We start from the raw sequence: 62,079 nt of genomic DNA, 5'->3' as shown, positions 1-62,079 counted from the left end.
GAGCTCCTCATGGAACATCATTATCATGCCTTTGGAGTCATGTTTCTGTTCGCTGGAAAATGTTAAAGTACAATATTCATTCACCACTTCATTCTGGTTTGGTCTCCACAAATCCCTGAGAAAAAAAGCTGGGTGTTTTGGCTTGGAGCTGTTTGACACTCTTCACCAGCTAGCTCGCTGCTAATGTTCGGTATTGGGCAAGTAGCACAGTGGGTTTATCAGGGTTTTGATGCTGAAGATAGCACTAGTATGGTCAATGAAAATAGAAAAAAAGAGGTTAAAAGAGGCAATAAAGTTCTGCTGAACTGCAGAATTGGGTGATAATGATTATTATTACATTTTGATGTCTTAAAGCTATGTTGATATATTTTTGGCCACTAGGAGGCAGAAGACCTCTAAAATAAACTGACAGACAGGCCTGCCATATTATTAACGGCTATGTCTAGCAGCTAACTAAGCAGTTGCATTCCTACATTCAGCAGATACAGAGATGCATTATCTGGAGTCAAGTTTCTGGCCACCAGCAAAAGTAATTTGAATATTTAATTGTCTGTACACACTGGTTTGTTCTTCAGAAAGTCTCAGAAAGTTCCATTAAATGCCTCACTGAACCAGTCCAGTGAGACAGCATGCCCAATACAGGACCTTGGAAGCAGCTAACCTAAATGTAAGGTGCTGTGAAAAAAGGTCTATAGATTTGAGTTGTCAATACTCAGCCTATTTAGCACAGTAGGTCTGAAACAAACATACTGCTCTGTTTCCTTGATTGGAACTGGTTTAACGACATTATCCTCTCCACAGGTTGGTCCACAGGCAGCTATGCTTTCTCTTCAGTGTGTCCTTAACCTCTCTTACAGTGTCTTGTTGGCTGTCATATCAAATGGCTAAAATTAAACTGTAAACCATTTATTTTAGGCACGATAAACACTTTATTTAAAGAAAACCATGCGCATTATACCTAATGTCAATGCCTGTGACACACAACACTGTGGTTTCATATTGTTTTTAATATGTTACCATCCAGAAGATTAGTTATACTGTAGATTAACACATCACATGTAAGCCTATTTTATCCAATTTTCCTTACATTCCTAGAGTAATAGGTTTGAGGGTATAATCTACTTATTCCATAAATTACTTATGGCGGAATAATGTATGTGCTCAAATATACGGTATATGCAGTCCTGTACAAGTCAATTGTGTTTCTGATGTAACTGTTCTGGTTATTGTTTGCTCTCAGATTTCTTAATGTGTGGGGGGTAGCCATCTCATTATGTTTAATGGCCAGGTTTATGAGGTCATAGGGAATCAGAGCCTGTGTGTGCTTTCCCCTATCCAATAGGTCACAGTTTTTTATATATTTCCTCTTTGGAATAAAATGTGCTCAGCTAATTTCCAATTGAGGAAAGAGTTTGCTTCATTCTCTGAGGACCATGAATGTGGCGAGATATTTTTTTACCTAATTTTAGAGGATCTGGACAGAAGTTGTGAAGTGTTAAACGGTTGACTGAATCGTATCGCCACCCCTAGGCCCTGCTACTCGGCTGGAATAAAAAGGTTAATTTCCCTTGAAGAGACATAATGCGTTTTCACCATGAAACCATGTACACCATTATGCATACAGGAAGCATGTCCCATTCTTGCTCTCCTTCTCTAATGGGCTCAATCATGAGCCATTATCAGGCTGTACTGATTCTCCATTTTGTGTGACACCACTGTCCACATATTGATCCCCTGCACACACAAATTAATCTACAGCCATGTCATTCCTCCAGGCTGCAGCCATGCAGCATGTTCACTCGGATTACTATTTCTGTGATTGAAGCCTGATCAATAATGGAGAAGGCAAGCAAGGATTATGGTTTAGTGTGAGAAAGAGGCAGTTCTGAACAAGACAGACGAGGGTTTACATTGTGGCTCATGGAGACATTTTGTTCCGCCTTCAGCTTCGAAAGGGGAGTTAGACGTTATCTTTGGTTTGGATGAGGGCAGATATTTTGACAATTGATAAATCTCTTAAAACATATTTAAAGCAAAAAATGACAAACACATTGACTTGTTCCAGCCTCTTTATTGTGAGGATTTGCTGCCTTCCTTTGTCGTATGTGAGAGTAAACTAAACATTTTTTAGTTTTTGACCAATCTGTTTGACAAAAAAAGCAATGTGCAGACAGGAGCTTGGGCTTTGGGAACTGTTTTCAAAATGAGTCAATCATTCAAGTAATCTTTTAAGCAAACTTGCCAAAGGGTCTCTTGTTTCAGCTTCTCAAATGTCAATATTTGCTGGGTTTCATCGAACTCTTTGATATTGACCCTGACTGTGTTAAGACAATCTACAGCAGTGGTTCTCAAATGGGGGTACATGTACCCCTGGGGGTACGTGAAGGCAGTCCAGGGGGTACGTGAGATTTTTAAAAAATATATATTTAAAATTAGCATCCATTCAAAAATCCTTTAAAAAATGTTATTTAATAAATATTCAATAAAATATAAGTGTAAGTTCATAAACTGAATTTAATGCAACAATGCAATCGTCAGTGTTGACAGTTTAATAAATCAGACACTGATGGCAGAGCGCTTAGTATTACATCTTTCTTTCAACCAAAAATGCTTTGCCCTGGTTAGGGGGTACTTGGCTAAAAAAGTATTTCACAGGGGGTACATCACTGAAAAAAGGTTGAGAACCACTGATCTACAGGATCATGGACCTGCAATACTAGAGTCATACCTGCAGGGGGCAGCCGTTTTCCTATTATGCATGAGGCAGCAGGTTGTTGATGAATTTATGGTGAACGAAGCCAATCTGAAATGCGTTTCATTGTTAGGAATATATATTTCATATTTAACAACCTGTTAAGTTCATGTATATGTTGCACGTATTTGTATCTATAAATATATATATAGTATTTTTTGTATGGATGTTGCATGAATGTTAGTTAGAGTCTGATGGTGGCACCTTGCATGGTAGCCTGTCATCAGTGTGTGAATGGGTGAATGATATGTAATATACTACTGATTGTAAGTCGCTTTGGATAAAAGCGTCTGCTAAATGACTGTAATGTAATGTAATGTAATGTTTACCTCTACTTTGTTAGAACTTAGATTTTTGCATTTACCTAAAATTGCTTTAATAAATCCATTTATCAACTGACAGTGGACATGCACATCCTCGATATTTTCATAGCGATTTATTAATGCACGGTATTGCTACTATTCTCAGTAAGATGTATCATTTCCATGATTGAATTGAATTGTGACAGACTAAATCTTCGCCATAAAGGCTTCACTCGGGGGCGCCGCTAGGGATTTTGGGGCCCCATGAAAAGAATCTTTACAGGGCCCCCAACACAGCGGCAAAAATTTTTGATGCTATTTTACATACAATTATGCATTTTAATGGTATTTTTGACTATCATTACCATATTTGTGAAAGAAGAAACATGTGTGATTATATGTTAGTTAATAACTTAGTGTCATTATTTTTTCTGTATTATAATTTCATCATCATTAGGGGCCTCTCTGGGCCCCCCTCCATCATGGGCCCCTAGAATCCGTCTCCTTTACCCCCCCTTTTCGGCGCCCCTGGCTTCACTCCAGCATGATGCTTCCAAAACAATCTTTCTTTGCGTCATGCCGACGCTGGTAGTGACGACCTGCTCCACTACACTCCTCCTCTCTTACCTTTTCCTCCCCACTCTCCCATCAGGACCACAGGGATGCGATGCACTGACACTGGCTGGAAAACATTTGTATTTTGGGAGTGATTGTGGATTAGCTCAAGCGGCAGTAACTCCAAACTGCAGAGGGTGGGGTGGGTAAGTTTTTTTTGTGGGTGGGTAAGATTTTTTTTTTTGTGCAGCATCAAAAAAAAACACAAAAAAAAACTTAAGCAGCCCCCCCGTCCTGTGTTGTGTTTCCCATGTCGCGAAAGCAGGTCGACCATGACTACAATCTCCGTAGTATGAGCAACCTGATGGGCGAGAGGAGGAAGAAAGTGAGCGACGGAGGGGAGAGGAGTCTCATCAGCAGCCAGGGTCCCGTCGCACCGGCTTCCTCCACCGGTGCACAGCCAGCTGCCTCCACCGGGGACCTGGAGAGGGCTGCCCGCAAGCAGTTCCAGCAGGATGTCACTCCGGGCTTCGTCTACGTCCTGGCCGCGTTCTCCGCCCTGGGGGGGTTCTTGTTCGGCTACGACACCGGGGTGATCTCCGGGGCCATGCTGCTGCTGAAGAGGGAGCTGGACCTGAGCGCCCTGTGGCAGGAGCTGCTCGTCTCAAGTACTGTGGCCGCGGCCGCCCTGTCTGCTCTGCTGGGCGGCTTCCTCAACGGGCTCTTCGGGCGCAGGGTGTGCATACTTCTGGCCAGCTTCTTCTTCTCCGTCGGGGGGGTCGTGCTGAGCACCGCCCCTGGAAAGGAGGTGCTCCTGGCGGGGAGGCTCATCGTCGGCGTGGGGCTTGGTAAGACATGTGTTCACTCTCTGTCCTCTCAGTCCAGATGCTTGTCAAGTTTTTTCTGTCAGCATGAATTTCATTTAACCCAGCAGATTAGGACAAGACATACACATAACTTTGATGGAGACAAAGTTGCTCTTAAATTGGGAAGCAGGGACATTATTTCACCCCTCTGGCAGCATTAATGCTAATTGATTTCTGTGTCAGCATTCCCCCCCTGCACTTGCTCCCCATCAAGTTGTACCCCCTAAGGTCAGAGGTCTCAGCCTACCTTTCTCTCCCCCCCCACATGCAGGGGCGCCGAAAAGGGGGGTAAAGGAGACGGATTCTAGGGGCCCATGATGGAGGGGGGCCCAGAGAGGCCCCTAATGATGATGAAATTATAATACAGAAAAATAATGACACTAAGTTATTAACTAACATATAATCACACATGTTTTATTTTGCTCAGTTCTTCCCCTACTGTACATGTCAACTGTCATGCTGTTCTTCTTTCACAAATATGGTAATGATAGTCAAAAATACCATTAAAATGCATAATTGTATGTAAAATAGCATCAAAAAATTTTGCCGCTGTGTTGGGGGCCCTGTAAAGATTCTTTTCATGGGGCCCAAAATCCCTAGCGGCGCCCCTGCCCACATGTAATGGCTTTTGGTTTATCTGTCTTGTTTTTGCCTTCCCCTGCCGTAGGTCTGATATTTGCAATTACCCACAGCTTCTAATTACACAGCGTGGCCTTCTGCTTGCTCAGGCTGCATGCCACTGGCTGTTAGACAGACAACTCGCTGTCTTTATTATTATCATCATTACGATTATTATTAGATTTAGTCGGGTACCATTAAATGATTAGAGAAAGCTAACTCTGAAGGATAAATAAAAAGGGGATATTATCACAGCATGCCCAAAAGGAAGCCAGGATAAAACTCAAAGCACGGAGGAGATTTTTTTTCTGTCAATGAGGTCGTCTTCTTCACACACTGATGTCAGAGTTACATTTATCTTTTCGGCCCCATCCCTGCTTCCCCTCCTATGATAATACCTTTGCACATTCCCTTTCTACTTCTTCCTTCCCTGCATGAATATTTTTCACTCTCTGCTTTCTCCTCTCTTGAATCATCCCTCTCTCTGCCTTTTCCTCCCTCTGCTCTCTGCATGCTTTTACATGCAGCGCGCCTTTTGATCAGAATTCAATGTACCCCAAATTATTTATAGTGGTTGCTGTTACTCATGACTCACATCCTCTGTGGAAAGGACTTTTAAAACTATCTTTCCAGGCTGAGCGCCACATTGATGGCACTCGTCCGCCACCTCCTCTGAGAGTAGTAAGCTCTCTCCTCAGTGATACGTGGAGAAGTTGCAGACCATTTTCTCTCCTTAGTCAACCACTGGGAAAGGAGAGTAGGCTTAATTCTTTAATAAACATTGCTGCCCACAGAGAACAGCTCTGCGTGTCTTTCCACTACAAACTAATTATTGATGTTTAAATCAGACCCCTTTTATTACCATTTCTTATTCTTCTTGTGATAAATGGCTGTAATTTAGATGTGTTGTTGTGTGGTATATAAATCAACCAAACTATAAATAGCATTTCATTTTTTTATCTGGCATCAGAAATGTGCAGATGATGAATGCTTCTTGGTTTATTTTCCACCAGATGGGAAACACCGCTGGATAAATGGCAGGGAAAAACAGGAGATAATGATTTAAAGGGAAATACTGGGAATACTTCTCTCATTTGCATATCCCAGTAGTATTCGTCAATGCGTGTTGGATGCAGTGTGAGTTTTTATTTTGGCAAGAAAAGACAACCAACAAAAGAAAACCAGGATGTTACATTAAAGTTTGTTTTGATGTTTTAGAAACTTCAGGTGATTGACAGGAAGTGCTGGTATGAAAAACACCCAGCAATGAAACGACAACCAAGAACATTGACGTGACTAGATTAAAGCTTCATGTATCCTCTGATCGAAAAGGCTTGGGTAACTTACAAGTCTGTGGAAAACGCTTTTCTCATGGGAAAAGAGATGAACGAGGCTTGTGAAGTGTCCACAATGGGCTTCAATATCTTCAGAGACCCTGTGTGCAAACTCATAAAGCCTTTCATTTTACCTTTGAAATATTTGCATACCTGTTGCTATTGGAGATAGACAGTGATTATTTTCTGCCACTGACTGTTTGGAATCATACTTAAAGATACTCAATTACATATTCGGAGCATTAATGTTGCAGCAAACAAGTATTTGCGATGTAAAGATATAGTGGAGTGATATCTACCTGGGCAGAGAATGAAGTCGCCCTCCATCTGTATGTGATGTAATCCCAGCTTTGTTTGTAGCTGGGCTGGTGGCGGAGATGGATGCCCACTAGCCTTAGCATGTACTGCAATATGAACACAAACAATGATGGCAGTGATGCCAGTGTAGTGTTGCTTTTGTTTACAACCACCAATAATGAAATGTGATGGAGAGAAATAATTGTTTTCGGAGAATTGAACACAAAAAAAAACAAATTAAAGGGGAATAAATGATATTGCCTTTTCCCAAACATGTGAAATGGGGATTGAAAATGCAGCAGTTACACACTTCATTTACATACACAAGCCCTGACTGCTAATAAAGAGAAACTAATCACCCGGGTCATTTCAGCTGTTACATTATAAGTATCCCTTCCCCTTCTGCCATCACAATCTTTTCCCATGCGTTCATTATACCAGCGTGCACCTGCCAGCCCTGATAGATAATGAAACACATCCTGGCACCACAAACTAATTGCCGGAGGCGCTAATAAAGCGACATTTTCCATTGCATGCAATTATTTCGGCGGAGCCCGTCGCCTGCACACCTGCACTAACATGACAGGCGCTTCTCAGAAAAAGCCAATTACTTAACGCGGAGCTGTTCGTCAAACCAGGAAAGGCCATACACCGCCAAGCCCTGCCTCTCTGTATTTCTACGCATAAGCGTCTAGTTGATCTGCGCCCGGATGGTTGTTGTTGATCTGACCTTTGCCTGAGCACAGGGACTGTTGTGTGATACGAGCTGTTGCTAGTCTGAGCAAGCAGACGGTATTGAACCAGACAGCTTGACAATGCCAAGTTATGCTATTAATCCTTGTCAATCCTATCAAATTAAGAGGTATTCCTGCTGCACAGGATATTTGTAGAAAGATGTTTCAATCATGGAGGAGAAATCTACTCTTGTTAGCTATCTCGGGTGTGTTATTTGTGATGTGTAAGAAGAGGTTTTTTTAATCAAGCATAGCGTTTTAATCCAGTCAATCTTGAGCTAGACTATTGAGTGACCATCGGGAATAGCCGACATAGCACTAGCACCAGTGAGCCATCTGCTAGCATGTGCAAGCTATTATTGCACCTTTTTTTCCAAAGACCACACTGGCTGTTGGTTTAATGAAAAAAAAAAGAGGCAGGTTGTTTTTAAGTTTAACTGAATTCTTTGCTTTTCTGTCTGAATTTTTAAAAAAATTTCAAGGACAGTTGAGTTGACAGACTAGCGAAGCTGCCAACAATTAGCCCACTGATAACTTTGGCCATTTCCATCTGTCATGTGACCCTTGGCCTGCAGTTCCCAGCCGTACCTCGAGAGTCTCACTTGAAAATAATGATTATTCTCTTTGCTCTCTGTGTCGGATATAAAGGGTTGAAAAGAGCCATGAAATGTTTTTCTTAAAAGAAATCCGCTCTGAAGCCTTCAGCCCTTGTTAGCCATAATCCATTCCCTCACACATACACAAACGCACGCAATTTAAGCCCGCACCCTCACAGTGTGTGTATAATCATGTTTTCTGGTTAAATTATCAGTTGCAAATTTTGAATCCTTGGAGCAGATGAAGGGTCTGCATAGAAACAGCACAGTTAATTACATTGTGATAACATTTAATTGTTACCTGGAGGTTTGATAACTAATTGGTTGGCTTTTCATAATTAGGACACAATTCTCAGCCTAACCAGGTGGAAGCTAAGTGTATACTTATTGAGTTGTTTGTTTATGCACATATTACTGTTGTAATGTGGAAATCACATCACTAAAATGTCAAGTGTTCAAGAAATTAGTTGTTTTTAGCTTGACATTTGTGCATTTTTTTTTTGTTTTTTTTCTCCTTAAAATGGTTTTATAAGAACACAGTCATAGAACAACATGTGACTAATCTCGAAAGCGAAGTTTCATCACAAAATACTCCAGTCCAAGTTGAATGTGAAATTAGGCACACAGGTCCACTTGAATTTAATTAACAAAGGACACAACCTCTCCTGCTTTGACCACATAATGTATTCACCACTCACACCTCTTACCCATTTGAGAGTCAACAACAGCTTTAGCTGGGGGAGGTTTCACTTTATCTACGCATTTTCAAGGATGCTCCATTAGCCTCTAATTAGCTTCCTCCATCACAACCAGCTACTTAGCAGCAGAAAATGTCCTGCTTGTCTCTTTACCACAACGCAGTGACAGAAGGTCTAGTGTAGTATCTCCTCCTCTTACTCTGATCAAGTAAGTCAGGCCTGAGATTTGTACTACGTGCCCGGAGGCTGCCTTCACAAGACCAGACAGATTCTTTGTTTAACTGCGCTGTGCTGCTTTGGGGCTGAGCCTGGCCAGACGATGACTTTATGAGGGTGTGTGTGTGTGTGTGTGTGTGTGTGTGTGTGTGTGTGTTTGTGTGGAGAAGGGAGTGCTGGGAGCTGTCCGCTGGTGCTGAAAGAGAGCTCATTAACCAGAAAGGGAACACACTGCGAATGTGTTTGTAAGAGATTCACATTCAAGCAAGTGAAGAAAGCTGACCTTTGGTTGAAGTTGTTTTGCTTGTTTTCAGTGTTGCTTAAGCTCCAGTGGAGGACTTCAGAGGAATATCAATACTTGAGATGGCTTCACTTGCATCAAAATAATGTCACTTGACTCCAGATATGTCCTCTATGCAATGATACTGATATAGGACTAGAGTGAATTATATTGAAATAAGTTTGTATTTCTAAGCTCTCACTACTGTATGTTGTAGGTATTTTTATGAAAAATCAACTGTAAATTAAAAGTGATACATTTTACCTTTTAGTTTAGTCACAATCATCAGCATTAGACCTATGAAAAAAAAGGTTTTTAACATGTGTCTTTTGCTCGTTATTGCTGTCGCTCCGGCTATGGGCCATTCAAACATTGAACAAGCCACCGCCTGCAAAGATTCAAGAAATGTGACTGAAACAAAAAAAATTCTGTCTGAACAAGCATGGCCAGTATTTGTAGGCTTTCCAAATATACTTTATAATAATGTGTTTAATATAAATCCCTTCAAACACTTCCCTTTGAGTCTCACCAATAGTAAAGACAGTAAGTAGCCAGTAGCCACAGTAAGTAGCACTGTGCTCAGGCAAAGGTCTGATCAACTATGTATTTGCCATCTCTGCTGTAGAGATCTCGGTAACGTGACTCCAGCTAAACAGTGTATATTGGGGCAACCAGCAAGAGCTGTCTAAAGCGTAGTTTACATAAAATGACGTAATCGCTTGGTGCGCACGTGGTTGTAACTTTTGGTCTTGCACCTCGGAATTTTGTACACACAATCACGTGACTGTCAATAGTTCACCGATAAAAGCACTATTTACATTTCTGGTGATTATTCAAATAAGGCCATTTTGTTTTTATATGTTTTAGAAACAGGAGGTCGCAAAAATCTCCATTTGAGTATATATTTTGCCAGCCAAATGAAATTGGTTACAGGATATTCAACCTTTGTTTCTTTACAATGCATTTAATACTTTACTTTTTTCTTTACAGGGCTTGTACAAAGGCAATAAACTAGTCAATGTATATGAGATATGAGTTTATAGATCATTCCAATCCCTCCTTGGCATAGTAGAGATTGTTTTATGGCTTTTTGCGGGTTACACCCATGGTTACACTTACAGTCGTTGGTTACACTTGTTGTCTTTTTGATTCTTCACTGTTCATTTTGTTTGTACCTACCCTGGCATTTCGGATAATAATGCATAGAATATAAACGCCTCTGAGCATGCTCGTATAAACAAAGCTTAATTTAAATTTTGGTCTCTTAGCCCCCAGGATAAGCAATTTTTTCAGAAAACTATATACATTTATAAAAAAACATTTGTGACTTATGTTTCATATAAAGCAAAGAAATACTGGAATTATCCATGATGCAACAACAAACAAAAGACAGAAGACATAGCACAAGTAAAATGATAGTATTAGCAGCTTTAAATTGAAGACATTCTGCATTCTAAAAGCCAATGCAAGACAAAAACTAAGCCGAAAAAACAAACAAACTTAATTTAAGACGGTCAATAAACTGTCCAGTATTTTACCTTTATACTGGGCTGTAATGGTATTAACTTTAATGGGCTCTAACATATCTTCTTTGTGACCACCTGCAGCAGGATGTAAAATGGAAATGATCCATTCCTCAGTAAATACATCATTATCAGCTGTAGGATCTCACTCATAGGCATATGGGCTGTGTGTGGCAGCAGCCTCGGCTTGGGCTGACACAAGCTGTGTTACATATGGCGGTGATGTTTAACACGGGAACATGAAGGGAAACTAGCAAGAGGGAGGATGAGGGGTCCGGCTGTATGAGGTGAATACAGATTGAGGCATTACAGAGGATGAGGACTTTGGGACTTGTTTGTTATATATGTCCATCCATGTGCGTGCATCTGCATAATGTCATCTGAGTACACAAACCTACAGAGCAAACATAACAGAAGGTAGCTGTCAGACAGAAAGGAGCCAAAACAGATTTCAAGCTTTTTGGTGTTTTCCTGTCTCTCCTTTGTAGATTGGCATGAAATCTGTGTGCTGCACTGTATGACTCACACTTGATAGGTTTTCTAATATATTATATCTCATTTCGAGCAAAGTGGATCGAACTGCATTGAACATTGCAGTTTAGCATATTTTGTTTGATAAACAAGTTCTAGGTCCACTGACTGCAAAATGAACAGAGCCTTCAGCCGCCCCTTGTGGTCCTTTTCAGCAAAAGCCGATGCTTAGTCACCCAGGAGATGGTACAGTGTGGAATTCCAGTTATGTGTTAACAGGTGGTTGTATGGAGAAAGGGGAATTGTGACCCTTGTTGTCTTGAGGCCACTGGCTGTGTACATGAAAAAATACTTCAGCATTCACTACTGAAATTAGCCGTCTTAAAAGGCCTGGCTGTATTGTAACCTATAACATAGAGGTTAGGTTTTTCTCATGTCTGTCTTTCAGCAGCTTCTCTCAAAAGCGTATGAATGAATTTCCATCAAATTAGCCTGAGCAGACAGCCTTCATGCCAAAAAGCAGTTGATTAGATTTCAGTTGGTGATCTGGATCTCCGATTTCCACCCTCTAATGATAATTCTTCTTTTTCTAAGGCTCCTAATCCTTAGGGTGGGTTAGGGTTAGGGTTAGGGTGTTTGCACGGTGATGAAATCAATCGGTAGATGTAAGAGAGAACTAATATCTCTGGTTGTAACAGCAGGCCGGAGAGCTGTTCAGCCTTGGCAGATTCTACGAGCGTCTCTCGTTTGATTACCCAACACTGATCACTAGACCAGGCAGAGACTTCACCACATGGCTTTGAACCATTACTGTTAACTTTTTTAGTTGTGCACATCGAGAAAAAATGTGTCTTTTTTATGTTGTGAACTCCATCAAGAAATGTAACTGTGCTTTGAAATGTTGATGATGGTGATTTCCTTTCTCAAACTGCTCTCTTCAGTGGAGATCTTGTAAAGAAAAAAATAAATAAAATAAAAATCCTCCTCGCTCTCGATTATCGATTTCCCTTCCCAGAGCTGCCACAGTGTGGTGCCCGCTCGGAGACTTGTTTCCCAGCAAGTGGTTTCCATAGCAACAGGTAGCCACGTAGTCATGGTGGCCGTCGAGGGCAGGGTGGTGGCAGTAGAGAGGGGAGGGGAGGGGAGGGAGAGGTGAGGAGGGGCAGCAGACTATTAATAGAGCTTATCGGGAGCCAGCTGCAGAAAGCTGCGGTCTCATGGCACCTTGTCAAATACATCCGAGGAGAACACACTGTTTGTTCTGTGTTTATGTGAGTATAGGTGCATGCATGTGCATGTGTGTGTGTGTGTGTGTGTGTGTGTGTGTGTGTGTGTGTGTGTGTGTGTGTGTGTGTGTGTGGGTGCGTGTGTGTCTGTGTGTGTGTACGAATGGAGGTTTTCCAGATTAGAGTAGTGCAGAGCCCATTACTTAAATGGACTTGGCTTCACCTCATGTCAACATGACGCCATTGATGCTGTCGTTGATGTCAGGGTCAAAGGTCAAAGTAATTTTGTCAAAGTCATGAGTAATTCATTGCAGACAATTGAGATTATTGAAATAGTTTCAATTAGTAATAATGATGAAATGTAAAAACCTTGTAAACCACTTTGGTTTTGCGATTTTAAAGTGATAATAATAATAATTAAAAATTGAATTATTGTCAAATTTTCAATTTGAAATTATTGTCAATTTTGTACAGACATTATTGTTTACATCAACTTTGGTGATGGACTAACTTTTCTATCTAGCACCATCATCAGGTTTCCTCACTGTGGTTATAATTAAATTCCAGCAAAACTAATGACATTCCCCCCATCCTCTCCTGTGTTATGTGTTTAGTGCTAATTAGCAAATGTTATCATAATAGCACACTCAGACAAGATGATTGTTTACATAGTAAACATACTTGCTTAACATGCTAGCTTTGTCATTGAGAGCATGTTAGCGTGCTGATGTTAGCATCTAGGTAACGTATAACCCCACAGAGCCCATAGTGTGGCTGTATTAGTATGTGTGTGACGATTTTGAAAATAAAATGAGTTAATATTACTTTTTATCCTATATTTTATTTTAGACATCGTTAAGGTCAGTTGATTGGTTGATGTTAGTGTATCTTATTTGTCATGGTTCAGCTTATCACCTGCCCCAATGGGTTCATATGTCGTACATTTGCATTTATGTCCACCTGATACGGTGGAGGTGGTGGGAGACAGGAGGATGATGGCTAAGCTGTCATCCCTAATGGACAACACCTCCCACCCCATGCAGGACAATCTGGCAGCTCTGTGCAGCTCCTTCAGCCACCGGCTGCTTCACCCCCGTTGTGTGAAGGAGAGGTACCGCAGGTCCTTCCTTCCTGCTGCTGTCAGACTGCACAACCATCTCTGCTCCCAGGAGACCACACATCACTACAAACTGACAATATATAAATCAGTGCAATAAAAAAATATGTGCAATCCACTGAGCAATAATAACATTATTCTGTCTGTTTATATAATATTTTATTTTAGTTATTGTAGATTTTTAAAGTTTTTTTACTTATTTATTATTCTTTACTTGTGATTACTTATTTACTTATTTATAATACTTGTTTTGATCTTGTATTTTTTTTTTTTTACTTATTCCTCTTGTTTGCACTATCCTCTCTGCTGCTGTAATCCTGCAAATTTCCCCGCTGTGGGACTAATAAAGGATTATCTTATTTTATCTTATCTTATTTTATGTCATACAGATTTACTTTGAGAACAAGGAACATTTGCTGTAAAATCCACAATCTGAGTCACATTTTTTAGAAGAATCTCCTGCTTAATGTTGCCTATCTCTCTTTCTCTCTCTCTGTGTAGGAATCGCCTCCATGACAACGCCAGTGTACATCGCTGAGGCCTCTCCGCCCCACCTCAGGGGTCAGCTGGTGACGCTTAACACCCTCTTCATCACCGGTGGACAGTTCACTGCCAGCCTCATCGACGGCGCCTTCAGCTACCTGCAGCGAGATGGGTGGAGGTCAGACACAGAGACACACACCTCTCACACACACACACACACACACACACACACACACACACACACACACACACACACACACACACACACACACACACACACACACACACACACACACACACACAGAGGATGTGTTCAGTTACAATTTAGACAGATAAAGGGATAGATAGATGGATGGCATTAAATGGCATCTCTTATGTCGGCATTAATACACTTGAGGTACTTTTCAAGGGATCCCCATCTCCCTTTATGGTCGCTGGTCATATAGTCAGATATGATGTTAGCGTCTTCTTTTCTTTGTGTTCTTATTGTATCAAATGCCAGAAAAAGTCGGGCTGGCTCAAACCCTCGTTCAAAATGTCAACACATGCACAGGTCAGCACCTAACATTTGCCGACAGCAGCTATGCTGTACGTTAGAAAGATAAAGTATGCCTCTCTCTATTAAAGTATGCATAGTATGCCTCTCTCTGTGTCCTTCTGCGTCTTTTCTGCTTCTGTTTGCATCTTTTCCTGCTGTCATACTGAAAGCAGGTTTACGTCCCATCGAGTGTTTGAATGTTGAGCTGTGAGATACTTTAGATAACAATCGTCCTTTTTGCAAGGATTTGCTTCAACTACATCTCTGATGGAGATTGCGGAGATCGTTTAGAAGCACCTAGATTGCTGTGATTCATACATGATAATGGCTTTGCCTGAGCAAAGGAAGAAAAACTATAAATGTCTGGATGTTTTCTTCAGTAAAAATGTCATGATTTTTTTTTCAAATCTTTTGATTTTTGTGCTGTTTCTCCACTTTTTCTTCTTCTAAAAATCAAACTCTCTCACATCATCATTATCACCACAGTCGTTTCCTCCCTCATTCCCCTCTCTTGTGCTGTACCCTCTTACTCTTTTCCTTCACCACATATTATTTTGGATTTTTTTAGAACAGACCGAATGCGTTGAACCCTTATTGTGTGCATGAGCAGATAAAGAGAGGCACTTTCTTTTCAACATACAGTAACAGTTCAGTATATCAGGTTTTCTATGGGTGAAGTTACCCTGTCATAGTATTATAAATCAGCACGTTAAGTTAAACATTCAGTGTAAGTTTAAGTGAAGGTTATATGTGCAGCACTAATGATATTTTTTACACATTAAGAGAATAATGGAGAATAATTGAGTGAGTAAAATGTACACTCCAAGACTCCATCTGTTACATTCAGGGTCAGGTAAATAATAAAGTGTGAATATAAATGCTAGGGGTTATTTTGAGAAGCAGAATCTGAATAAAAGCCTTGAAATTTTCACTAGTATTTCATTTTAATGATCTAAATTACCTGATGCTTTTTGCTGGAATAATAAAATATCTCAACATAAACCTTAATGTATGGTCAACCTTTATATGCATATATCTGAACCTGCAACAGCCATGGTTGGGGGGAATATTGTTTTCGGATAGACTGTATGTCCATCCGGTATATTCTCATGAACACGACATCTCAGGAAAACCTGGAGGGAATTTCTTTAATTTAGGCACATAAGTCCACCCGGACTAAAATGACGAAGTGGGGAGAAATTTTGGGAAGATATGAATGTAAACTGCAACTTGACCGGCTAGTGAAGGCATACAACCGTGAGGCAGTACTTCTAGTTGAACCCTTTTCTGTAACCAATGTCAAAGGAATTGTAAATTGCATTTATGTAGTTTTATGTGATCGTAATAAGTGTCCTCACTCCAAGTATCCCCTCCCTGTCCAGGTACATGTTGGGTCTGTCAGTGCTCCCTGCCGTGCTCCAGTTTGTGGGATTCCTGTTCCTGCCAGAGAGCCCTCGCTGGTTGATTCAGCGCGGGCTGACCCAGAAGGCCCGCCGGGTGCTCAGTCAGATCCGAGGCAACCAGAACATCGACGAGGAGTACGACAGCATCAAGAACAGCATCGATGAGGAGGAGGACAGCGGAGGAGGTAACGGGGTAAAAGGAAAAAGGGGTTTGAGGAAGAGAGCAACAAAGGCAATTGTTTTGGCATTTTGATTTATGCTGTAACATCCTTTATTTCAATTTTTGCTGATATTTTTATGACAACAGAACAACACACTTAATCATTTAGTGGGCGGCTGTTAATTTAGTATAAGATACAGATATTCGAGGAAGGCCAGTTATATTGACAAAGCACACTGCACGCTTTAATTAATGCTGCTCTTGCCTGTGCACAGATCTGAAGGCACAGAAGATTCATACAAGGAGAAATTAAGTACATATTAGTCATTCTGGTCTATCAGTAAAATTTGACGTTGTTTATTAAAGCATTTTGTGGACTTTTTTACAGTAGTTCAAAGTAAAGGAGGTGTTGAAGTTGTACTGCATTATTGTCTATAAAGGTAACGATTTAAGTAACGAGCAAAGGCACCCAGTGCTGTGGTCAAGGGAGTCATTGGAAACTTGTTTGAAAGGGACTTGCTCATTTTTGGGCTCATGCTATTACCACACCACAGCTGAGTCACGACCATGAGCCTTGAAGGCAGCAGCCTCCTTTTCACTCACTCTGATGTCCTCCTTAGTTAGACTGATTAGATAGTTCATGCTGCCCTCCTGCTGTGTGATGAAGTCCTTCCTACTGATGCAACAATGTGCCGTTCAGCTGCTTTTGTTGCAATTCCCTTCACTCCTAGGGCGATGATGGTGATCTGCCAATCAAAGCGTTTGTGGCATCTTTTCTCAGGATTATCTGTTGACGTGGTTTGACTTTCTGTAGATCTTTTGTCCGTCTGCTCCCCTGTGGTGGCACAGCAGCAGATGTAAAGAGCATTGATATTGTTGAGGCTTTCATGAAGTGGATGTAGGTTGAATCCTTTGCTGATCGCTCGTGTTTCAACAAGGTGAATCAGCGCTGTAAATAGAGATCTCTGGTAGAAGGGCAGATAGAAAATACTTACTTCATGGTCAATTATTGTGTGATTTGACCTTTGCTCAGCCTCTTGGATGCTGCTGTTTGCTACCTATAATCTCTTTGCAATCCCTGCTTCCAAAACAGTACCAGATAAACAAACACACACTTGTTTTCACCAACATTTCATCCTACCCTTATCGGCCATCTGTTTGTGCTCGTGAGCATAGAGAGAAATCAAGACTGAAATACTATTATTTCTACAAAAGAGGGGCATTATGCACATTCACACACAAAGACCTTACCGTGTCATTATTGCGGCTGTGATGTGAATTCGGATCTTATCCCCCTACTGGTAGTGTTCTACCACAAACTGGAGTCATTTTATTTTCATTTCTTAGCCAAAAGGCTAATTTTCAACTGTTGTCCCTCAGCCAGATGTTAAATAAGATATTCAAATAACAATAAAGTAGACAACATGTAAAATCATAAACAGATACTGTATGTAATACTAGCTATATCAGAATTTCAATTTTAATTCAGGGAACCAACAACAGTTAAATTTGAGAGTGATGCATTCACAATAAATTACAAATCTAACCTCTGTGGAGGCTAATCGAAAATTACAACAAGTTCCACGCTTACGGTGAACATCAGAGAGATACTTATGTCTTGTTCTTAGATGTTTTTACATTTGTATAACTTTCTCTTCAGAGCTTACTGTTTGTCTCGGCCTTTCTGCGATGAGCTGAGCCGGGAGAGTAATGGAGGGAAAGAGAGTGGAGATAGGAGAGTCGATTAACAGGCAGGAGAGGACAAATGGGCAAAAGGCTGAAAGAAGAGTAAAAGGGGAGGATGAGTAGAGGAGAGGAAATTGGATTCATCCTGCGACTAATCAACCTTGACAACAGAGAACACCATGTCTCTGGAAGGAGTGGCATCCATGGATCCCCCAGGTCCATGTGGCCTGCTGTGAAGATGAGACTTCATCACACACACACACACACACACACATAATCACACGTCCCTCTTGTGGGACTCAGTGTGTCCAGCAGTTTCCTTTTTTCATTTCAATGTCTCTTCCCCCTCAATGTAACTCATCACTGCAGTCATCATCAGTTACTGTGTGCGAATGGTGGAACAGCAGGAAGGCTGCTCTCACTGCCTGCTTGTTATCTTGTCGACGGTGTTTAACACTTTGATTCAACGTGAAATATAGTAACGGAGCCGATGTGCAGACTTTTAGGAATGTTGTCATCTCGCTTGAGTTTGGTTTCAAGTTTTGGCTACTCTGTAACTCAAGAGCATGGCAGAAAATGTAACTGGTTTCTGGTTGTCCAGCAGACATGAGAACTACTAGTCACCAGAAGTCATAAGTGCATCTCCTTTCTTAAACAAGCATCTAAAAGCATAAGCCAGAGCAAAAGTATAGTGCAGAAGCAAATTACTACGAAAACAATAATTGCAACAGAAAACAATAATAAGTGCTACAAACTAATACGAATAGGATAAGTGCAGCAAACGAATACAATAAGTGCTACAAACTAATACGAATAGGATAAGTGCAGTAAACTAATACGAATGCAATAAGTGCTACAAACTGATACGAATACAATAAGTGCAACAACTAATACGAATGCAATAAGTGCTACGAGGAAGGCTCAGGGTAGTACTTCATGAAGAGGTGAGTTTTCAGCCTGCGCCTAAAGATGGGCAGCGACTCTGCTGTCCTGACGTCAGTGGGGAGTTCATTCCACCACTGAGGGGCCAGGACAGAAAAAAGCTGTGACCGGGTGGATCGGCCGCAGGGACCTCTGAGCGACGGGGCAACCAGTCGCCCCGAGGCAGCAGAGCGAAGTGGTCGGGCGGGGGTGTAGGGCTTGACCATGGCCTGGAGATAGGAAGGAGCTGTTCCTTTCACTGCCCTGTAGGCTAGCACCAGAGTCTTAAACTGGATGCGAGCTCTTACAGGGAGCCAGTGTAGAGAACGGAGAAGGGAAGTTGTGTGGGAGAACTTGGGGCGATTGAACACCAGACGTGCTGCAGCTTTCTGGACAAGCTCCAGGGTCTGATGGCCGACGCCGGGGCTCTCTGCAATCAGAGTCATCCATCTATGTAAATTAAACATAACTGGAGGGTGGGTGTTACGCCTCCATGACAAAGCCGTGGGTTGGGTGAATTTAGCACCTTTAAGTTTAGGGAGTATGTAAGACATTTTTTCCAACTGTTTTATTTTGTCAACTGGCTTAGCAAAAATCTTGAAGTCCCACACTAACATAAGGAGGTTTTTTGAAACTTCTAACAGATGGAACTTTGTAGGGAATCAGGCAGAAAGGGCAGAAAAAAACATGAAACAACACGATTTGACCTTTCAGCAGAACAGAAGACCAGTGTTGCTCATGTCTCCCCTCATTCTGTCTTCCAAATTCAGTGTAGTTCTTAAATGATAGTGTTTGGTCTCAAGGTTTCTCACGGCCAAACCCAAAATGAATAATCTTTTCATGTGTGGCCACCTTCTATGCCACATCATTTATTGCCTGCACCGCTAGTATGTTTGCAATTTGCATGCTCTTTTTAGGGCTGACATGTGACCTGGAGACCTGCTGTTGCCTAGCAACCAGCCAGCCAGACAGACAGAGAGGACAGATGGATTGGTAGACAGAAAGATGGAGAAGGAAGGTATTTATTATGTTGCTGATTCTGCTTATTGGACCGGTCATGGTCAGGTGACAATAAATACACATCTGTTGGATCCAGAAGCAATCATTTCTTATATAGCTAGCACGGTTGAGGACAAAGAAACTAGGGTTGTATCCTGCTCTATAGGGCTATGTGAATAGACAAGTTTACCATAAATTGCTCATAAATATTTTGACATAAAGTGTCACTTAACAGAGAACATCTGTGGTCATGATGAAGTACAGACTTTAAAATGAACAAATTCAATAAAAACGCAGTTCCTCCTGCAGGGACGGGAGCTTCTTATGAAGCGCTCAGACTCCTGTGATGAGTAGGAGGCGCTCGTTAATCAACCTTAAGAGTATCTTTAATTAGGAGGCTTTTAGGAATCACCTCTTCAGCGTAAGAGGTTTTGTAAGATGATTTATTTTTTTCAATAATTTAGATGCTTTTGAGAAACCAGGCCGTGACTAGAAAGATTTGGTCCCATTAATGAAAAAGAATGACAAGTCCAAGTGATTCTCTCTCCAAAACGATGAACAGTTAAATACAGAGAAGGCAATGTGAGTGACTTTCATACATGCTTTTTAATGCTGTTTGTGTAAACAGTACTGTGATAAACATTAAGATGCAAGGCAATGGGAAGGCCATGATGTGAGTTTTAAGAATAGCAGGCGTTCCATCACGTTGTCTTCTCTGCCCTTTAGAGTACTCATTAATTGTGTGTGTGTGTGTGTGTGTGTGTGTGTGTGTGTGTGTGTGTGTGTGTGTGTGTGTGTGTGTGTGTGTGTGTGTGTGTGTGTGTGTGTGTGTGTGTGTGTGTGTGTGTTGTTAGAGACCGGTCTTGGTCTCTAAAACCGGTCAAGACCACTTTTTAAAAGTCTCGTCTCGGAATCGGCTTCATTTTTATTCAGTCTTGATTGCTCATAGGAAACAAAGGAAAGTTCCCACATATACAATTCACATCTGCAATACCTTTTGATTATTTTATCGTAACATTTCTCATGAAACACTTACATACATATATTGGATACATATACATATATACAGTATATATTACAATAAGAGAGGTGAATTAAGATAAATCCTTATTAGCTTTCTGTGGGTGTTTTTATGGAAATATGGATCTTCTTCCAGTGACTATGGTTTGCATGTTCTACATTTTCTCGTGTATCTCCTGCAGTGAGGGACTCGTACTGGTCTGGTTTCAGTCTTGACTCAACCCCTCAAAGACATGGTATTGTCTCGGTCTCGATGCACTCTGGTCTCGGTCATGACTTGGTCTCTGTTTAGATGGTCTTGACTTTAACACGGGTGAGTGTATGAATGTTTTCTCACCTGGAAAAACGAAAGACGCATCGTGCCCCTTTGCTGACATGTCGGTTGCCATGGGAACAACGCTTCTCACTTCCCTCTCACGCAACTGTGATTATAGTGCATGTAAACCTCCTTCTCTCCCCTCTATTTCACAAACACACACTTAACACACGCTTAGAACTTAACGCATCAGGAATTTCTAAAGGTGTAAATGGCCGAGTTTTCAAAAAGCTGTTGATAACTAACAACTGTACACACAGCTAGCATCATGTCACTAACATTGCTTCCTTAGAGTCAAATTCATCTTCCTATTCAAGCAAAATTTAATATGCAATCCATTGTCCAAAAATAGTCTCTGTGTTATATAGTGTACTATAGTACTATATAATGTACTATTATGGCAGCCTTTGTTAAGAAACAACTTTTGTTCGCAGAGCTGAAATCATTATTTGTAAATATATTGTATTTGAATGTTTCATTTTTGTCTTGAAGCTGGTTATGCCAGTCGATGAAATGATTGACTTGTTGTATTTTTGGTACTTAAATGTCCGGCTCGTGTAGGAAGAAGGATATAGAAAACTCTCAGCAGCTACTTCATTTTTTGAAACTTGCTCAAAGATGTGATGATGATGTGGTGTCAGCCCCAAGACAATGAGCTCTGATTACTGTCTTTTCAGCCTGAGAGGTGCAAGGGGGTGAGAGGAGGAGAAGAGGGGGGGCAAAAGAGAGGAGGGGGAGGAGAGGTCAAAGAGAAAGTGAAGCAAAAAAAAAGGTGGTGTTAGGGCAGCAATTATGATGGAGAAGCACTTTAGCAGGCCAATTCTGTCAGCCTTTATATTGCAATTCTTCATGAGAAACTTCACAGTGCATCGTATTGAACACATTGATTTCTTTGGAGGGCTTCTTAATAACAAGAAAATGGTGAGAAGACTCAGATGAAACCTCACAAAAAACAAAGGTCATGAATAAACTCTCAGAAATTAGGCAGTATCAAGCCACTACAGCTACATAACATACTTTCTTTATTATTATTATTATTATTATTATTATTATTATTATTATTATTATTATTATTATTATTATTATTATTATTATTATTATTATTCTGCAGCAAGGAAGGTTAAAGGGAAAGCCAATAAAAGATGCATTATGTTTTATTTTGGAGAGAGGATTATTGGTGGTTACAGCAATCACTAGACTTGGGTAATCTAGTTTCCATGTCAAACAGATGGCCCTTTTTTAAATTGATGAGTCCACCCTATTTCTGTCTCCAGAGTACGAAACACTTTCTGGGTATGTCTCTCTTTAGACTTTGGTTGCTAGCTTCCTTATTACCCCAGACTATTGACTGCGTGGGGTGCAGGAAGATTGAGAAAGTAACTTTTTACGGCTATCTTTAAAAGTCTAAAGTGGAGAGTGTTTCAAATTTAAAAATATATATATATATTATTTATTTTTGTGACATTTTATGAGTACTTTGGGTGGTAATTCTCTATGGGTTCTTCACTTAGGGCAACCCTTTTCTTTTTAGTCATTTGGTCCATTGTTGATATGAAAATATGAATAAGTGCAACTTTAAAGATTTGGGGTGCAGTATCCCTTTAAAAAAAAAAGTTAACTTTCACACTGCTCATCAAGAGTGGATGAATCTGTTTTGATTTGAATGAGGAGAGATGAGAGAAATTGCTCAATGTCAAGAACTTTTGACATCAATTTAGCACATTATAATCATTGCATTACATAAGCTGTCTTGGTTATCCCGATATGTGGGTATATTGTTTAAAATTGAATACTGCTTCATATGAAAGCTGTGAAAGCAGAGAAGGTTCAGACTGATTTTAAAACAATCACGTCAGTCGCGGTGAAGGGAATTGAATTACAATGTTTTGTGCTCTAAAGCAATTTCCTCTTTAACCTGCCGTTCAGTTTGACTCACTCATTTTTTAGCCATCTGTTGCCAGGTAATTGAATGGTACACTTTGTTAGCCATCAACAGAGTATTTCTAAATTATTAATTTCATGCCATTATAATTGCCGCTTATTCTCACAAACACACGGGCACAAACCCTGTGCACACACACCTGATGGATGTCTGAGGGAGTTTTAGTGTCTACCTCCATCGCGGTCCTAATTCTCCCACTGATCATTAATAATTCAGCATATTTGAACATTTTATGAAACTCCACTGCTGCTCTGGGTCTGTTTAACTCCACCAGGAAATCATAATGAGACCAGGGCTTTGAGGAGAATGTGTTTGGAGTCAACAGCCTCGTCAGTATCTTAAATTACTTATTATTATTATTATTAAGGCTCGTCCGTTTAAAATCGAGTTTATAGGTTTCATTATTGCTCAAGATGGAACCGAATGTAAGGTTTGAGGCTTTATTTGATAAATTCAGGTGGGTTCAAAGTAGCTGTTCCAGCATCACTCTCAAATTGGACTCATTTGAATCCAATCATGGCCGATGCATTGTCTTATGAATCTGCTTTCTGCTCTAGTGCTTTTCATTCCCGCCTCTTGTTCCATCACTCTTGCGCGTGCGTTAACAAAAACCCAAAGAGACCACTTGACGAATATGCTCACAAGGGTAATACAAACAAATATTTTGAAATCAGATTATCAGAAACGACACATTTCTACCCACGTTGCCATGGGTTTAAACAATGAGCCGATGGCGGGGGTTGCAGGGTGGAGTGCAGGGAAATGAGACCAAAGTCCCAGCTGGGAAATTATTATGGAGGATGCATTAGCAGAGGATGCAAAGCAAGGCGAGCTGCTCCTGATGAAAGCAGAGAGGGGAGATTAGGGGATTGACTTTCTCTTTACTTCAGTAATTGGTTTCTATCAAGGCCTACTTGTGAGTCCACAAACAAAAAGTATGAATGTATTCAACTCCCGATTCAATATTTTGTTGCTGTTACTAATCATCAAGCGACTATTCATCAGATCTTCTACGCATTAGCAGGCATTTGTAGGTGTCCACGGTGTTCATTGCTTTTTGTTGAAAAAATCAATACACTCAATAAACGTTGAGGACGGGGATTGTTTTCTTTTTATTTTCAGCAGAGGAAGGTAAGCTAAGAAGTTCTGAGGAGAGCTAAGAAATAAGCACAGTAATGTCCCTGTTGCATTACAACAAGTAAGAAAGAACAGTGTAAAGAGGAAAATAAAAGCTGGTCCCCCTTGTTTCCAGTCTACATGCTAAGCTAAGCTATCAATCTCCTGGCTACATATCTAACAGAAAGACACGAGAGTTGTATCAACCTTTTCATCCAACCCTTGGCAAGAAAGCGTATTTGCAAATTTCCCAAAAATGTTGAACCACTCTTTCTATAAACTCGCTGAAATACACTTTAATACGTAAATAATTTGTATAGTAAAACAACATGTGAAGGTCCAAATCAACAGTCATATGATGTCAGCATAATTCTAAAGAGCCAATAACTTAAATGAAAAACACACATTCTCACCACTTATACTTGAGGAGTATTTTCAATGTACTGCAATTTATCAGCCTTGAGTCATCCTCACTCTTGTCAACTCACAACGGAGGATCAACAAAAGGAGTTTTTAAATTGGTTGCACTTTCAGAAATTTGAATCCAGGGGCACACTGTGATTATAAATGAAGGCTACTTTAAACTCACTACAATGTTCTTCTGAAGATGCTTTTCCAAGTATCCACGTGCGTTGACAGCAGCGAACCTGTGACTCATGCAGAGATGCTTTATTTTCATTAAAATGCATTCACCTGGTATCTTTTTGGGCACATTGGCCCAAATGAGCCCTGAGTGAAATTAACAAGCACAATAACGGTTATGACTCAAATGTTCCATCCGTGAGTGGGGGTTTATGAGGTCAGTAAATTATCTTTGGCAGAAATATTATCCAAATAGGTTTTAATGGGAAACAGTGAAATGAGAAATTCAGATGATATAGGTGACTGTGCCGATGTTTCCTGTTTGCCCCAAGCCTCTCTGACTCTCTCTTTTTTTCTTGGTTCTGAATGTGTGTTTGTTCATGTGTGTGTGTGTGTGTGTGTGTGTGTGTGTGTGTGTGTGTGTGTGTGTGTGTGTGTGTGTGTGTGTGTGTGTGTGTGTGTGTGTGTGTGTGTGTGTGGGCCCCTAAGGAAGACCCTTGTAATTGCAGGTGTGCAGCTGGGACGTCATGAATCTCAATAACTCAGTAGATTGATTACCAGCAGACTTCAAATGGCCCTAGAGATTTTATTACTTGCCAATGGGAATGGATAGATGGATAAGGTGTGTGTGTGTGTGTGTGTGTGTGTGTGTGTGTGTGTGTGTGTGTGTGTGTGTGTGTGTGTGTGTGTGTGTGTGTGTGTGTGTCACAGGTTTGTGAATGTAGCTGCGAAAGCTGGAACCACCCATGAAGGCACATTCATAGCATAAATGTTCGGCAAGGTTTCATCAACCTTTCTCCTTTAGACTGGTTTATTTCACCTACTCAGAGCAATACTTGATCTTACCTTCTATCTCCACTTATAATCGATCGTGTGTCGACATCGCTTTGTACGGTAAATGACAAGGACTTCCTGGTGCATTCAGGTGAACCTCATAAACTATGAGATATTCAAGCTGTTGTTGTAAAGTTAACTCGAATCAAATCGACCTTAAAATCGAAAGTCAAATTGCATCAAGGATTTGGAGAATCAATCACTAAGATATATATATATATATATATATATATATATATATATATATAATATCAATGCATTATGACCATTCACATGACTATTTATTATAACAACAGGGCACATTCCCACGTCCGGTATGAAGTTATAAGCGAAAATATGGCGGCGTGGCAATTTCCTTTTGCAGGAAAACAGAAAGTGCATAGAGAAAGGCTACATCGGAGCTGGGTGTGATCAGAACTACAACAGATACCAGCAAACCACACCCACCTGCAACGTTGGCTGTGGTCAGGCGTAGAGCCATAAAAGATCCAGTGTTGAGTTACTCTTTAAATCAAATACAAGGAGAATTTATCACTAGGATTCTAACTGAAGATTTCTGAAGAGACCTGTGATCAGTTTAGATTTACTCTCTCTTCTTGTATCTGTCATTTTACTTTATCCTGACACACACACACACACACACACTCGCACACATTTTCTGACTTAACCTTTTACCAGAAATGTAAGAGGAGTCATCGCTAGCAGCAGGGTTTTTATCCCAGCAGCACAGTTGCCTTTAGGAGATAAATCTCAGTAAGATCTCGCCGTCTTTTCAACACACATTTGTTTCCTTGTTCCTCATTTAAATGCCTCGGGCCTCCTCAAATCACTGAGCTAGCACTTCAGAGGAACAATGAGAAGTTTGAAAGGAGCGCTTCATTCACCCTCTATCTCGCTGTTGCAGCTTGTATCTTCCAATTGAAACTAACTTTTCTGGTGTTTCCTCTTGAATCTCAATACAATCCTTTTTTTCCCTCTATCTATTTGTCACTTTGTCTTTCGAACAGATTGTTCTGAATAATTACTTTGCTTGAATGGATCAATCAGACATTGATTTGTTGACTTTACTGTCTTTAAGTTGTCTGGGTACTTTGTGAACCGCTGTGTAGTCCAATTGTTCATTAAACCCACTCAGTTTGTCTCGAGGCCTCTCAGACAAGAAGAGGCTGCGTGACTCAGAGAGGAGACGTGTTTAAAAAGATTTTGACAAGATCAAATGTAAAAAAGTTATTTGCCACTAAACTCTGATTGCCTCGCGGTGAACAGTTCGAAAACAGACATGAGATGCTGCTAAATTTGTGATCGCTGAAGTCGCGTCTCGAACGGGAAAAGCCTCATATCAAAGTTGTTCTCAGTAGTTGTGTTAAAGAAGAAAGAATCCATTTTTTTCCAGCGTGACATTATTTTTGATTTCCTGTGGTTATTGTGGAAGCCAATTTAAAGGCTCCCTAGTGCTATTTATAACATCTGTAGATGCTGCTATTATTTGAACTAAAAAAAAGCATATTAAGATGCCATGTAGATAAAACAGCAGCAGGTTAAATATGGATGACAGCCAGCCAACTGCTGTTTCCAATGACAACAGGTCCTCTTTCCCCCTGTGGCTCTCCACTCACCTCTTCTTCTTCTTTACTCCCAACCTTATGACAGCAGCTAATTCCTTCCCTTTCCCTTTCTTTCCTCTCGTTTCCATCCCTCCTTGTCTTCCTCTTAACTCCCTTTATTTACCTTTGTTTCCTTTCATTTTCTTTCCTTTCTTTCCTCTCCCTTCCTCTTCCATTTCAATTTCCTTCCATGTCTTTTCCTTTACCTATCTTTTATTTCCTTTCTTTTCCTTTCCTCTCCTCTCCTTCATCATTTTTCTTTCCTTTTTTGTCTTTATCTATTTATTTCTCCTCCATTTCTTCATTTTCCTTTCCTGTTCTCCCTTTGCCTCCCCTCTCATATAGGAACATATTAGACCAATTAAACTGACTCAGACACTAAGGAAGAACCAGATCAGATCACAAGTCACGTCACCCAACAGACATGAAGGTCATCTCTGCACCTTTTGAAATGCAGATCACAGTTTTCTTCCCCGCTGCTTAACATACTCTTTTACCAATGAGAAACGCTTATGTCTCCAATCACTCAGCTAAGTGAGTCAGTTTTTTTTGTATTGCTCGTCTTCTACACAGATTGGACCCACGGTCTGCATTCAAAATATGTGCCATCTGTTTAGTGATTGACTCTCGAGTGGAGAGACTGAGCAATCATACACCCCATTGTAGAACTGACTGTAAGAAAGCATTGTCGGTATTATCCTCCACCTATCATTTCAACAATATTCAATTTGATTTTATTCACTTGTATTCAGCATTATTGACATAGAAAGTCGGTGCTTAAGAATGTACATAGCTATAGGATTTTAAGTGCTCTGCAGGAGAGTAAGAACATGGAACAAGTATAACATTTAGAAATCCAAAAAAGATGCCAGTACAAGGTTGAAAGAATAAAATCAATAATATACTTTCTCACATCATACAGCATTAACCAGGAAAGTAATAATGTAAATACTAACAGGTGCAACCTGTAAGGGGTCATGGGGTTAACAAGGACACAAGCAGAGCACTGAAATTCGGTTTCATTCATGCTTTGCAAAAAATATGAAGGTAAATTAAAGGATGTATGTTATCGCTTGATGCTCTTGTCTTCCATTTTTGGTGATAACATGGTGAACCAAGTCTAACAGAGTGCTGGCAGTGAGTGGGTTAACTCAGCTGCTAGGATAGTAAATACTTTGTGTGATGTGTGTTTTAGCTGTAGGTAGGCAGACTTAATGGGGCAGCTGAGGCTCAGGACATAGAGCGGGTTCTTTACTAAGATCGCTGGTTCGATCCCCGGCTCCTCCAGTCCACAAGAGAACCCTAAATTGTTTAGATTCTGAATGGGCAGGTTGGCACATTGTATGGCAGCCTCTGTTATAGGAGTATGAACGTGTGTGTGAACGGGAAAATGTTGACATGTAAAGTGCCCTATGTAAATGTAACTCCAAGTCCATGTTGTGTTTTGTGATATATATAGAATAATAGTGGGGTGAGGAGAAATGGAGAGTGCAGCAGGGCCCAAAATGCCTATGTGGACCTCTGTATGCATAGAGGCGCTCTACAAGAGACATTTCATATTTGGGATATATTTTCCTTCTTAGCCAGAAATGTACTGATTACATTAATCAATCTCAGTGGATTCAAACTGCATGCAGAGACATGACGAGTCACCCATGAGTTTGTCTGATTATAGCTAGTATGAGGAACTTTCATTATGTGTTCCCTGTGGACAAAAAGTGGTGGTGTTTCAGAGCACCTGAAGAGCCTTTTAGAAAACCACTAATTCTACCGCTGCAGGGTCTGACATTCTGCCTCGCGTGGTCATGGTTCTGGTTCTCCTATGCCTCCGTTCCCTCTGGCAGACCCAGAAATACGGCCTGGGCCTCCAGCAACATGTTGTTGGTGTTGGTGAGGACCGGCGGAGCAGCAAGACGAAGCACTGATCCTGAAACTGCAAACAGGTTCATGTAGGAAGAAAAACTGTGCAGTTAAAAAGAGAATGAATACCACTTGTCAGCAGTCTTAAACGCAACTCTAATGAGTTTGTGTGGATCACTGTGTTGCAGAATAAGAAGCGATGAACGGCAACAGTGACAAAGAGAGAACAAAAGAGCGTCTTTCTCTGAGCTCTCCACTCCTCTGCTCCCCTGTAGGTTTTAAGCAGCTTATTAATAATTGAGCGAGGATAGTTGTGCGATGGCAGATCTATCATGATTTCCCCTCTGCGCCTGTCACAAGCCCTGCATGGCTAGATGGATATTAAATCAGCCCTTTTTTACACAGTATTTTTTTGGGGGGAGGGCACAGGCAGGTCAGTTGCATTATTTCACTACTCAAATATGTGATAATGAATTTCAGGCGGCATGTGAGTTGGCTCAGACTGCAGAAGAAAATTCCCCACATGCCAGATAATACAGGATGTGTGAAAAAAAAGGAATACAGTATTTGAATGTGTAATTTGTGTGTATATTTAGTTCAAAGGCAGTTTTTTTTCCCACAATGGTGTATCTTCCATGTGTTAGGGAGCTATTATAAAATGCATATCACAGTGTGTGTATGTGTCCAGAGAAATAGTTTCTACTGCAGAATAATGAGATATGAAATGGAATATGCTTGTGCATAGTTTCTGTGTGTTTGTGTGTATTTCCAAGGCCAACAAGCTCTGTCTTTTCTCTCTCTGTCACACACACACACACACACACACACACACACACACACACACACACACACACACACACACACACACACACACACACACACACACACACTTTCCTATTCCTTACTCATGTCCCTCAGGACTAACTACCCACCAGTTTTGGGTCAAGCTGGCAAAAGCAGCGGATTGTTGCATAACGTTTGTTTAAACATGCAGGGAGTGCTGGATAGCTGGAGTTTACCCATTGAGCTGTCATCCAGGGCTAGGAAACAACTTCTGTTCACGGAATGAAAAACAAGTTTTCCTCTAACTGTTTTGCCGTGTTACTTCTCATTTAATGACGGATAGTGTGTCTGCAGGGAAAGATGTCTAACTGCTGAATAATAGAAATCTCAGTTGGAAAATCAGATGAGGTTTAAAAATGAATGCGCTTCTCTGTCCTCCTCTGAACTTCAGGTAGCTCTGCTGGTATGATCTGATTCGGGGTTACATAACCAGGCGGTGACTTCTCAGCACTTTTCAAACCAAAGTGGAGGAACTTATATGTTTGTTTTTTTTGCTGCTCCCATTTCTTGCTCAGTGTTTCCCTGCACCAGTCTGCCTTTGCATAATCTCTGCTTATGCACCAGGCTAAAGAAATGGACAGAAACCACATGACAGACTGACAGGCAACCTCCTGCGCTCTATTGATCCATTCCTTTGATGCGATTAGTTGGTTTTGTTGACACTCACGCCGAGACTGAGAAGCTTTCAGAAACACTGTAAGCTCCAGTTGAGACAGAAGCTCTCCTTGAATCAAAGTATTCCCTCTTTGCTATTCCAGTCACTTCCTTTGATTTCCACAACATCAGGTGTTGTCTCTTTTCGGTATTAAAGAAGTACACGCTTGTCATTTTGGGTTAGTGTCAGTTAGGTCTCACCAGACCTCTGCAGGAGCCCATTAGCCCACTGCAAAATACACCCAAATCTCTGTATAAACCGCCAGAGCTCGAGTTGCATTTTGGGGGATTTAAGGTGCCACGTTTTGAGGAAATGATATCCCCTCAGATAAATGTTTGATGCAATAGAAGGGGAAGTAGAATACTTTGTTAAAAAAAATCACAAGAGATTTCATGGAAACTTATTTTTTAATTTGTTCAGAAATAACTATAGCTGTGCAGATCTAATATTGTGGGGGAAGAGTTTTCAATATCATGTGTTGATCAAGAAAAAAGTTATTTTATAGGCTGTAAAGATAGCGTTTTCAAACCTGCTATATCTACTCATTATTTGACATTTTTGTGAATATTTTATTCGGGTGAAAGTAGTAAGTGGCAATTCTACTACTGCATGCTTCCGTAATGTTGGTAATATATATTCATGATGAATTAATGGAAGCTACAGTGCCATTCTTGTGTATTTCTTCCTGTCAGTCAGTCAGTGTGTGTGTGTGTGTGTGTGTGTGTGTGTGTGTGTGTGTGTGTGTGTGTGTGTGTGTGTGTGTGTGTGTGTGAGTGTGTGTGAGTCCACTCATTCGTCCATCTATCCATCCATGCGTCCGTCTGGTGCTCGGCTCCTGGCAACCGCTGGCCCCTCGGTGCCCTTAGATAAACACAGCTGCTCCCCTGCATCTGCAGACACTGACGAGATTTGATCAGCTCCACTTAAAATGCTGTTCCTCCCTAACGCTACAGGTCCTGAGTGATTCTCCCGGGATTGTCCAGAAAATGCATCAATCAAGATCCTTGCTCCCCGAAAACATAGAGCTTCCCCGTGATATTATTAAAACAACACGTCCATCAGCCTCACGTGTAGGTTCCAGGCGACCGACGTATCTCAATTTAACACAGCCTCTCTTACAGCTACTCCACTTGACAGCATCTTCTTCAGCTGATTTGATTTTCTTCCTCTCATCATACCGTGCCTCCACTTGATGTCAGAGTTGTCCAATGGATGTTATGGATGGCCAAAGATTCAAAGAATACAGAAATAAATGCTCACTCAAGTGGAAGTGTGCTAATTAAAAAACAAACCAGGAAGGCTCTCTATCTATGTATTTACGAGGAGCTGGAGGACTGCAGTTTATGGAGCTATAACCTTGCTTTAGTCAGTAAAACACATATTTAAAATAAATATTTACTGGCACAGTCTACAGTCTGTAGAAAGTACATAAGTGGCCACTTTGAACATAATGGTTTCATCAACCCCAGAGTAATAATAATCCTTCTCAGCCTTCCAAACAGGGCTATGAAGTAGCACGTGTACATTATTTTTATGTAAACACCATTATAAGGAATTAGGCTATAACTGAGTCACTGTAGAATATACCTGTTACTGTAAATAAAAATGTGAGAAGCAAAACTTCATCATTTATTTCTGAAAACAATATTAATTCAGTCATAATAATTTACCTGAACAGTGACTTCATTAAGATTAGGATGCTGTACAACTAAAAGTAATAGTTTGACATTTTCTTTATAGCATTCACGCATTATTTCAACATTGTAACCCCCCAGCTTTCCTTGTAGTCTCCTCCTTTAACATGATGGAATTTTTCCATGAAAGCTTTGCCTCTTGTTGCTTTAAGGAAAGATCAAGCTTAATTCCATAGTTGCTATTTAGTGGTAACAGTATGGTTTTAGAAAGAGCGGTCCTTTGTTATTTAGTGACACAAAACGGACTGCAAAGGTCTTCCAAAAACATCTGTTGCAGTGATAGGCCTAACCTCTATTCTCCATTATTCCTGACCTGTCCTGACTGTGTAAGTAAGAGTGTGAGCTTTCATGATCCTACTCTGATGAGGAAGCTGAGGGGAGGTGAGAGTAGAGGGGGAGTATGGAGGAGAAATAATTAGAGGGCTGATGGGGGTTTAGGTAGGAGGGCTGCAGATTGCCTGCTCAGGGTTCAGTCCTTGATTGCAACTCTCCCAGTTATGTAAGTGAAGCCCGCTTCAAGCCACTTCCTCACTGACGTCACGGTGATTGGATGGATGGAAAGAGCTATTCTCTTATAGACTGACTTCTATCTTCATAATTCCTGCGTCCATCCACCGGGTCATTGGGCCTCGTTGTTTCCTTTATTGCACATTGTTCAACACCAGCTTTTTCTTCCCGCATTGACCCATATCTATTTCAGTGATTTACAAAGGATTTCCTCGACCGTAAGTCTTGTGGATGAATGCTTGCCGATGTTCCTGGAAAGCGAAGCTGCAGTATATTTCATTAAGCCGACACGTGTTTGAAGCCCGAATAAAAAAGAAACATCTGACAGGACCAACGGTGCTAAACGGGCGCTCTAATTGGCCGTGGGGGTTGTTGTGCGTGAGAAGTCGGGGTGTCTGCCGAAAGCAGGTAGCAGAGGAAGAGAGCTAATTGGCGGATCCTTCAGTGAATATCAAAAGAGGAGGAGAGGAAGAGGAGGAAGAGGGAGACGGACCTCGTTCTCATTAAAAACACAACCCGGGCTTCCCTTGCTCACTGTAGCAGTAACAGTAGTAGTAGCCGGATCGGTGGTTCGATACCCGGCTTCAGCAGTCGATGTGTCCTTGGGCAAGATACTTAACCCGAAGTTGCTCCCGAAGGCTTGCCATCGGTGTGGACTGGATGTTGCATGTTAGTTAGAGTCTGATGGTGGCACCTTGCATGGTAGCCTGTCATCAGTGTGTGAATGGGTGAATGATATGTAATATACTACTGATTGTAAGTCGCTTTGGATAAAAGCGTCTGCTAAATGACTGTAATGTAATGTAATGTAATGTCCAAACAAACTGCGGTTTTATGGTCTTTAAGTGAGGCTATCAGCATTTGCTGGATTGAATGCTAATAGGATGGGAAATCAAAGGGGTGTAGGTGGTGATGGTGGAGAGATGATCACAGAGCTTGGATGGGTGGATTGACATAAGAAAAAGAGAGTCATGCCTTTGTAGTGAGCTTTTATGTGTCTGTGTGTTGTGCTGCCTACATCAAAGAAATTCATCTTTCATAAAAGATAGTTTGTTCTGACTTGCATTCATGAATCTAGCTGTGATCTACGCCTGAATGCATCACGCTTGAAGTTTTAAGGTATTAGTGGTATTGCAGTACAGACTGAATGAAATGAGGCAGATATGGTTGGAGAGGTTCAATGACGTGTATTCACTGCAGCGCTGCGAGACTTAATCACTGTGCTTGTGTCTTGCTGGTTGCTGGCTGGCTTGTTTTCTATTGCCATCGTTCTTCTTCAATATCTCATCTGATTGAATTACAGCTGGGTGGCGTTCAGCTAAGGAAATGAAGATGTGTGTTTTGTGAGCCTTTGTGTGTGTGTTTCTGCGTGTTTTTAAAACCGTGTCTCTGAGCACATACTAGTGAGTATGAATGTGTCTATTTGCATTCGAAAATTTTGTAGAAAGACGAAAAGTACATATGGACTGTGTTGTTAACTCCCAAGGCAGCAATAGTAAGGAAGACATTGTGTCTGTATGATTGATTGTATCTGAATGCGTTTATGTGTGTGTTTGGCCGGGTAAATTTAGCTCTCCTTCAGGCAGCCATCAGGTTTCCACTCTCTGCGTAGTTGACTTCGGCCCATGAATCCTGATTTCCCTGCCGGGTAATCAGATAACAGCCTCTGCTCTGGTCTCGAGGGATCAACCAATCAAACTCCACTGAGTTAGCGTCATTGAAATGGCTCAGCCCATAAACGCATCACTTCCTCTTCACTGTCTGCGGTCAGAGCTATGCTTCACATTAAAGCTAGACTTTGAGAGCTGAAACGGAGACATACAATAGCTTATAGACAAAAACCCCAAAGTACTTATAATCTTTAAAAACAAGCTTCTATTAATTGTGGCTTTTAACTTTATTTTTCTAAAATATTGTAAGCCAAGCAGTCTCAAGCATACATTTAAAAAGTGTCAGTACACAATACGGTAAAAAAAGAGTCGACAAAATCTGTCAGCAGAGGCTGAGAGATCCTTACTTTTAGTTTATATATGTCAAGCTTGTTCCGACATTTCCCATAACGCACTTGGATTGTGTATTTTATCAGAATGCTTGATAAACGCCCATATCTTTATAACACTTAAAATTATTAAAACAGGGTTTTTGCTAAAAATGTAAAGGATCAATCCCAATCGGAGACAACCCTGATGACATCACTATGACATCATTGGGGTTATGTTATTGGCTAACTAAATTTTCTATAAATAAAGAACAGGGCAAGTACTGATGAGGGGGTCACAGTATCAAATTTTACGGATATCTATTTAACCTTATATATCTATGTTTAACTTTAGCACCCTCAAACCAAAGCCATCATTTGTTCACTATAGCTACAACAGCACAAATGTGTGGAGTGGGTGGATGGTAACACACGGTAGGCGATGGCAGTTATATATGTTGTCATCATTAAGATTTTACGAATGTCTTGGCTGCCATTTGATAACTCTATTCATTTTGTATTGCTCCGTGACGCATCACTAATTACATTACAGTCCCTGATTGGAAGTACTGCATATAATTGAGCTGTAAACTGTGATAGGATACATATATGTATTATGAATTTGATGGTAACAGCCACTCAGTCATGGAAAAATGGAAAACCAATAAAACATATGCTACTGTTAAGTCATACCTCACTTATCTGTTGTTTACTTATTATAGTGACGACAAACTATATAATAAACCTACATCCTTTAAAAGCTATTTCATTGTCTACTGGGATTTTCTCTCTGTTTTCCAATCCATGCTCATTTTGAGATACTTTCCTGTGTGGTATCAGAGTTGGGGACCAGTCAGCAAACAAACTCTTGTATTTTTCTTGGAACAGATGGCATAATATCATATTAAGTGTCTTGAATTAGCCTAAATAGAAAGATGGAGCTGAGTCCATGTTGCAGATAAAGATAAAACTCTGTCACACAAAACCTTATATGAGTGATGCATTTTTTATCTAATGATTGCTAGTTTAACAACATAAACACAAAGTAAATATGCAGTACCTTTTTGTGTTCGACAGATTTAATTCAGGTCTTAAATTTGAGACTTGAGTTATGTTTTAGGCTGCTTCAAACGCTTCTTTGAAAACTGCTTCTCTTTAAATTGACAAGAAGTGGCTTCTGCAGAGAAAAAATGCAGAGGGATGGGTTAAAGTTAAAAAGCCTCTTTCAGCATTTCAGAATCGAGGGGAATCAAAGATGATAACGTCCCTTTAAGAAGTCGGCTGTGGAAAAGCAAAGCTTGAGTGTGTTTGTGTGTCAGCGGGAGCCTCCTTAACAGACTCGGGTCTGCTTGTCAAACTGCTAAAGGAGATGTTCACTGGTCCAGAGTCCTCCCACACACAGCTGCTCCCAAATAATCAGCCTGTGTGTGTGTGTGTGTCATTTCATATGTGCAGGCTCATCAGCCTTTTTTTATTATATGTTTATATGCGCTTGTGTTTGCACAGTCACACAGTGGCACACAGCCCTTACCTGTATGTCTCTTCCCTGTGTGTGTTCAGGCTTGTTTGTCTGATCTCTTGGCACCGTGTGCTCCCTTATTTATCCGACAGCTTTGTGCCTGTCCAGTCGCTCTCTCATCCCATTAAGACTTCTCCTCCCCAAGGAGGATTCTGTCGGTGTGTCTGTGTGTGTGCTGAGGATCACAGTCTGTGCTCTGTTGCTGAGCCAAGTGGGACTCAAATATTTGTTTCATCCCAATTTGAGATATCCACCATCTGAAAAATAGGAAAAAAAGGAAGCTACTGCGCTGTGTCGATCCTTAAGAGAGACATTTCTTTTTATACTTTTTCCAGCACCATCATAGGGGAGGTCAGAGGTCAGAGTAACAGAGCTCCATCCCTGGAGCTAACAAAGCCTTGGTGACTTTTGCAAAGAAATGTCTGGAGGGCAGATGGTGGCTGTCCCAGAGGCTCCAAACTATGATTTATGATTTCTCTGTGTGGACTTTGAAAATATAAACAAACTGGATATTTTGGTGTTTCTTGATATTCCCATTAAAGTAAATGTGTTTTTGCTTGTGTTAAATAAATGGTTCAACATTGGGGTAAATTTGCTCATTTCCTTTCTATCAAAGAGTTTGATGAGAAAATCAATACCACTTGTCTGATGTCCGCACGCTAAATATCAAGGTCTTGATATTTAAAGACTGGAAAAGGGAGAAACGGTTAGCCCTGATCCATCTGAAGGTAACTAAATCTGCCTACTAGCCCCGCTAAAGCTCACCAATCAACACATCATATCTTATTTGTTTAATGTGTACAAAGAAAAAAGTGTAAAAGCAACAAGTTAAGGTTTTATGAGAGGTTATGTGCGGAAATATTTCTTTGCAATGAGCAGTGTCTTCCTGGAGGCTTGTGCGAAGCTAAACTAAGCTAAGCTAAAAGCTTATTTTGGTGGCATATTATTTAAAGTACAGAGAGTAGGATTGATCTTGTCCTCTAACTCTCTGCAAGATAAGTTCACTTTTTCTTTAATGTTTGTTGTGTTCTTTCAAGCACTTCATACATTTCATGCAGAAGCAAGTTAAACCATGAAATAAGTTTCAAAGTAATAATTGGCAAATAGACCCATATGTGCTATATTAATATGCAGTTTCAAAAATAGTAGCACATGTTTAAAACTCATATATCAGAAACATCAACACCACTGTTCTTGTAAGCATCAGCGGTGTGGTTCGTGTTACGGTGGTTAGATGGTTTCGGATTGAACCTCTATTAGTGCCTTTATGTAATTTTTGCAGTGAAGACATGCTAGGTTTGTAATACATTTCTGCTGTGTCTTTGCTTGTGTCTGCAGAAGGCCCTGTGATTTGGAGGATGCTGACCTACCCCCCACTCGGCGGGCCCTCCTGGTGGGCTGCGGTCTACAGATGTTCCAGCAGCTTTCAGGAATCAACACGGTCATGTGAGTTAAACCATCCACCACAGTTTTGGATCGTCCAGTACTGGTTATTCTCCAGTTTAACTTTAAGTCATTATATAAGTCATTATTTTCAAAGCTGTATAGAGTCTGCAATGGTCGGCGTATAATGAGTGGCATAATGAGACAGTTATAAAGTTTGCAACTGCTTAGGTTTTCAAATCTCTATCATTTCCAACTATGCTCATCTTAGTATCCCTAGACTAGTAAGTGAAGTCTTAGCTCACAAAACCTCCTCCCTTTTGAAGTAAAGATTGTCTGAAGAATTGTCTTGCATTAACTGATTTAGTTCAGTTCACTTTGTCTACATGAGAGGAAAACTCAAGCTTGGGGTTGCACCAGACAAACCTCACCAAGACCAACTGTAAATGTTCATCAGGAGTGAGAATGTAGCTAAAGATGTTAAACAACTAAAGGGCAGAGACCAGGTTCGTTTAGTTATTTATTCTCATTTTGGGAACCAATGAAATGGAAGTCGTTGCTCAAATTGCTTACCTGGAAGGGCAGGTTAGCAAAACCCTGATGAGCAACTGGTAAATCATTTTGCTTATAAACCCTGGCTGGCTTCCAAATGGCGTGCACCTAGCTTGACTACCAATGAAAATGCAAAGCAGTAACATATGCAAGAAATTGTTTCCGCTATAATTCAGTTAAACCAGTGACACTCAAAGTAATGCCATGTTCAGACAGAAATGACCGCTGCCTGTAATACGCAGCCCACCCCTCCCTTTTTAATCAGACCAGCAAAAATGTTGAACTTTTTTCTTGTTTAGCCACTAAAACATTTTCATCTACATTTGACCTGTAATTGACATGTAATTGACTGATGCCTCTATATTACCTGAATAAGTAAACGAGACCATCAGCGAGAAGATTGGCTATTCCCCGGTGTGTGAAGGAGAGGTACCGCAGGCCCCAGTAGACCACAAATACCCCCCCAAAAAACGGACTATATAAATCTGTGCAATACCAAAATACGTGCAATCCACTGTGCAACACAATAATTATACAATAATTATTCTGTCTGTATATATAATATTTTAAGTTATTGTGGATTTTGAGCTTTTTTACTTATTTAATATTCTTTTCTGTGTGATTACTTATTTACTTATTTAAAATATTGGTTTTGATCTTGTTTTTACTATGTCTCTTGTTTGCACTATCCTCTCTGCTGCTGTAATCCTACAAATTTGCCCGCTGCAGGACTAATAAAGGATTATTTTATCTTATCTTATCTTATCTTATCTTATCTTATCTTATCTTATTCCTATATAGTTATTTGTAATGCTTGTCAGAACCAGGACTGAGCGGGGCAGACAGTCACCCTGCTGCGGGGAAATTAAAATTGTTCTAAAGGTACTCTGTTGCTCAGAAACACTAACACTTTTGTCCACAGGGACCGCCAAAATCAACACAAAATTTTAATTCCTCATAGTAGCCTTAAGCAACAATGCAGCATCTTCCAGTTCTTAACCCGGACTTGTTTTTTTTTTATCTCTTTGGCCCTCAGAGTTAACGAAAACAAGGATGATACATGACAATGAATCAGTGTGTCACCAGCCTTCCCTTTCAACACAAAAGGGATCTTGACAGATGCATTTGGATTAGCAGCACAGTATTGAATCATAAAACATTTCTTTCATCTTTCATAACACGCTGTACACCGGGGACGAGTAGCCTTATTGCATCACTGCTCACTTGGCGGCGAAGGGACGGGCCACCTTTCCTCTTTTATTCTTTTTATCTTTCCATCTGAGGAGATTGTGTCATCTGTCTCTGTCTCCTCTCCCCTTCGAGATGAACCATATTACAGGCTCTGTAAACAATCTGTGGATATGTGCTGTTGCTTAGCGACCGTCGGAGGTGAGAGCAATAGAATGAGTACGTGCTCGTGCGGCCGTGTTTGTGTGCGAGTCTGCATGCATGAAACGTGATACTATGGACTTTCAGCTCTGCGCATGTGCACCTTTTGTGTGTGAAGTGTGCTTACGTGTGTGTGTGTGTGTGTGTGTGTGTGTGTGTGTGTGTGTGTGTGTGTGTGTGTGTGTGTGTGTGTGTGTGTGTGTGTGTGAGAGTGTTGTATGGACGTTTCCATATGTGTGAAATCCAGCTGCTGTTAGCAGAGGTGACACACTGGATCGATCACAAATCTCTATATATACTTCTTTCCGTCTCCCTCACTGGATATCTGCCTCTCGTACTGTATAATCATCTTCATCTCCTGTTACCAACAGTATGATCAGCACACGGGACAAACTTAATCTATCACAACTGTCCCTATCAACCTTTCTGTCTCTCTGACTTGTGCGTCTGCCAGTCTTCCAGTCTTTCTGAAAATGTCTGCCTGTTGGTTTATCTGTGTGAGCAGTGACCCATTTACACAAAGCATTAATGCATCTTTGATCAAGATGGTGTCTAGATTGTGGGATGTTTGTCACCTGGCATTAAAATGTGTCTCAGGTCTACAAATTGAAATCCGACTGCCCTTTCATTTGCAAAAACACCCACTGTGGCTTCCTTGGGTGATAATTACGTCCTTCAAAAATTGCCATTAAAGACCTCATCCTGTTGGCAATCAATTCTTGAGGATAATGTCTCAGTTTGAGTTGTTTCCTTTGCACCGATTCCTGGTTGGAAACAGTTTATTTATCTCAACAAAGTGTGCTGGAGGTGTATCATAGCAGCAGTTTATTATCCACGCCAGGGGAATCACGCAGGGGATTGTTTGCGTGTGTGTAGGTGTGGGAATCCATGAGTGAGTTAATGAGTGTGCACTTATGTGTCTGTCCACGGCTAATTTCACATTCTGCTGCAGCAAACTGCATAATAATGTTGGTGGACAGTTATGGCTTCATGCTCAAGGATTTGATTGCGGTAACTCACACCATTTCAAAACATCTTTTATTGCCTGTTTTAAACTGCTATTGGCTGCCTGCCGATAGGGGTCACTAGTGATACCACCAGCTGCTACCCTGCAGCCAGAGACACAATGGGGGGAAAACAGGGGTGGGTCGTTTTCATGCAGTCATACATTATTGCTGTGGTTGTTGAAGACACTACTAGCGGAGTTCTGCAACTTTTCTAGTTCTTTAAGAGAACTGCACACCAACACAGGGGTCTTAAAATTTTGATTTGGCCAGATAGATTGAAGGTTAGGAGAGATTCGCTGGGAATTAAATTATTTCCCCAAATGCCATGTAACATATAAGTATTATATTAACAAATATTACTCAAAATAATGAGCAATGTAGAAGTTTTCCTGTCTCAACAGTTGGGACACAACTCACAGGAAAGTGAGGAAAATGTCCTCACACATCCAGTCTTTACGTGCCCACACAGTGCTAAGGCTGCATTCATGTCATATCATAGTTTACCACTTTTAAATATCTTTCACATTGACTACCCACTCATAATTATGATTGGAAGCTCAAATATTTACGGAACATGATACAGAAGTGTCTGAAAACAAATCAAACATGGACAGCCAAAGTCCCATTTAGAGTATATAGTGTTATATCGTTAGTGCCCACTATTTCTAACTCTCACATGACAAACTCTGCAGACAAATAACTATCCTGATTTGTCTTGTGATGTTGATTGATCTCACAAGTTCAATTGGGGGGGAAATTTCTTAAAACACCTGTGCAGACCGACCATGGATGTGGGCTTTATCCAGTAAAGTGGAGGTGGTGTGTGCAGTGAATTTTGAACTCCATCCAGGGTGCATTCACCCAAAGGTTCAAGTCTTTCTTTTATGTCAATCATCCAGGAGGTGTTCATTTCAGACGCAACTGTTGTTTTTGCTTTTGTGTGTTGTTTATTTTTGTCTCTAGCTGTATAAGAATGTATGGTACTCAAGTTGTGCAATTCAGAACTGCAAAGTCACAAGTAAATTATGAAAACTTTTAGACAAAACATCCTTACATAGTAGGTAGTATTGTGAATAGCCAGAATCCGGATCAGAATGCAAGCAGCAGAGACCTGCCATTTTCTTCTGAGGGAGCTTATAATCAATACAGGTTTGAAGCAGCAGACAGACAATGCAGAAAATGTAACAGTTGACCCAGGACACTAATAGGTGATGAGGTGCAGCTGTGGAGGTGGGCAGCAGGGCAGAGCTGATGAAGGGATGACCTACAGGTGTGCAGGAAAGGGGACTTTTACACTACATACTAATTATAAGCACGTTTAGAGTATATCATGTCCTCAAACAAGAAAAAAAAGAAATATCAATTCTTATAGCCTGAAAGTAATTTGATTTCTTTGATTTTTGTTTGTTCATTTCTTCCATCCCTGTATGCACTGTCCGCTTTTGTCGTTATGGGCAGCGTTCTGGTTTCTCCAGCATTGTCGCTCATCCCGTGTGCTTTTTACCTCTGTTTACTTTGCCAGCCTGTCTGTTTGCCACCTGCCCTTTTTGTTTCCATGTGAAGCTGCCAGCCTAGCCCTATTAGTGTGTGAGATATAAAGGAGGTCTGGGGAGCCAGTAAATGGGCCGGGACTCAGAGACAAGCCCCGCTCTCCCTGTCCCCAGCTGCTTTTCCTGATTAAACCACTGGGCTGGCCTCAGTTTAGTAAAAAGGCAGTGAGTAAACTGACAGACTGGCAAAAAGAAAACAAAAGAAAATTGGAAATTGAACTAGCAAGCACATATTGTCTGTCACTCTGCTATAACAGTCTGTTCTCTCCTGTTGGGAACTTGATAGGAGCGTATTGATGGAGTTCACAGATTTATTTTTTCAGCTCAGTGTGTCTCACTGTACCGTACCAAGCCACGTATATGACTACTATTCCACATATGATGTTTGTCAATTTATAAGATAATTTTGCAAGTCAAAAATGTTTCAGTTTATCAAAGATTTGTCGTAACATTTAGTTTATGTGAAGCCACTCACCAACAACAATATGGCGACTCGCTTTCTTAGCCGGAAAGCGAAAGAACGTGCAACACCTGTTGTTTTAGTGAGTACATCCTGGCACGAAACACACAGGAATTGTAGTGACTTTTGGGTGTGTAGTCTTTCTTATTATGAATGTTCCAAGTCTTTTTGAGCATTTTTGACATGCAAAAAAAACTTAAATAATTTTTACCGAAATTAGTTCCCATGGTGGTGCGAAGTTGTGATTTTACATTCAAATGAGTGCTGGAAATACTTCATCTAATAAATTGTAAGTCATAACAAATTGACCTGGGTCAAACGTTCAGTAGGTTTTTGTTACTCTTGATACCCCTTCATAGTTCACACGTGCTTTTAATTGGGTGACTGAGGTGCAAGGATAGAGAGAGAGGTGACAGAGAGGCTGGCGGACTGTCAGAAAGAGAAAACTGGGACAGAGAGGCTGAGAGTGGAGCAGGGGTGCAATGGAGCCACTCCAATTTCATGGGAGAGGTGTTAATCCACTGTGGTCGCTCATCACATGGTGTCCTTACTGAGATCCTCTTTTCTTTCCTTTACTCAGACTCAACATGACTAACAACATGCTCATCCAAATTAAACAGTTGAAGTTGACCACTCGGTTCCACCATAATTAACAGCAAACTCCCTCAAAGATGTCGGGTTGGATGATCACTGCTTGTTCAGATGGGTACTTGGTGCAGGCCCACATCACATACTTGCATGCAAATGAGTTCCCTCAGTGGTGGCAGTGTGCTGTCTAATCACATGCATTTATTCAGATGAGTTTAGAGGATCGCCATCCAAACTCTTGGCTCAGCACAGATATTCTAGTCAAACACACAACCACTGAATCCAATTACAAGTAATTAGCAGACATGTGGGGTAAATCACTCTCTTTATATTAATTACAGAAATGTCCCTTAGGCATCGCCCTTTTTGATAGACTTTCGGTATGCAGTCTGCATGCCCATATGATGATTATGGTCTCCTGACATTGCTGTTTTTTGCCAGCAACAGCTTGGTACAGTGAGTTGTTTTTTTTACCACCAATATGAAAAGATCAAAAATGATTTTAATGCCATTAAATGAAAATTAAATGAAATTTAGTTTAAAAAACAAGAATAAAAAAACATAGTTTTAGCCCTCACTGCACTAAACACAACATTTTCTATTAAATACAGACTATGGCACTTTCACAAGCCAACATTAAGTCCATTTTATTCCAACCTTTTTTGCAGGAATTGAACCAAAATGTGTTTGTTTTGATGAGATGGACACAGGTAAACAACAGTTTAACATGAGTGGGAGAGGACTGACTTGGAATTCTGTGGAAGTCAAAGTGAGAAAACCACAACAGTAATGGCAATCCATCCAATTTTCCATAGAAATCCATAGAGCAGCGCATGGCTTAGAAAGATGCAACAGATAGAATACATATAGTAGCTTGCTGACCAGCTAGTATATGGTTTGTTTGATTTATGTGCTTAACGATGAAAAACCTGCAGGAACAGTCGGGTCGGCTAAGGTAGTCTTTTTTGTGACTACAGACATGATCCGATCTGAACACTGCAGAATATCATGACAGGTATGTGAGTACATGCACATGGTCACACACCTAACACCATTTTTTTTTTTTACAGCTGGTTGCTTTGAACTCATATGTCAGGCCCACTCTCTCTGGTTGTTATATGAATAACCTCCCTGCCCTCACTCACACACACACACACACACACACACACACACACAAACTCACACACACTCCGGTCAGCCGAAGCCTGTGTGATGAGAGATGTATTTGTCAATAATACATCTCTCAGGAACCAGAGACGTGTCAGGTGGTGTGTCTGGTCTGCTTGTCTTTCTGCCAGCGTGAGTTTGTGTCCCTGAATGCCTCTCCACCTGACTGTCTGCCAATGGATGAAAGGATGGATGGGTTTATAGATTACATAGAAAGATAAAAAGATGGATGCATCCCGTGATGGCTCTTCTTTCTCAACTATTATTCTACTGATTTATCCACCTTTCCCTCTCTGTTGTTCACTCACAAATGTTGAGAAATGTGGTACAGCAGTGGGTCAATTAGAGATCACCCCTCCCCATTAGCCACTGCATCATTTTGATCAAATTAGCCACATAATCTAGCATGTAAAGGTCGCCATGGGCTGGTGGGGACCGCTGTGTGTTTGTTTGGATCTGGTCAGGGCGGGTCAGCGGACTGTGTTGACAAAGCGACAGAGGAGAAAGGACGGAGAAAGAGATGAATTGAGCAGGAGAGGGGAGGAAAAAAAGAGACGGATAGGGTAGGACAGAGGAAAGAAGAAGAGGGCGGAAGAAGAGATGACATTGATGGTGATGAGGTGGAGGAAGGTGTGGAGGGGGAGCAGGGCTGATGACAGGCAGAGGGAGGGTGAGACAGAAAAGGGACAAGAAACAGTAAGAAAAACACTGTGTTCTTTCAGTTGTTTTTGTCATGTTCCTTTGGTACATTCTGTAACAAGCAGTATTACAAGGTCAGGCATCATTTGAGAGAGATGTATTCTTGTCATGTAAGAGTAATACATTGTAGGGCTTTTTATGAGCTTCAGTCAACTTGTGAAGTAGTTGGTGAAAAGCCCAGGTGTGTGTTCCTTGACTAGCTCTGCAGGAGATAATCAGTGTGCAAAGAAAATGTTTGCGCTCACTTGAGGTGGTTTTGGCTTTGTCGAAAAGAGTTGATGGGCTAAATGGATTATGGACATTGTGGCCAATAAATTCTGACAAAGCGAATGGTGACTGATCAGCTGTGTCTTTGTGGATTGCTCATACCATGTGAATGCACGTCTTCGTTTCCGGAAAGCACGGAACATGGCCAATACTAGCTGATATTAAAGAACAATTAAAACTTGACTAGTTGAAACATATTTCTGAAGACATCTATCCTTTACCTCTTTTAGATTTGTCAGATGGCAAAGGGGACTTGTTTTGTTTCTTCTACTCTGTTTACTGGCAGATTACATACATGTTTAGCCTGTAGCGCAAATTTCTGACCAAACTACACTTTAGATTATTCACTTCAATCTAGTCAATGGAGACGCAAATAATTTGCATTTCTTTGTCTTTTTGTTTACTTAAAATATGCTTGACAATTGAATGGAAACAACGCTACTGTCTGTTCATTCAACTTGTGATATGTTATTCATTTGATTCTATAATTGTAAAAAGGACCAAAAAGAAGAAAAAAATACCAGAGATGCCTTGAGAAACCAAACATTGTGATGTTGTATACTATGTATCTACTGTAAGATAAAGATCATAAAATGATGATGAGTGTGTGTTGTTGTCAGTGGGCAGTCGGGTGTTTTGTCGTTGACACAGGCCAGTTGGCCCTCACAGATGGTCCCACAGACAAATGTCATGTTGGAAATGTCACGAAACGCCAGTTTTTACATGGTCACTCTGCTGGCAAGACCGCGAGTAGCTGGCAGAGCCCACTCCGTTATGTGTGTGTGTGTGTGTGTGTGTGTGTGTGTGTGTGTGTGTGTGTGTGTGTGTGTGTGTGTGTGTGTGGTGTGGTGTGTGTTTGTTGAGAGAAATGCCAAAATCTACAGAGTTGTTTTTTACATGTTCCTGTGTGTGTTTGTATGCCTTCAGGCATTCATAAGCAGCTTAATCATGCCAACCTCCTCAACTGTCTCCAATGGAGTCGCAGCGAGATCCTCTATGAGAAATATTCTAATTTTCTCTTCTAATCAAATGCACACAGAAACACATTACCCCTCACGTCAGCACAAACATCTCATTTGCTTAATAGCAAGATGTAATTTGTGAAGCAGTTATTCTGTAGCTAGAGTGTTTAATACACATTGTAGCAGATGGCATGTATATCACAGGAAGTCATGTATAACAAGGAAAAATTACAGCAAAGCGTGTGATAGACTGACACTTATTTTGAGTTGTTTTATATTCACCCACAGAGGTGTTTTCACATATGTTTCCTGATTAGACATCTCTAGTTGACATCTCCCTCAGTCCTTTGTCATTGTTTTACTGAAGACATTTTGACTTGTCAGGCTAGGAAAAGCACAGGTGTATATAATCAAGTTAACGGTGGCTGAATTCCATTTAGCTGCGTTTCTTTCAGGCTCCTGGTATTGTGCCCGTTGGCTCACCCTCACTCTCACTGGGACACTTGAACAGAACATAGCCATCGTTGTTATCAGCAACACCTGTGCTTTTCCCAAAAAGACAACTCACAATGTGTGCTGTGATAAAAGCCTGTTCCCAAATTCAGCCTGAGCAGAGGTGCAATTAGTGAGGATAATGAAAACAGCTGTGCCTAGGTTTAAACAGTGGAGAAGTTACAAGACAATGCAGGTAAGTTGTAGCTATAATGTATAATGTAATTATGTTAAATATCTCTCTAATATCTAACTTGACAGATTTGAAATACCTAAATAAGGTTGTGTTCAAAAACCACATTCTAACGTGTTCTTACTCAATCAGTATGTATTGCAAACTGCTAATTTAACTAACGATTGTGATTGCCCTTACCAGCAGACGGACTCCAATGATCACGATGTTACCGGTCCCAGCCACCGCTGAATGAAATTTTGTTATATATGTATTAATTGTAAAGGAGATTAAAATTTGCTAATATTTAGATTTTTATGTTTTCTACATTACATTATATATGTTAGCTCCCACGTTTTTCCTCTAAACTGGACTTTAACGTCAATTGCCATCTTTTGAAAATTATTTTATCCAAAAGGTTAATTATTTTAACCATTGCAGAGTTTGAAAAAAACCGCAATGCATTTCTGGGCTGTTTAGTATTTCCGGTATGCTTGTGTCTCGTATTTAGAAATTCTTGCTAATGTAGTATACATCAGGTCATTTCTTGTATACAGTTTAAACTCAATATATGCAAAATTTTACCATGTGATTTCCAACAGAGCTGTTTTACATGCTTCCATGATCTGGCCTTAAAGCTGTAATTTGTTCCAACCCAACAGGTGCAACAAAGCTAAGAGAAGGAGATGTCAATCAAACAGAGTGTAAACACACAGTCCTGAGAAGAGGTCTAATCAGGAAGAATAAACAAAACCACTTGTGTGGATGGACCATAGAAGTGCAGGTCCTTTACCTGGCCCCTTAATTTCTTTACTTTTTGAACCCTCAAAATGATTTGAATTTGCAGTAGTATACGTACCGATTGCTGGCACTGCTTCAGAAGGGTTTCCTTGTGTTTGTTGGCGATGTATGTGTGTTAATTTTAGCCACTTCTCTGGGGTCAGCCAGGCAGAGCGTTGATGTGTTTTTTAGTCTGTAATGATGACAGACATCTGCAGACAGCTTTTCACCGCCTCCTCCTCGCCATGTTTTATGAGATGGAGCAGCTAATTCTGGTCGGATTTTTGTTCGTTTGCCATATTCACCCGGTAAAAATGTGCTTCGGGATCCCGCCGGTGGTCTCTGCTGCTCTACCGTGGAGCAGCAGAGAGTGGGGTTCTGAATGAGGACATCCAATCTGCAGCGTACCTATTTGGGCTAAATGTTTTTGTTCCAGAGCGCAAATGTGATTCAGCGCCGTGTTCGTATGCATTCATTTGAAAAATAGGCCAGTTCCCATGAGAATCTCTATCTCACTGTCTCTCAGTCTTTCTGTCTCTCCAGACACATCTTTTCCTGTCTGGCCATTTGTTCTTGTTTTCACACCCACATCCCTCCTTATCTATCTATCTATTTATCTATATATATATATATATATATATATATATATATATATATATATATATATATATATATTTCTCCAATCATTCCTTCTTCCTTTTGCTTTTCCATCCTTTTCTCTTTTACTTCCTGCTTCCCCCTTCCTCCTTCTGTTCCTCCTCTCCTACACCTCGTCACTAAGTCTCTTTTTTTCCCTCAGAGTTGGTCACTCACTCACAAGCACTCGCTCGTTCATTCGCACCCACTCACTCACCGCTTGGCACTAACAAACACACTTGCACTTGTTCGCTCATTCAATCTCCCTCCTTCTCACTGTTTCCTTACTGTGGATCCTTCCCTCTAAATCTATACTATTAAGTTTCATAATGAGATCAGCGCTCTGTCAAACGGTAGCACTCTGTTAGAGTGTTCTGTCTTGTAGACGAGGGAAACCTTCCCTTGTAGTTCTCCTTCACACGCTCACACACACGTATAGGTTTGTGATCACTCATCATCAACATCTCCAGCATCATGACCTTCTGTCAATCAGGTAGGTCCCTTTGATTTCTCTGGATGAAAAGAGAGATTTTGGTAGATTTTTAAGTAACATACTAGTGATTTAGCATGTTTTGGCACATAAATCACAAATAGTGCAGTATGGCCTGTTATTTAGTTCTTGTTAGCCTTCCAGGTTTGAAAGCAATAAGTCTTCATACCTAAACAAAAATGATAGAAAAGGGCCTTTATGACATTCCAAAAATAACGGATATGAGCTTTGTCTAGTCTGCTATCTCTAAAGGTATAGTTACATTAAGGCAACCAAACCTGAGGTTTGACATTTTTGCAAATGTACCGCTGGTATCAAAGTCGCACACTTTCTACAGCCTCAGCTATACTTTCTGCAAGAAGGGACGCATGGACATTTGCTGAAGTGGAATCGTGACGAGGACATTTCTGGATACATTTTACCCCATGTGGATTTCTCCTCGCTGCAAACCCACATTCTCAAAGCTGCTCAAAGAACTCCATTTTCCGTCGGCACGGCAAGTTAGTTTCCATTCCAATTTGTTGTATTTGGCTTTTAGCTAAACCAACTTTTCCGCCATAGCTAAACCAACTTTTTCCGCCATTTCTTTGAAAGGTTTCTTCAAATTTCTGCCATTTCCATGCAGGTTCTTTGATGTGCAAATTTTGCATAAAAACAGGTGGATGGAAGCGGACTTGTAGAAGGTCTACATAGTGTCTCAAAATGAGAAGCAACGACATTAAAGCTTTTCTCTTTGTTTCGAATTTTCCATGAATGAAACTAGCAACAACCAATGTTAGCCACTACTCAACCTGCAAGTATGCACTATGCCAACTCTCCAGTTCATTGTTTCTCTAAAACACAATCACAATATAGCTTGAGAGAATGGCAGAAGCTGAAAACAGCAGCAGAAGCCAAATGTTTTCATATTGCTCTGGAATTAACTGTCTCTGCCTTAAAGGTGGCAAAGCATACTTGAAACTTGGAAATGCTTTGCAAATGGTTTGCAGAAATGTGTGGTTTTTAGCTTAAAAAATGCTAAGCCCTTTAGGACCACATGTTGTGAACTCCCAAGAGACAGCAGCCTCCAAGAGGATCAAGTAATGTGTCAGTAAATGTCAACCATGAGTCAGCGGCGTCCTCTCATCACCACCCATGGGAAATGGACTAAGAACAGCAGGAGCATGAGCGATCAAACGAAAGAGTGAAATGGAGTCGAGCGGAAAAAAAATATTTTATCTACTTAAATTAGCTTATTGGGAAACAGCAATCAGGCCTGTATTCAGTGGAAGTGGACAGGAGACACTGGCAGAAAAATATATTGACTGACTCTCTTTCAGGGGTGTGATTTATTCCACCTTTTAGCTGGTGATAGGTGTAAATGACTGCCTGACAAGTTGGTACAAGAGCTAAAAACATAAACGTACTCGTGAAATGTGTATTTTCTCTTCCCGCTTCATCTGTTTTTCTCCCCGGCTGACGTCTACGTCGTCACACTCTATTGGCGTGCTGAATAAGAGGAGTGGACAGGAGTGTGGATCCATGTTTCCATTTTCAGTCCGGGGTCAGGGCCAGATCACACCTTCAAAGTGTTTGCTTCGCACCAATGATCCGCAGGGTGTCTTATGTAAAAGACAGTGGGTGGGTGCTTGTGCGCGTGGGTGTGAATGTGTGTGTGTGTGTTTGTGTGACAGAGAAAGGTGTCATCTCTGTTGCTGAGTGTGTGTGTGTGTGTGTGTGAGTATGAAACTCCCCTAAACCTCTCTGATGTATGCTTTTTATCTGCACAGAGGAAGATGACAACTCAATGGAGGTCAAACTAAAATGACTTCAATACAAACTGATAATCATGGATCATTATCAGGTCACTGGAGTTTTTTCTTATTATCGGCTGTGTGTAATGATGGCAGACAAGGATTGAAAGCTTATTATTTTTGCTGTAAATGGCTCTCAATAATAGGTGTTCTTTTTGAGGTGTTTTTCACACAACTTTATGCAGGGGTCACAGCACTAAGTTATATTCGCTCGTAAATGCAAGTTTGGTGGGGCCACAGGCTTGGTGACGTAGCTACTACGCTGCTTAAAGGGCTAGTTGGATGCTAGGGAGCTAACTGTTAACCCGCTAGCCGGACTCATTTTCTTTCTACTGTTCTGTTTGGCATTTTTTTTCCACCATTTCACACTATTACAGCCCATAAGAAGTTAGTTAAGATGTATAATAAAGCTTTCCGAGCTATCGAGTTTGCTGACGGTCAGAAAGCAAACGTGTTATCATGAAAGCTAAATTTGGTCACTCACAAGACAACAAGTTATAGTAGTTTATTCAAAAGACTTATTTGTTCCAGCAATTCCAGTCTCATAACCGTCCCCAAACCATTGCTCTGTTGTGGAACAGTTTTTAAGTTGTAGCTGACTAGCTTCGACAGCTACCTCTATTTTGGACGCTACATCCCCTAAAAAGTCAGCAAGGCAGATTCTGTTGGTCAAAAGTGCAAAATCACAGGGGATTTGCGAATATTAATTAGCCTCTTTGAGCAGATCCTCAGATATCAGTGATTCAATTGGAATAGATTTATTCCACAAAATTATCACTGATTCATGTGCCCTTTAGTGTATTGACTCTCTGATATCATTCCAACCAATTACATTAACTGAACTCACTAACACTTTTTAAAATGCTTCAATGGTAGAGAAATTAATCTGTGAAATCATCACCTTTTAAAATCAAACCAACCTGGAATCTTGATGGATTTAGTGTTGGACCATTTCCCAAATAAGATGGGTTGTTCTCAGAATTTAAAGGCATAATTGCTGCATAATTGTAGCTTTTCTTCGTTTTCTTCTTTCTCTCAGTGCAGTTCATGAAATCACTGCGGGCTACCAGAGGTCCAGGTAATTGGACTAAATCCTTATTAAGCTCTTATTAAAGCCAGTTTCCATTGTGAACTCAATTTTTACTGTTGAATAAGCTAACATTTTCTCCCACTCTCAGTAGTTATGAAATTAGGGTTTTCTTTATTATTATTTTACTGAGAAAGACCGCTCTGTGTCTTGGAAAATCAAAGATGGACGCTAAGAATATATTCTCTTTTTTGGCCATTATATCAGACAACTCCGAGGTCTTTTTCATTCAGGTCCTGTCTGACTGCCTAGGAGGGTTTCTTGTCACTCTGCGAGTAGTGGGGGTTTAAACTGAGAGGTGTCGCTTTCTATCAAGGGTGACAGTTTAAATATTTCCCATTTAGGCTTGCAGCACTGCAAAAAACAACAACATAAAGATCAAGAATATTATCAATATCATGGAGAAAAATACCCCAAAAATCACCTCAATTAAAATGCATTTTCAACGTGAAACATACTTCATTGTCAGTCAAATTCCATTTGCAAATAAATGCATTTTTTTTAGCAGGAAAATACAAACAATATTGACTCCCAAAATGAATGAATACGCCATCCGACGTGCCAAAATAAATACTGCGCTCTTTCTGTAGCACAACGTTCTGTGTGTACCCATTAAAATGATGCATTCTCGTCTGGGGGAGAATTACTGAGCAGCAGCACTTCTATATGCATTGATCTCTTGTACCAAAATATCAGTTTGTCTCCAACAGTTTCTCCCTCGACGCAAAAAAAATTGCTACGCTCATTAACAAACCTGATGCTCTCCACAGATCTGCGAGGAGACACAAGGAATCAGCACATGCAGAAATCTCACTGCATAAATCAATTTTGCAAGGCCGTCTTTTATCCTCCTAACCGCAAATTCAGTCGCCTGCTACTAGAAAAACAACTTGACACTTTTGTTCAGGAGGACTCATACCAGGGAGCAGAGGATGGATATATACAGTTATCAGGAATTACACAGGCTCCCCTTGAGAGTCTGTTGAGGGCTTTTTAAGTCATGTCTGAGATGCTTTTAACAAGAAGTTCTTGGCGCAGTGGTCAGAAAAATTATTTGTTTCTAGGCTTTTACTCCCAGTAGTTTAAGAACAGAGTGTGCTTGCAGAGCAGAGTGTGTGTGTGTGTGTGTGTGTGTGTGTGTGTGTGTGTGTGTGTGTGTGCGCTGTAATCAGTAATATGCAGGGCTGGAGATGGAACACAGCAGGCTGCACTGCTGAGAACAGAAATAGTGCTTTTACTCCCGCTGCTGCTCCAAAATCAACTCATTTCTTCTCTGTGTTTTTGAGTGTGTCTACGTGCATGCATTTGTGTCTATGTGTGTGTGTGTGTGTCCCTTCAGCACAGGCCTTTGCTGATATATGTAAAAGTTTGCACATGGATAATAAAGACATCTGTAACTTTTTATCACCTATCAAAACTTGTGCGAGTGTGTGTCAAGCTTTTAAAATCATAACCTCACGCCATCTAAAACTAAAAAGTTATTATGCAAATCCCTCAATTGAACGTCTTTGTTTCGGGGAAGAGGGAAAGAAAGGGAGAGATAACAACTCTTTTGAAGAGATGAAAAGCAAAATGCTAATTCTGAGTTGCCTGTCGACACAAAGAGAGGAAGACAAAGCAGGAGGTTTTATTTTTTTTTTACCTTCCCTGTTGCATTCTTAACGGGTTTCCTGTATGTGTTCACAGCTTGTGTGCATGTGTTCGTACTGCGTGGGTGAGAATTCCATCATGACACCTTGAAGAGAATCCTTGCAGGTGTATGTGTTTGTGCAGCCGCCATGTTTTTGTCCCTCTATTTTAGTAACACAATATCATAATGGAGGTTGGAGACAGACCCCATGCAGCTGTTGACCTCAGTCTGTTGAGAGCCTGGTTGATGATGATTGGAGGTAATCTGCCTACGTGGAGCAACATGGTGCCAGAGCTGCAAGTATAATTATGCTGTATGAGACCAGGGGAGCTGGAGCGGGGAGGGGGGGGAGCCATTGGAAGTGACTGGTGAGAGACTATTTATAGCTGATGGCTAACTGTCTCTACATGAGTGGCTGGTACTTAAGTAGAGAGGCTGTGATTGGGCGATGAGTGGTGGCTCTCAAGATGAGACAGTTTGGTTGGTTTGTTGACTTGTCTCGACTTATGATGTTGTATATTTATTTTTTAAGAAGTAGATTTTGAGACCTGTGTATTATTACTTATAACATATTTATGTAGTACGAATACATATGGAATAAGTAATACTGATTTATTACCTTAGTAAACATTGTGAACATGACTTTATGGTCTCAATCACTATGTTGTATTCAAATTTGCTATGCGTTGGCCCTTTTTCTGGTGTATTAGAATTGAGAAATTGTTGTTTCTACTCACTCGTCAATTTCCTGCGTTCTCTGTGTCCCACAGGTACTACAGCGCCACCATCCTGCAGATGTCGGGAGTGCGGGACGACAGGCTGGCGATCTGGCTGGCCGGACTCACCACCCTCACCAACTTCCTGTTTACCCTGCTGGGAGTGTGGCTGGTGGAGAAGGTGGGGCGCAGGAAGCTCACCCTGGGCAGCATCATAGGTAAGTGACTCAAAAATGTCCACATCAGGTAGTAACATCTGCAGATCCCAACAGCCATTCTTGCGTTATATGTGTTTACATTTTTTTCTGTACAGGGACATGTTTGAGTTTGAGCCTGCTGGCCATTGGTTTCCTGATGTCTGCCCAGCACAGTCCTCCTGTCACCTTCCACCCATTGGACCCATCTATGGCCAACTCTACCTGCGCCAAATACCAGTAAGTACCCACTCGTATTGTTCAGTTTGGTTTTCAAGCAGCATTCATTCAGCTACAATGGACCCACCACTATGCAACAATGAACACTCATCCTCTCCCTTTATAACAACCCATGATCAAAACTAATAAAAAATCTGTAGTTACAATTTGAATAAATCTGTTAAATCTATTTTCGACTTGAAATTACCCCCACTGCTATTTGCATCCAGATTAGCAATTTGCTGTTTTATTGCCCCTCTCAACCAGCTCTTCACTGGGGTTTGTCATTATGTCACATTATGCACGGGTATAGAAGAAAGCAGAGAGCTATGGCAAGACCCCTATTCACCTAAGAGTCCGTCTGCTCTTTGTAAAAGCACTCAACACTTTGCAGTGTCAGAATATCAAATCCAGGAGAGCACACTCGGCGGTGGAGAGCTTCAGAGGAAAAAAAACGCGTCTGAAAGGATATTTGCGGTGAAGATATTGCAAGTTTTCACACATAAAAATGAAAGCCAGCATGTACGTATATGCAGGTCAGATTCATGCCCTTTACTCACCAGGAACATATATTCTTGAAACCACAATATTAATTCTGTGTTTCCTCTGATATGCTGAGTTAATATTGTTCATGTCTTTATGCCTTAATAATCCTTCAAACCTTAGGACAGAATCAGCTACAATTCACTTCATTGTCGCCACAAAGGACAAACACACAGAGACAGAGGGTGTGTTTTTTTGTTGTGCAAGCCAGAGATCAGATGCCTCTGCGTCCCAATTTACTCTCACTTACACAGGACGAGGCTCATGTGTAACGGCGGCCTTTCATCATAACAACAAACAACGCCTAATGGACTCGCTGTCCAGCACCCACACACTACAGCGCACACAAACTAATTTGAAGAGATGAGTGCTTTTACCACACTGTATTGGCTTCATTGAGTTCACTTTACTCCCATAGGAGCCCACACATCCCCTCGCTGACCACGGCACCAGAGCCGCCACGGGCCTCTCACACTCTTTGTGGGTTGGACGTCTGGTTTAAGGGTGTATTCTTAAGGAGTCTCCAGCGGGGTTTGACTGCAGGTTACTTGCCTGGGAAATGATGCAATCTCTTGGATGTGTTACCTTTTAGATTTAATAATTGACCATGCAGTTGTATGATACATACATGATGTTATGAAACATAGAAAATTAGTCAGATCTCTGAAGTTTAATAGATTTTATTACAGGTTTTGTACCTTTTCTTTTTTTAATAATCAAAGAGAAAACTCCATAACTTTGTTCAGACAAAAGCACCTATTTATTATACTTTACTGTGTGATTACTTATTTATTGAACTTGTTTTTTATCTAGTTTTCTGCTTATGTTTCTTATTTATTTGTTTGCGCTATCCACTATGCTGCTATAATCCTGCAAATTGCCCCGCTGTGGGACTAATAAAGGATTATCTTATCCTATCTTATCTTATAATAACAATATGTATGATATTTATTCAAAAAGACCAATATTATACACATTTTCAAACCGCATCACTGCATGTCTCTCCTCACCTTCCCTCACTATTTACCTCTGCTTCCCTCCGGTACTAATACATGGTTTTATTTTCATCTAGCTGACCTCAGTGTGAAATCTGAGCAAGGTGCCCCGCATCACAGGGAGGCTGCAGCCTGCGAAAAATAGACCTGCGAAACAAGACACATTTCGTGCACTTCAGGATCACAACAACAACAAACCTGTTGGAATGCACTGTGTGCCCTTGTGAATAAAAAGGCCTCCTACATATGGACTGCTCATCACATAACTGACTATGGCACAAGACAAAGACATAATAGAGGAATGAGAAGTGATCATTTATGATGATCCCACAACATTTGTATTGTGCTCCTAATTCTGATTTATCACTTCCTGCATGTGTGGAACAGTCCGCACATTCATTTAATTTGGGTAATGAGGCAAGTCTCAATTAAAGGGGGTGGGATGCTGCTTTCTGTTACAGCCCTGTCTTGTGAAGTAGTAAAGGTGGATAGGTGTATATTAAGAGTTGTAGTGCAACTCAATACTATACTTTTAAATATATGTTTGTGAAAAGTAAAGGAATGTGTGACTTGAAGAGCCACAGTCGCAGTCTGATTGATTGTGTTCAGATAAATTATCCCTCATGTGTCTGCTGTTTGGCTTTCAGGCTGTGCGAGCCGTGCATGCTGGACCCCGGATGTGGTTTCTGCTACCGTGAGAACGCCTCGTCACTCCTCGCCTCCTCCTGTGTGCCAGTCAATAAGGCCTCCGACGAGCAAGCAGCATGGGGCAGGTGAGTCACAGGCAGGCTGCGAGAGTGCGTGTTCAGGATGTAGCGGGGAGGGTTAGGGTTGGACATTTTGGTAACATATGAGCGGGATATGCATTTAGAGTTTGTTTAAAATGAATTCAATCGACATCCAATGTCAGGAGTGATTAGCATAATCCAATGAGTGTGCTTGCCTCTTTCAGATGCTCCAACTCCAGCCTGATGAGAGATCACACCTACTGGGCCTACAACTACTGTCCCACCTCCTACTCCTGGCTGGTTCTACTGGGTCTGGTCCTCTACCTGGCTGCTTTCGCTCCAGGTACACCTGTCATTAAAGTGTTACTGATATCAGGTTTTGTTCGAATAGCTACATTACATTTAAAATCAAATATTGAGCAGCAATCAGAATCAGAATCAGCTTTATTGGTACGCATACATGGAATTTGACTGCGGTTTCACACGCTCACTGGTACACAGAAACAGACAAATAAACAAAGAATAAAAAAGGATAAACATTAATTATGCAAGTTGAGACGGGAGCTTCTTTTTTCTTGGCTACAACACCTCACCACAAGGTGCATTAAGAGGCTGTTCTAGAGCTTTCAATTATCTCACACAAATTTTCCAGCAGATGGAGGTTGCCAGTTGTCATGGAGTAGCAGATGACATACTCTAACTCTTCACTGAGCCTCCAGTTTAAACATGTCTCCATCCTCTCATTATCTCTCTCAGGGATGGGCCCAATGCCGTGGACCATCAACTCTGAGATCTACCCTCTGTGGGCGAGGAGCACGGGCAACGCCTGCGCAGCCGGAGTCAACTGGACTTTCAACGTCCTGGTGTCGTTCTCCTTCCTCCACCTGGCTCAGTACTTCACCTACTATGGTCAGTTTGTGGGCTGCAGAATTTTGAACCAATCAGAGCTTTTATTCTTTATTTTTGTGGAAGAAATTGAGCGTGATCAAAATAGGGAAAATCGATCGTAATTTTCTTTTTTTATAAATCCACTCAAACTGAGCTCATGTCATTTCACTCAGACTTAACACTCCTGTCAGGAACAATTACCACCAGCCAATCAACACCGTCAGTCCTCATCCAATCTGGTCTTATGCAAACCTCACAGCTGATCTTGTGTAACATGCCCATCATACATGCTTGCCATACGTCAAAACCAGCAAGGGGGTATCGGCTGATTGATACCCCGATGTGTTTCCAACCTTTTCTTCAACCATACCTCCTCATCAGGGTGTCTCAACAGCAGGTTTCTCCTCAGACAGGAAGGAACTGACCTTTGGTGGCACTGGCAATCGATCCATCAGGGGCGGTTGCGGGGACATCCTGAGATGCAGCGGGTTAATGATCGATCTGAGTTCCTGTTTATAAAAATAGTTTTAACGAAAAACATAACGAAAAAACTGTGTGAAAGCTGAAATAAACACAATAGCGTTGCCATATAAATGGTAATGGTATTTAGCATAAAGCACTTTCAAATGCTATTCTTCTATGACAAGGGGAAAATAGAGATCACAGAAGTCAGGAAATCTCATTAAACCTCTGTCACTGTGTCAGTGTATGAACACTCGTTTATACATGCGTTTGTGTCTCTTTGTAGTAATGCCATTTTGACAGGAGATTGTTAGTTATTCTTTAAAGTTATTATACGCTGACCAGGAGCCTAAAAGTAATAATTCAACCTGCTAAAACACTTTGATTTGTCAGCACACATACACACATCTCCTTGGAGGTTTAGTGGGCTGTCAACATCCAACATGATCTGCCTTCAGGATCCGCTGTCACCACCAGTGTTTCTTTTTCTGTAAATGAATGAGAACAAACGTATTTATAAAAAGCAGTTCCAGTGTGTTCCTCGTGTTCGTGGGTGGCTGTCTTTGGTAACAGCGTGTTTTTATTTTTATTCTGCCTTCCCAGGAGCGTTCTTCCTCTACTCCAGCCTGGCTTTGCTGGGTTTCTTCTTCATCTACGGCTGCCTGCCGGAGACCAAAGGCCGCCGCCTGGAGGAGATCGAGGCGCTGTTCGAAAACCAGCTCTGCTCCTGCGGCGCTTCTGATTCGGACGAGGCACGGCAGGTCGAATACATCCGGGTCAAAGGTTCAAACTACCATCTATCGGATAACGACGCGTCTGACGTGGACTAGGGCGAGCTTGAGTGTTAGGTTAGCTTTGGTGATTACTTAAAAATGCAGTGTGTAAAGTAAAATTTTACTTTTTTTTTTTTATGTGTGAGCTAAGGAGCCACTGTTGGTTACAGATCACAGATTCAAAGGCCTTTTGCTTGTATAAGGATGTGAGTGTGTTCACCTCCAATTCAGCCAAATTGATGACAAGTCAATGACAGGTCAGCCTATTCTCTGAATTAGGGTGAACTGAAGCCAGATCTAGAGTCAAACCTGTTTTAGTCGACAGCTGAATTTTTCAACCATGCACTACAAATATCTAAATTACAAAAGGCTTAAACATTGCCGTGTCTTTTTAGAGGACACTTGGTCAGGAAACATGACTGTTGAACACACATTGCATGTACAAAATACAAGCGACATTCCTCTCTCATGAAGTCCACCAAGGATGATGTACTTTAAAAAAAGAGGCTGCAGCTAATTTTCAGTAAGGTGTTCCTAATATTTTGTACATTTGTTGACTAAATATAATTTATGATTTATATACGATGTTGTATGTGCATTATAAAAAGTAAAACTCAGCCATCCTACAGCATTATGTCAGAATACGTTTCCATCTAGAACTCCATTTAAAAAGTTACAGTAAATGTGGTCTTGAACGCCGGGGTTTGTGCATCCTCAAAACTTTTGTTGCCATGGCAGCAGTTGTGACACATTGTCGGTCCATAGTACCGTTATGCCTTTCTATATGAAACACATCTCAGTTACATGTTGTTGAAGCTTGTAGCATAGCGCACCAATGTCAGTTCCTCATCTGATGGCAATCTCAGTTTGTGGTATATTTTTATGAAAAGCAAACACCAGAGATGTACAGTATATTGTTCAAGTTTAGAAAACTTGTATTGTCAGTTGGTGCCTAAATAACTCTTCATTCTAGTAGCACTGAAAGGAACAAAAGTTCTGTTGCTATAGTTTATATTTATTTAATTATTTATTTAAATTATTATTTGCAACAAAGTATTGCTTTAGTATTGTCTTAGTTTTAGTCTTGCAATTCCGTCGCTACCTGCCTCTTACACAATACTATGGAGAGTACCGTCTCATGTCACTTTGTCGCTAAGCCAAAACCTACACCATGACCCCATGTCATAAACATGTAATGTCTAGCAAAGACAGTGGTAGACTGGTTTTTATACGAGCCTTGACTTGTATTCTAAGTATTTCTTTCCATCCTAAACATGATAATATTAGTGCCTGTGTGTTGTGAAGGTCCCTAATGGCCGTTCTTCAGTCCAAATCCCTGAATCGGATCTATTACATCATGTTATGATAATTAGGTCTACATAGCTTTTTGTTTTTTATTTGACATGTACATATTTGCATTTCACCTGTGATGGAATGTTATTTTTTTACTATGATTTCATGTATTTTTGTCTTCCTCCATTGCCTTATGTACAAATAGCAGAGCATATCATTAACGTGGTTCTTGTGTCAGACGTCGAGGAGTTGGCTTTAACGTAGTTTGCCAATGTTGTTTTGTAAAAAATTGTGTGAGGCAACACCTTGTTAGTCAAAATACACATTGGTTTCTGTGTAGCAAAAATATAAAACAGTTTGGAAGTAGACTACGGAGTAACAGGTAAATAATGCATCAACAGGCTGCGCTGTTGCCGTCTCCAGTGAACGGGGGAAGTCCAATCATTTTTGACACGTGGGTCCTAACCCATCATGAATTAATAAGATACAATACCTCTTTTTAATAAACTTTTCAAATAAAGAAGCAGTTCGTCAAATTCCGTGGCACAATGCAATGACATTTTTAGTGACCAATCAAAGTTGTTAGAGAAAAATAGCTGACTATGTTTCGAGATGTGATGGTATTGTTTTATGGTTAGATTTCCATTTAATCCAGGATTAGCTGTCTTTAAACCACGCAAACTAGTTTTGTACTGAAAGTATTACTACAGGTTAAAAAACACACAGATGAAGCTCCATAACACAGATTGTGTAGTTAAACTTGTGTTGACCAAAATATTTAGCGTGATTGTTTCAGCTGTTGACATCCAGCTGTGTTAACAATGTCCTCTACCGCGGCTGGAGGACATTCAATGTGTACTTCTGGTGAAATGGGTGCATTTTTTTTCTATGTGAACCAACTACGTGTGTTTCTACAGTTTACGAGGAACTACAAAAAATACCAATAAAAAAGAGTGCTGTATAGTATATTTGATTATTGTTCGAGCTGTATATGTTTTGCTAGAGTTTATATTCTATATGAAAAAGTGTATATCTTCATGAAATCTTAACACTTGAATATGTATATGGGGATAGAAATAAACTTATGAATCTGAGTAACGATTTGGGGCTTTATTTCCCTGTGTGTCTTTCATAACACTTAGAACAAACACTTTAAAATATCTATGTGGTTTACATGCTTAAAACAAACTATTTAACAATGCTTTAAATTTAAAAACACATGCACAGAACACTTTTCCAATTTCCTGCTTATTTCCTCCATCCATCTATTTCACTACCTTACTTCCTAACTTTGAGCAGGAGCAAAATGTCAGCTATTTCCTGAAGTGTCTCGGCCTCTCCTGAGAGTGAGGTGTGACCTCCTCCGTCGCTTCATTTGAGAGGCCCCTCATCAGACGGCCATTTTCTTGTTCCCCCCTCTCATCTCTGCCATCTCTGTTCTCCTTACCTAAATCACAAACAAGAGCAGAGAACATGCACAGTCGACAAAATACCCCCAGTTCCTTTCTGTATTTGTCAGAGGAATTTGCAGAATAGAAAGAATGTAAATATGAATCTTTAGTTTCTTAATTTACACATGAAGTGACATGAAGAATCTTTCACATTATACCTCTGCATCAGTCATGCTCAGAACATCCAGAAAAGGGTTTATGGGTTTCTGCGGGATCTCTCTGCCATCAGTGCATTTGTTTATGAAGCTGCTGCCTGATAGGAAACCAGCCACGGATTGCTTCTTGGTCCAGGGCGTATGCTTCTCTCCGCTCCTCCACTGGTCTGATGAAGGTGTGCGTGTACTCTGCTCTGCTGCAGTATCAGTTCGCCTCCCTGTGGCTGGAAGCTGCACTGACACATCAACAGGTGACAGGAGAGAGTCGAAGCCAGCTGCTCCAAAAGCAATGCTGCACTGAGTCGAGGTGTCA

At 40.8% G+C, this 62,079-nt stretch overlaps 1 protein-coding gene across 1 annotated transcript; it reads left to right on the top strand.

Annotated features, from left to right (window-relative positions):
- The first annotated feature begins 3,919 nt into the window (after positions 1–3,919).
- Positions 3,920–58,924, top strand: LOC129112664 (proton myo-inositol cotransporter-like). The gene is given in 11 exon segments (XM_054624857.1): positions 3,920–4,457; positions 14,087–14,246; positions 15,989–16,194; positions 37,584–37,619; positions 37,622–37,691; positions 54,120–54,283; positions 54,379–54,499; positions 56,664–56,789; positions 56,969–57,087; positions 57,501–57,653; positions 58,698–58,924. Coding segments are annotated over 11 exon segments (1,920 nt in total).
- The last annotated feature ends 3,155 nt before the right edge of the window (positions 58,925–62,079 follow it).

This window comes from Anoplopoma fimbria, chromosome 23 (assembly GCF_027596085.1).
Source record: "Anoplopoma fimbria isolate UVic2021 breed Golden Eagle Sablefish chromosome 23, Afim_UVic_2022, whole genome shotgun sequence".
NCBI lineage: Eukaryota > Metazoa > Chordata > Actinopteri > Perciformes > Anoplopomatidae > Anoplopoma > Anoplopoma fimbria.
Note: the sequence above shows the minus strand (reverse complement) of the source record. Positions and strands in the feature narration are given on the sequence as shown.